Below are 72,089 nucleotides of genomic sequence, written 5' to 3'. Positions count from 1 at the left end.
ATTTATGAGAAGGACTCAGTGAGTTTCACAAAGGTTAAAATATTTAGGGATCTCATTAAAAAGCAAATTAGATTTCCTAAGTGGTCCTTATCAAGTTTTTATTCTTCTCATACTATGTTCACAAGTGATTATTCATCAGTAACTCTCTCCAAATACGCCCATATCTCCATATCTGAAGAACAGACTTTGAAGCCTTAAAAGATTTTGAAGTGAATATCTTAATTTATGATTTTACAAATGCAGCCATGAATAGTATTTAATTGTACATCTGACAATCATACTGTCATTCATTTACCAAACTGATTTTGGTATACTGGATAGTATTTTGTTGTTGTGAAGAATGAATGAACTTCAGCCTGTATTTAGGGGTTGGGTCGGAGCATATTAATAGTGAGAACTCTTGTGCTGAACTGTTTTACTACAGACCTACGGGGAAACTGCCAGTGTATCATTCCAATATCTCTGTCCAAGAGGGTTGGAATATTGTAAAAAATAGCATAGTAGGAATGCCCAATGTTCTTGGAGCCATATGGAATGCTAAGCACCCTTAAATCCCATGATACTTTTTAGTAAACATTAAACTCCTACAATATACAGGTTGTTTGCAAACATTAAAAGGACTTGAAATCCAAAACTTAAAAAAAGTTTCCAATTTACTTCTGTTATCAAATTTGTGTCATTCTCATGTTACTGTTTGTTAAAGAAATGTCTAGTTATGTAGTGTGCACATGTCTGCAGCGCTACACAACAGGAAATAGTGCTGCCATCTAGTGCTCTTTCTAATGTATTACATTGTTGCAAAACTGCGGCCATATAATGCAGCAGATGCATGCACACTCTTGAGCTTACCGCTTTGCTTTTCAAAAAAGGATAAGAAGAAAATGATAAAGATTTGATAATAGATGTAAAATGGAAAGTTGTTTAAAATTGCACGTTCTTTCCGAATCATGAAAGAAAAATGTGATGTTTTTAGTCCTTGTAATGTGGCATTAAATACAACTTGTTAGCTACATAATAATAATATTCCTATCTGAGGTGAATTTGGCGATGAATAATGCAGCTTTATTTTTTATAATGAGCATATTATTTAATGTTTTTTTCTTTTCACTGATTTGCCTGTTCCCCAGAACAAAAGAAACATTGCTAACCAATCACAAATGTATACACAGCTATAGCATTAAAGGGACAGTCTAAACTAAATTTATTATTGTTTAAATACTACCATTCCCCAGCTTTACGCAATCAACATTGTTAGATTCATATACTTTATAACAGTTAAACCTCTACATTTCTGCCTGTTTCAAAGGCTCTATTGACATCCTCTTATTCACATGCTTTTGTATTTCACAACAGGATACTGCTAGTTCATGTGGGCCATATAGATAAAAATCGGCTAGATTACGAGTTTTGCGTTATGAGCGGCTCGGTACTAACTTGCAAGTTATTTCCACCGCTCACCTCCCTATAGCGCTGCTATTACAGGTTTGCAAAAAAAAACAGCGTTAGCAGACAAAATTGCAGCGTTGAGCAAAATTAATCTCCATACCGCACTCCAATACCAGCGCTGCTGTGAGCTGGTTTTACGTCCCCTTAGACATCAATGGGGAGAGCCGGCTAAAAAAAGCCTAACACCTGCAATAAAGGAGCGTAAAGCTCCGTAACGCAGCCCCATTGATTCTTATGGGGAAAGAAAAGTTATGTTTACACCTAACACCCTAACATAAACTCAGAGTCTAAACAACCCCTAATCTGCTGCCCCTGACATTGCTGCCACCTACATTACACTTATTAACCCTAATCTGCCGCCCCCGACACCGCCAACACCTACATTACAGTTTTTAACCCCTTATATGCCGCCCCCAATGTCACCGCCACCTACATTACAGTTATTAACCCCTAATCTGCCGTCCCCAATTTCTGCCACCCCCAATGTCACCGACACATACCTACACTTATTAACCGCTAATCTGCCACCCCTAACATCGACGCCACCTACATTACACTTATTAACCCCTAATCTTCTGCCCCACTATACTAAAGTTATTAACCCCTAACCCTAACCCTAAATCTAACCCTAACCCTAACACCCACTAACTTTAACATAATTAAAATAAATCTAAATAAAAATAACAATTAATAGCTAAATAATTCCTATTTAAAACTAAAAACCTATAAAATAAACCCTAAGCTAGCTACAATATAACTAATAGTTACATTGTATCTATCTTAGGTTTTATTTTTATTTCACAGGTAAGTTTGTATTTGGATGGGCATTGCCCTTAAAAGGGCATTTAGCTCTTTTTCAGCCCAAACCCTAAGCTAAAAATAAAACCCACCTAATAAACCCTTTAAAAAAAACTAATACTAACTCCCGAAGATCCACTTACAGTTTTTGAAGACCGGACATCCATCCTCAACGAAGCCAGGAGAAGTCTTCATCCAAGCGTCAAGAAGTCCTCAACGAAGCCGAGAGAAGTCTTCAATGGTGGCAAGAAGTTGTCCTCCAGACGTGCAGAAGTCTTCATCCAGACGGCATCTTCTATCTTCATCCTTCTGACATGGAGCGGCTCTATCTTTAAGACATCTGGCACGGAGCATCCTCTTCTGTCGATGGCTCTTCAGGAATGAAGGTTCCTTTAAGGGATGTCATCCAAGATGGCGTCTCTTGAATTCTGATTGGCTGTTAGAATTATATCAGCCAATCGGAAAAAAAGGTGAAAAAATCCTATTGGCTGATGCAATCAAAATCGGAATTCAAGGGACACCATCTTGGATGACGTCCCTTAAAGGAACCTTAATTCTTGAAGAGCCGTCGACAGAAGAGGATGTCTTGAAGATGAAGCCACTCCGCGTCGGAAGGATGAAGATAGAAGATGCCGTCTGGATGAAGACTTCTCCCGGCTTTGTTGAGGATGGATGTTCGGTCTTCAAAAACTGTAAGTGGATCTTCGGGGATTAGTGTTAGGTTTTTTTTTTAAGGGTTTATTGGGTGGGTTTTATTTTTAGCTTAGGGTTTGGACTGAAAAAGATCTAAATGCCCTTTTAAGTGCAATGACCATCCAAATGCCCTTTTCAGGGCAATGGGGAGCTTAGGTTTTTTAGATAGGATTTTATTTGGGGGGTTTGGTTGTGTGGGTGGTGGGTTTTAATGTTGGGGAGTTATTTGTATTTTTTTACAGGTAAAAGAGCTTATTTCTTTGGGGCAATGCCCCGCAAAAGGCCCTTTTTAGGGCTATTGGCAGTTTAGTTTAGGCTAGGGTTTTTTATTTTGGGGGGGCTTTTTTATTTTGATAGGGCTATTAGATTAGGTTTAATTAGTTTAAATATATGATAATTTCTTTTTTATTTAGTGTATTTTAGTGTTTATTTTTTTGTAATTTAGTTAATTGTTTTTAATTAATGTAATGTATTTAATTTTAGTGTAAGGTTAGGTTTTAGTGTAACTCAGGTTAGGTTTTATTTTACAGGTAACTATGTATTTATTTTAACTAGGTAGTTAGTAAATATTTAATAACTATTTACTAACTAGTCTACCTAGTTAAAATAAATATAAACTTACCTGTGAAATAAAAATAAAACCTAAGATAGCTACAATGTTAGTTATATGGTAGCTAGCTTAGGTTTTATTTTATAGGTAAGTATTTAGTCTTAAATAGGAATTATTTAGGTATTAATTGTAATTTTTATTTAGATTTATTTTAATTATGTTAAAGTTAGTGGGTGTTAGGGTTAGGGTTAGACTTAGGGTTAGGTTTAGGGGTTAATAACTTTAGTATAGTGGCGGCAGTTTTGGGGGCAGCAGATTAGGGGTTAATAACAGTAATGTAGGTTGTGGCGATGTAAGGGACAGTAGATTAGGGGTTAATAATATTTAACTAGTGTTTACGATGTGGGAGTGTGGCGGTTTAGGGGTTAATATGTTTATTATAGTGGCTACAATGTCAGGAGTGGCAGATTAGGGGTTTATAATTTTATTTTAGTGTTTCTGATGCGGGAGGGCCTCGGTTTAGGGGTTAATAGGTCGTTTATGGGTGTTAGTGTACTTTTTAGCACTTTATTTATGAGTTTTATGTTACGGCTTTGTAACATAAAAGCCATAACTACTGACTTTCAGTTTACGGTACGGATCATGATGGTATTGGCTGTACTGCTCACTTTTTGGCCGGACTATGCGCTATGGAAGTCCCATTGAAAAAGGACTTTTTGAAAGCTGCGGTAGTTACATTGTGTTACGGCCAAAAAGGTGTGCGGTACAGATATACCTGCAAGACTCGTATACCAGCGGTAGTGAAAAAGAGCCATAACGCTGCTTTTTTACTCATAACGCAAAACTCGTAATCTAGCCGAATGTGTTCATGCCCGAGAAGTTATTTAAAGGGACCGTCTATCATAGAAATGTTATTGTTTTAAAAGATAGATAATCCCTTTATTACCCATTCCCCAGTTTTGCACAACCAACACAGTTATATTAATATACTTTTTACCTCTGTGATTACCTTGTATCTAGGAACCTTCTTCCAACCCCTGATCACATGACTGTGACTGTTTATTATCTATTGTCTTAAATGTAGCATTGTTTTGTGCTAAATCTTAAATAACCCCCTGTGCCTGAAAACAGTGTTATCTATATGGCCCACGTGTACTTTCTGTCTCTTTGTGTTGAAAAGAGATTTAAACAACATGTTATATGAGGCAGCCCTCAAAGGCTTAGAAATTAGCATATGAGCCTACCTATGTTTAGTTTAAACTAAGAATACCAAGAGAAAAAAGCAAATTTGACGATAAAAGTAAATTGGAAAGTTGATTAAAATTAAAAATCTTAATAATGGAAGTTTAATTTATACTAGACTGTCCCTTTAAGAGTCAGCACAACACAGTATTAAATGCAAGTCAATAGATAATAAATCAGTCATGTGATCAGGGGGCTGTCAGACGATGCTTAGATACAAGGTAATCACAGAGGTAAAAGGTATATTAATATAACTGTGTTGGTTCTGCAAAACTGGGGAATGGGTAATAAAGGGATTATCTATCTTTTAAAACAATAAAAACTATATTGTAGACTGTCCCTTTAACTCTGTCTGTACATGTGCAGTTAAAGAAAGAGGTGGTTTAGCACTAAATCAGCTTAACTAATATTTAAAAAAAAAAAAAAATACCCTAAACCTAAAATTACACAAAATAAAAAATGTAAAATTACAGAAAAAAATAAACAAAGCTGTCCAAGATAAAAAATAAATAAACCTAAACTAATACTCTATATACCCCCAAAAATAAAAACACCCCCTAATCTAATACTAAACTACCAATAGCCCTCAAAATGGCATTTGTAGGGCATTGCCCTAAGTTAAACAGCTCTTTTACCTAAACAAATTACCAATTTCCAACTAACAGTAAAACCCCTCACACACCAAACCCCCAAAATAAAATAAAAACTAACACAAAAAAAACTAAACTTCCCATTGCCCCTAAAGGGGCATTTTTATGGGAATTGCCCTTAAAGGACATTCAGCTGTTTTGCTGTCCTTAAAAGGGCAATCAGCTCTTTTCCAGCCCAAAAAAAGCTACACCAAATAATAAAAAGCCTAAAAATAAGCCCCAAATAGGTACTCACCTTTCCTGATGTCCGACGGAGAAAGTCTTCTTTCAGGTGGCTCCATCATGTTCCATCTTTATACTGATCGAAGGTGACACGGCATGGAGCGGAGGTGCAGAGCTTTCTTAGCCGATGCGTGGATCCTCAGTGGTGGTCCTCAGCAGTGGCGGTAATCCTCTGCGGCATGGAGGCTCCTCATTATCCGATATCCATCATACACTGAAGATTGAATGCAAGGTACAGGAATCAATTTGGGGTACCTTGCATTCCTATTGGCTGAAATGTTAAAATCAGCCAATAGAATTAGAGCTACTGAAATACTATTTGCTGTTCAAATCAGCCAATAAGATTTTAGTAGCTCTCTTCCTATTGACTGATTTAAAATTTTCAGCCAATTGGAATGCAAGGTACACCAATAAATATGGGGTACCTTGCATTCAATCTTCAGTGTGCGACGGACTATCTCATGAAGCGGAGCCTTCATGCCGCTGAGAAGTCCCACCGCAGATGACCGCCACTGAGGATCCACGCATCGGGGAAGCCAGCTCCGCACCTCCGCTCTGCGCGGCCTTTGCTCCGGATGAAGATGGAAGATGATGGTGCCGTCTGGAAGAAGACCTCCGCCGGACTTCAGGAATGGTGAGTACCTATTTGAGGCTTAGTGTTAGGATTTTTAATTTTTTTAAATTTATAATTAGAGATTTAATGGGCTGGAAAAGAGCTGATTGCCCTTTTAAGGGCAGTAAAAGAGCTGAATGCCCTTTTAATGGCAATGCCCATACAAATGCCCTGGCAATGGGTAGTTTAGTTTTTTTTAGTGGTAGGTTTTTTATTTTGGGGGGTTTGGTGGGTGGGGTTTTTTACTGTTAGGGGGCATTTAGTAATTTTTAAATGTAAAAGAGCTGTTTAAGTTAGGGCAATGTTTAGATTAGGGTGTGTTTTTATTTTGGGGGCCTTTTTTATTTCCATAGGGATTAGGTATAATTTTTTTTATTTTTGATAATTTTGTTTATTTTTTTCTGTAATGTTAGACTTTTTAATTTTTTGTAATTTTAGATAATTTTTTTGTAATTTAATATTAGGTTTTATTTAGTTAATATAAATTTTTATTGTAGTTTTGTTTGTATCATTGAAACATAGTAAATAACAAAAATTCAAGAAAAATGTACAGTGTAACAACAGTTATAACACATTACGTTTCATCCAGAGTGAAAAAAAAAGAACTTGGCTTTGTTGCGTACCAACCGCTGTCAATGCATACACAGTCCTGTTTAGAACCTAACATCTGGTAATAACCTGAAGCAAGTGATAAAAACATGTTAGGTTACTTTGCGATTTGCTAAAGAAGTCTGAATTATCTCAACTTCTTATTGTGTACAAAGTACAAGAAAGAGAGAGAGAAGAAGAAAAGTTAGGAGCAGAAGGGAGGGGGGGGGGAACGGGGAAGGACTTATACAGGACTACCACCATTACCTCACGGTGTCTGACTTGGTGTCTATTCGGATCTGAGATACCTTTGGATCCTTGAGGTGTGAACCTAGATGTGAAAAAGCCTTTCACAGACCCTCTATTCTGGTTTTTGGTGTGTCATATATAATCCAGTAGAACCAGACCTTCTGGAAGGTTTCTTGTGTATCTTGTATTACAGCTGCCGGCGCCGACATACTGTAATAGTGTCTAATCTTTAATATAACTTCACCCCAAGATGGAGCACTCTCCTTCCAGTGGCGTGCAATACACACCCTGGTTGCTGTACAGGTTATCTTAATAAATTGGTTTATATATTTATTGAACTCTTTAAGTCTAATATGTAGTAGTGCATGTTCCATCGAGAGTTTAATGGGGCTGTCCAGAATAGAGCTTAAAAAGCGTGAAAGTTTATTCCATGTTCTACGTGAGTGCGGACAATCCCACCACATGTGTTTGTAGGAGCCCTCCTCCTCACAGCCTCTATAACAGAGTTTGGTTCCGTGTCTAACTGTATGTGAGGTAATCAATGGGGTAAGATACCAGCGAAAGTCAGTTTTGATATTGTTTTCTCGCATGTCTGCGCTAAGCAACCCCCTACCTGCATTATATAGAATCGTATACCAGGTTTGTAAGTCAAAAACCTTGTTAAGGTCTGTTTCCCATTTAACTTGTAGAGGGGTTTTAATATTCCCTGAGGCGCACTGAATTGCTTGATATAGTCGTGATATTGTCTGTTTGGGTCTCGTTCGCGAACTACATATAGTTTCTAGGGTAGTAAGGGATTTACATGGGCTTAATGATGTAAGATGGTGTATCGTGGAAGAGATTTGCAAGTATAAGAACCAGTGAAGTTTAGTGGGGTGAAGTTTTTCTTGTAGTTGTGTGTAAGTAAGAATTTTACCCCTCTCCAGTATATCTGCTATCCTGTATAATCCCCTGTTTTCCCATTTTTTAATAGTTGGAATATGTTCTTTATTAATTATACAACCTAATGGTGTTTTGACAGAGTTATGTGGAAGTAGCTGGAGAGTTGAAGTAAGCTTGGACCATTGCTTGATCATGAAGTCTGAGATAGGGAAACTAGTGTGATTTTTGCCAGTACAGCGATTTGGGTCCCATAGGATCAATGATCGTGGTTCTAAATCTATAATATCTAACTCTACGTTTGTCCAAAGAATATCCTCATCTAATTCACTGAGGAGGGCTGTTTGTGCAAGCCTGGCTGCCTGATAATATTGTTTAAAATTGGGTGCCCCGATTCCTCCCAGCCTTCTATGTCTATTAAGTAACTTAGACGAAATTCTGGCTTTTTTATTACCTCCTATGTAGTTGTTGGTGTGTTTTTGAAGATCTTCTAGATCTTGTGTTGGAACACTTATAGGTAAGGTGCGAAACAGGTATAGAATCCGCGGGAGCACTGACATCTTAACTGCAGACAATCTACCATACCAGGAGAATCTCAGTTTGCTCCAGTGTCTAAGGTCCTGTTTAATAGATTTATATAATGGGGGGAAGTTTGCCTGATATAATTCTGATGAGCTTTTGGTTAGATTGATCCCTAAATAGCGAAGGTGATGTTTAACCCATTTGAATTCGAAGTTTAGTTCGATTAACTTTTTAGTATGATCAGGAAGGGCTATAGGCATAGCTTCACATTTTTCTAAATTTACCTTATAACCAGAAATTATGGAAAAGGAGTCAATAGTTTTATAGAGATTTGGGAGGGAAATCAAGGGTCTGGTCCGAGACAGGAGAATGTCGTCCGCAAATAAAGTGAGCTTGTATTCCCTTTGTTTGACGTTTATGCCCGAAATGTCTGGAGAATTTCTAATGTGTTGGGCCAGGGGTTCTATACAAAGCGCGAACAACAAGGGGGACAAAGGGCACCCCTGTCGGGTCCCATTAAGGACATCAAATTTATCGGACTGATGACCCATAGCCCTGACTCGTGCTGTAGGGTTGGAGTATATATTTTTAATTGCTACCAAATATGGGCCCCCAATACCCACTCTCTCCAGGACCGCCAGCATAAAATCCCAATCCACTCTGTCAAACGCCTTCTCTGCATCCAGAGAGAGCAGCAGAGAAGGCGTTTTTGTATATTGTGCAAAATCTAGTAGGGCTATCGTCCTCCTAATGTTGTCCGGGGCCTCTCTATTTTTAATGAAACCCACCTGGTCAGGGTGATTTAACTTGGGCAAAATGTGTTTGAGGCGGTTAGCTAGGATTTTCATGAAGATTTTTAGGTCTTGGTTAATAAGGGAAATTGGTCTGTAGTTATGGTAAGAAGTTTTATCTTTGCCTGGTTTGGGAATCACTATAATCTTGGCAGTCAAAAGATCAGGGGGGACATTGTGACCTTGTAAAATGTAGTTGCAGAATTTGACTAGGTGAGGTATAAGAGATGTTTTGAATAATTTATAATAATCACCTGGGAAGCCGTCTGGACCAGCAGCCTTCCCTGGTTTCAAGTCCCGTAAGACTGTAAGCACCTCCTGACTCGTGATATCGGCATTCAAGATGTCTTTATCTTGTTGGTCAATCGAAGGTAAGTTTGCCTCCTCCAAAAATTTGTCTAATAAGTGTTGAGTTTGTGGTGTTTTATTGACTTTTTGCCCGTCATATAAAGACCCGTAGTATGCTGCAAAGGTATTAACTATTTCTATTGGATTTGAGGTCAGTTCCCCATCCAGTTTGCGGAGTGAGGGAATGGTTATATCTTTGGTTTTATTTCTGATTTTGTTAGCTAAGAACCTGTCCGGCTTATTCGCGAAGATAAAATATTTAGATTGCAGTCTTAACCCTGCTCTAATCGATTGATCAGTAAGTGTTTTGTCTAGAGCCAGCCTCTTGTCTTGTAGAATTTTATAAGTGGCATTAGAACCAGTCAATTTATGTTGCCTCTCAAGGGTTGCTATTTCTGACTGGAGTGTAGTCATTAATGTTTTTGCTCTACGTTTGTATTGTGACTTAATCTGAATTAAGAGTCCCCTTATGACTGTTTTATGTGCTGCCCACACCTGAATGGGGTTGTCAACGGTATTAATATTAATATTCCAGTATTCTGTCATGTGCCTAGTTATGGTCTCTTTCTGTATCTGGTCTTTCATAGTTGTGGGGTCGTAAGTCCAGCTCTTCATAGAGCTGGGTGGCAGAAGTCCCTCCACCTTTATTGACACCATAGCGTGATCTGACCACACACATGGAGTAACAGCGGAGGACACGAGATTTGTTAAAAGCACTTGGCTCAAAAAAATGTAATCCAACCTAAAATATTTGCGATGCGCTGAGGAGTAAAAAGTGTGGTCTGAGGTGTCACCATATAGGGCTGTCCAGGAGTCTATTAGGTTATGTCCCTCCAGAGTATTTAAAATGGATTTAGCTTTACCTACATTTCTATGTTGTCTGTGTGACTGCTGGGGTTGTGAATGATAATCTTGTTTATACAGAGATACATTAAAGTCACCAGCCAGAACTATTCTAATTGCATTCCAGCTGGAAAGAAGGAAAGACAAACCCGTAAAAAATTGTTCCTGTTGCTCGTTTGGGGCATAGACATTACACAAAGCTATTTCTACCTCATTTAGTATGCCTTTTACAATTATGTATCTACCTTCCTTGTCTATAATAGTGTTAGTGGGATTAAAATTTAAAGAGGAGTGTATCAGGATAGACACCCCTCGTTTTTTCCTGTCTGTGGTAGAATGGAAATGTAAGGGAAACTGCCTTTCCCAGTATTTTGGAACATGGTTGGAAATAAAGTGAGTCTCCTGCAGGAATATTACATTAGCTCCTATATGTTTATACTGGGCTAGCGCCTTTCTCCTTTTGACGTCTGAGTTAAGGCCTCTCACATTATGGGAGACCAGTGTAATATTAGGAGTGGCCATGTGCGTGGTTGGTGTTTATATCCTGTCTCTCATTGGCCCATGAACCTCTAAACCCTAGGTGCAAGGCATAAATCTTACCCCGTTCTGTGATTCAATAAATCCTGATTGTGGATTCTGACCTACGCTCCTGCGGTGGAGAGTCCTGTAGTCCTTGTAGGGGAAGGGATGGCGGGAGAGGAAGGAAGGTAAGGAAAGAAAAGTTCTGAAATAGAGAGAAAATCAGGTTAAATTCAAAAAGCACAATGCAAAGGAACCATAAAAGTGAACCTGCGATAAAAAACAGATCTATAACAATATTATCCTGACAAAACATATTTTAGTTCTAGGGGGGGTCAGGGACTCAGGAGGAGCCAACTATTGCTCCATGTAACCTTACTTGGGGGGGGGGGGATTATAGGTTGCTTAATGGCCTTAGTGATTTAATATAAATATGGAACTTCTTTATAACCTCTGGCAACTGAATAACTACATTTAAAACTAACTTGCTAGACATGCATGAAGTAATATCTGCTTACAAGGTAGGTTAAACTTCTAATTACTGACGTAGACTGAAAACATAATAACGTGGCATTGGAAGTTGTATTTCTGTGGCACTGCATTATTACTGCCATCTGTCTGTCGTAACCTACAATAGGAAACAGAAAAAGAAAAAATACCCCCAGAACATCTCAGGTATATATCTCCAGCCACGTCTCTGTCTTCTTTGAGGTGTTCTTAACCCACGTGGTTTTTTTTTTTTTTTTTTTTTTTTTTTTTGTGGGTGCACATCTAACACTCTTAAAAACATTTCCTGAAGAGGGGTATAATCAACCCAAGAACAATAATGATTCAGGGTAAATCTACAGCATCTCCAAGGTTTCTAACAGATGAAGAATGACATTCCTAACTATCTTGTTGAACAAGGGTGAGGTAATATTTGCAGCAAAACTGAGCTAAACTCATGGTAAGAGGATACAGAAAACTCCCAAGACCCATCTGCACGGCCTTAGGAATCATATTTCCGTGACAAAGTCCTGCGCCTTTCCTCTGTCCTCCACAGGCTGCCAGAATGTGTAGGGACAAAAGGCTATTACCCATACCTGTCAGATAAAGTCCATCATCTGTTTTTCTGTCTCTTTTGAGGTGTTTTTGTCCATTGTGATTTTTGGGATTTCAGAGGCACTCTTTGTGGTTTGGGCATTTCTGCTGTCAGTGAGGATTCTGGAATGGATGGGGTTTCCAGGCCAAGGGCCTCACAAATGTCTGGGATCCCTATGGCGTCTCTGACTGTGAGGATTTTATTGTCTTTGGTGATGTGTAGGGCGAATGGAAAGCCCCACCGATATGGGATTTGATTCTTCCTGAGAAGAGTAGTCAAAGGTCGCAGAGAGCTTCGTCTTTGCAGTGTTCTGGTGCTCAAATCCTGGTAGAAATGGATAACATTGCCTCTGAATTTGAAAGTTGGCTGTTTGGCAGCTTCTTTGAGAATCCTGTCCTTCTCTGGATACCTTAAAAATGCCACAATGACGTCTCTAGGAGGGAGATCAGGTTTTGGTTTGGGCTTTAAGGCTCTATGGGCCCTTTCTATTTCTATCTCTGTGGAGGGGTCTGTCCCTGTGATTGCACAAAACAGCTGGTGAAGATAGGAGGGGAGGTCCTCATTCTTAATTGATTCTGGAATGCCTTTCAGCCGGATGTTACATCTCCTGTTTCTATTTTCCATATCCTCAATCTTGTCTAATAACTCTTCAACCACTTGTTGCTGCTGTGAAACTTGTTGGACCGCCATCTCAACATCCTCCACTAGATTATCTCCGTTGCTTTCAAGAGTTTCCACCCTGTTGCCCAGCTCGGAAATATCTTTTTTAATATCACTGAGGCTTTCATTCATAGCTGTGTGCATAGTGTCTATTTTGGCCCACAATTTATCGAAACTATTTGTGATGTCTTGCTTGGAAACAAGCAGGCGAAGATCTGCTCTAGTTAGAGGGGTATCATCCCCTATACGGTCAGATGCTGTTAAGGTGGGTTCTCTGTCTTCCGCCATGTCTTTGGTCTGTTCCTGAGAGTTGTCTCCCTGGGATGGCTTAAAGAAGGAGGTGACAGGCATATTCTTGTTGGTCTTCTCCAGCTTGCTTAGCCTCCTAGAAGCCATTCCAGCTTCCATGTACCAGCAGGAGTTAGGGAATTGCAATTTCTAATATCCTGCTAACTGAGATATTTTATTTCCAAGTCCCTTTTCTACTAGATTTCACAGTTGGAGGGTTATGAAAATTTTCAGGCCGCAGAATTGCTTTTATCCACAAGATGGCAGTCTTGCCTCAAGTATAGCTGAGAGTTTGGGAAAGGGAGAGAGAAAAAAAAAAAAAAAAAAAAAAAGGGAAACAGGGGCTCTGCAAGCAAAGAAAAAGTAGGCCCAAAACTCAGCCTCTCTTTAGTATCTTCGATCTCCCTCCCAGGGTCTTATACTACATGCCATTCCAAAAACATAGTTTTGCTTAGAGATGTAGATCACATTCCAGAATGCCAATAAATTGTATGTTTTAATGAGCCCCTTTTATTTTAAAGTGTGTTTATCCTATTCAGGGATATGGGGCTTCATTGCGTCTACCACATGGTTGGGTAAATGTCACAGAGTCTCTGTACAGTTCATATGGGTGATTTATTGTGAAAAGGGGCCCCCAGCTTGTCTCCCCATGCTGAATTATAAGGCCGCTAGTCTGGTTATTTATGAGCCTTGCTGGGGGATCTGCTCTGCCGCCTCTGTGTGTCTCTTGCCCCACCGGATTAATGTGCTGGGAGTCTGTTTCCCCAATAGAGGACAATAATGAGCGTGGTAAGTGTGCAGTGTACTCACGGTGTAGTGGTCATCTGCGGTGCTGGGGCTGTGTATCACAACAGAGGTCCGGTGCCGTCGGCTGTTTGCTGGATGCGCTGCTGCCCGATAACACCTTGTGAGTAGCTGCGCTGACACCGAGAGGAGAGCGGAGGTGAAAGATGGCGGATCTCTGGGTGTGATGAATTTTCCCAACGCCGCCTCCTCTCCGGGTCCACCGCCAGCTGGTATTGCCACTTCAGGCTCAGTGTTCTTGCAAGTCGTTAGGGACCTTAAATAACCCCCAAAGTATCCTTTTTAAGGTAGATTTGGCCTCCAGCCCTGACCCAGCTCACGGAGCTCTATCTAGAAGCCTCCATCTTGGAGCTCCGCTAGGCTCCGTCCCCCATATTAGGTTTTATTTAAGTGTAATTTATGGGGGTTAATTTATGGGGTGTTAGGTTAGGGGGCTTAGTAATTAGTCATTTGCATTGTGGGGGGATGGCTGTTTAGGGGTTAATAGGTTAATTAAGTTTATTGCAATGTGGAGGGTTGGCGGTTTAGGGGTTAATAGGTTAATTAGGTTTATTGCAATGTTGGGGTTTATTGTGGGGGTTTGTCGGTTTAGGATTTAATAGGTTAATTGGGTTTAATTGGGTTTATTGCGATGTGGGGGATTTGCGGTTAAGAGGTTAATATTTGTATTATGTTATTTGTGGATGCCACAATGACGTCTCTAGGAGGGAGATCAGGTTTTGGTTTGGGCTTTAAGGCTCTATGGGCCCTTTCTATTTCTATCTCTGTGGAGGGGTCTGTCCCTGTGATTGCACAAAACAGCTGGTGAAGATAGGAGGGGAGGTCCTCATTCTTAATTGATTCTGGAATGCCTTTCAGCCGGATGTTACATCTCCTGTTTCTATTTTCCATATCCTCAATCTTGTCTAATAACTCTTCAACCACTTGTTGCTGCTGTGAAACTTGTTGGACCGCCATCTCAACATCCTCCACTAGATTATCTCCGTTGCTTTCAAGAGTTTCCACCCTGTTGCCCAGCTCGGAAATATCTTTTTTAATATCACTGAGGCTTTCATTCATAGCTGTGTGCATAGTGTCTATTTTGGCCCACAATTTATCGAAACTATTTGTGATGTCTTGCTTGGAAACAAGCAGGCGAAGATCTGCTCTAGTTAGAGGGGTATCATCCCCTATACGGTCAGATGCTGTTAAGGTGGGTTCTCTGTCTTCCGCCATGTCTTTGGTCTGTTCCTGAGAGTTGTCTCCCTGGGATGGCTTAAAGAAGGAGGTGACAGGCATATTCTTGTTGGTCTTCTCCAGCTTGCTTAGCCTCCTAGAAGCCATTCCAGCTTCCATGTACCAGCAGGAGTTAGGGAATTGCAATTTCTAATATCCTGCTAACTGAGATATTTTATTTCCAAGTCCCTTTTCTACTAGATTTCACAGTTGGAGGGTTATGAAAATTTTCAGGCCGCAGAATTGCTTTTATCCACAAGATGGCAGTCTTGCCTCAAGTATAGCTGAGAGTTTGGGAAAGGGAGAGAGAAAAAAAAAAAAAAAAAAAAAAAGGGAAACAGGGGCTCTGCAAGCAAAGAAAAAGTAGGCCCAAAACTCAGCCTCTCTTTAGTATCTTCGATCTCCCTCCCAGGGTCTTATACTACATGCCATTCCAAAAACATAGTTTTGCTTAGAGATGTAGATCACATTCCAGAATGCCAATAAATTGTATGTTTTAATGAGCCCCTTTTATTTTAAAGTGTGTTTATCCTATTCAGGGATATGGGGCTTCATTGCGTCTACCACATGGTTGGGTAAATGTCACAGAGTCTCTGTACAGTTCATATGGGTGATTTATTGTGAAAAGGGGCCCCCAGCTTGTCTCCCCATGCTGAATTATAAGGCCGCTAGTCTGGTTATTTATGAGCCTTGCTGGGGGATCTGCTCTGCCGCCTCTGTGTGTCTCTTGCCCCACCGGATTAATGTGCTGGGAGTCTGTTTCCCCAATAGAGGACAATAATGAGCGTGGTAAGTGTGCAGTGTACTCACGGTGTAGTGGTCATCTGCGGTGCTGGGGCTGTGTATCACAACAGAGGTCCGGTGCCGTCGGCTGTTTGCTGGATGCGCTGCTGCCCGATAACACCTTGTGAGTAGCTGCGCTGACACCGAGAGGAGAGCGGAGGTGAAAGATGGCGGATCTCTGGGTGTGATGAATTTTCCCAACGCCGCCTCCTCTCCGGGTCCACCGCCAGCTGGTATTGCCACTTCAGGCTCAGTGTTCTTGCAAGTCGTTAGGGACCTTAAATAACCCCCAAAGTATCCTTTTTAAGGTAGATTTGGCCTCCAGCCCTGACCCAGCTCACGGAGCTCTATCTAGAAGCCTCCATCTTGGAGCTCCGCTAGGCTCCGTCCCCCATATTAGGTTTTATTTAAGTGTAATTTATGGGGGTTAATTTATGGGGTGTTAGGTTAGGGGGCTTAGTAATTAGTCATTTGCATTGTGGGGGGATGGCTGTTTAGGGGTTAATAGGTTAATTAAGTTTATTGCAATGTGGAGGGTTGGCGGTTTAGGGGTTAATAGGTTAATTAGGTTTATTGCAATGTTGGGGTTTATTGTGGGGGTTTGTCGGTTTAGGATTTAATAGGTTAATTGGGTTTAATTGGGTTTATTGCGATGTGGGGGATTTGCGGTTAAGAGGTTAATATTTGTATTATGTTATTTGTGGATTAGGGGTTAATTACTTTTGTGGGTGTTGGTGGTTTCGGTGTTGGTTAATACTTCGTGCAGACATTAGTTTTTTTTTTGTTATACTTTGTGCGGGCGGTTACATATTTTTGTTTATTTCTTGTGGTGGGTTACATGTTTTTTTGTTATTTTGTGCGGGCATCCAGGTGGATTCCGAAATTGGCAGGATAGTGAAAGAATCCACCAGCAGTGGATTCTTTCACCACCCTGCCATTTTCTGAATCCACCGGGATGCAGCTTCCCTGCATCAAGGTGGATTCTATTGGCTGTGCGCGCAGCCAACATTCTTTTGGCTGCCTTGTGCAGTCAATATTCCTTTGAGGATGAGTGCGCAACTGGCGACACCGACAGTCACATTACAAACACGATTATAGTATAACTATAAGCATTTATATTATATATATTTAAAAATGTTGCCCATCGCTGTATTACTTACACCCTTCACTTGACAGCATCAGAACGAGGCTCCCATAGGAGCCTTTGAAAGCACGCTCTCGTGAGCACAATGCTTCGTAGCAATTCAAATGTGAGCTCACATTCGCATTGTGATTAACTTGCAATACCAGCGCATATTATCGTGCGCTGGTATTACCAAGTGGAGCTCCACTTGCAATCTAGCCCTAAATGATCATTCCCTGGAGGTATTCATAATTAAAATATCAGATATGTCTCTTTTCTACTTAAAAGAACATTAAACACTAACTATATTGCATGCACCTCCCTCTAATTATGGGTGCCATCATTTTGGAACCTAGGTTTCATTTATCTGAAGGAATCAGGGGTGGACTGACAAGCCGGGCAATTCGGCCCTTGTCCGTGGGCCTGCCCTCTTAAAGGGCCCACCATTACTGCATCATGCAGCACTAACTAAGTTATTTTTTATTTATTTTTTAAATTTTATTATTATTTTAAATATATATTTCTAGTGTGCAGTGGATGACTTGGGCACAGGAAGCTTTCCTTCCCCCCCCTCTTTCTATTACATTTCAGTTGGTGGCATATTATATGTGTCATATTACCCACGCAAAGCCAGTTAACATCCACTGCACTTTTGCAGAGGAGTCAGGAGTATGAGAGTGGGTGGAGCTGGAGCAGCTACTAGATACCGCTGCTATTTTGAATCACGGTGTCACAGAGGTATGCAGTGGCAGGCTGTAGACAGAGGTGGAATCAGGTAAGAAATAAGCAATGTGATGGCTCCTATGTTTAGGGATCCCAGACCCCCACAAATTAAAATATATGTCCTGGTTACGTTTGATAGAGTACATGTTAGCACAGCACTAGCACATTTAACCAGGACATATCATTTCAATGTGTGGGGGTCTGTGATGAAGGATGAGCTGTGTTAAACTCTCAATGAATTTGTATGTGCACACCAAACCCCCTTCTGCTGCTGAAGGAATGATGGACTTAAGAGGCATGGGGGTTGCAGCACATCTAGCTGCCGATGTTTACACTAACCACTAGCCGCTGCACTCTAAAGTAAAAGTCATACATTTCCCCTTATCGGCTCTCCAGTCAGCACTTAAAATCAGAGTTTATGTGTCGGAGTCCCCATTGTTGCAGCAGCATATTTGTAGTTACTACTTTTCTTTTTTCTCTTTGTGCCATTGGGCAAGTTTTTTGTACATACACAGTGAAATTGCATTACCTTACTGGCAGTGAACTATTCATTTCATTTCTGTCTATTTTGGAGTTACACTTACTGGATGTGTCATGTAGTAGCGATTAAACCTCTTTTTTTTTAACCTATGAGTGTTTTGGGTCATTGTTCTGTGCAGAATATATATTTCATCTTAAATGTTGTTTGTTTGGCTTGTGCAACTTATGCATTCTTCCTTATATAGATATTGACAGTGTAAGTTATCTGATGATTTTTAAAACTTTGTGTCACTTATTTTATTATGGCAATTTGCTGGTATTTTTTGTTTTTGTTTTCAACAGTAAAAGTATGTATGTTTAATAATATACACAACAAAAACTAATGTTATGGGCATAACAGGGTAGAGAGCAGAATTCCAATGCAATTCAGTTAGGGGGGCATCATATATACCCTTGGACTATAGCCCCTAGTCTTTTTTTGCCACCTAGCAAAGCCTTTGGAAGTATGTTAAAGAAGAGAGGTGTGTGTATGTATGTGAAGTGTGTGTATGTGTATTCCCAATTTACTTCTAACATTAAGTTTGCTTTTCCCCATTGATATCTTTAAAATCATACCTAGGTAGTCTCAGGATCATCAATACTTGTCATTGGCTCACCCAATATGTTTAGCTAGCTTACAGTAGTGCATTGCTGCCACTGAGCCTACCATGGGTTACTATTCAACAAAAGGATACCAACAAAATTAAGCAAACAGAAGAAATTTGGCATTTTGTATAAATTACATGCACTATCTGTAATATCATAGTTTAATTTTCACTTTCTGTCCCTTTAAAAAACCATATAACTACCTTATTTAAAATTTTCTTTTCAACAAAGTATCACATGACTCAGGGTAAGTTAAAGGCTCTTATTATTTGTATCATCAAAAATGAAAACTGTTATTCTGTTCCTTTGTTTGACAAGGTCTGTGTACACTTCTAGCACCTCTACTCACAATACATTGTGTAGCTGATATTAGGGATTTATAAAGTGAATATCCCTGTGTTGCTCATTTGATATTTTCTGAAGCAGTGGTTTAAACTGTTACTACCTAAACCCTCTTTGACAACTTAACCTAAACCCTCTTTGACAACTTAGAGTTGGTTAGTGAAACGCACCCTGGACTTATTTTAATGGGGTGATTAACAAGTCATTATTTAGTGCAATTGGTTGCATGAGAACAGGGGCATCATAGCACAAGATTTTGCTTGTGCAATGCTAAATATAAGCAAAAAATGCACCATGCAATTTGGTAAGAAATATGGACAGGTACACAACAGGTTAACCTTGTCCATCTGCAAATTGAAGAAATCTAGCCATTAGGAGTCAAAGATGATAAATACTTTTTTCAAAGATAAAGGGTCCCATGTACTAAGCAGCGAATAGACAAGTTTCTCAACTAGAGAAGTTGTCCGCTCCCCTTCACTACGTACAGGCAGGGGACAAACAGGATCAGCTGCCCATATGTATCATTACACCCTCAAGTGAGCGTGTAAAGGGACCAATCGAGTGAGAGAAGGTACTGTCAATCAATAAGAGTGAGCAAGCTCTCTGTGATTTACCCTCACCGCCTCGGAGGTAGGGTAGAGTCTAAGAAGTAGCAATCTAATGACCGCTGATTCTTACATTGTGGGAAGCAGGCTCCCAAATGCAAACCTGCCCTGAAAGGGCTCCGGAGCAGGTTTTTCTGCTTAGTACATGGAGCCCAGAGACGTTAAAGGTGTCTGTGTATCTCATTCAGTTTGATCCAACAAAAACCTGTAGCCATGTCACAAAGACTATTTATATCCACACAAAGTAGTGAGGTATTTGAGGCACATATAATAAGCAGCTACTAATAGAATATAACATAATAGGCAACCTATTAACAAAGAGAGCCCCTTAAACATTCAGTGCAGTAAAACCTGCATTTTATTTAAAACCCATTTAAATAATTTACAGTCGGAACAACATATTAATGTGTTGGGAACTTTACTCCCAAATTGAGGGCAAGATTACGAGAGGTGGGTTAACAGTTACCCAGGAGCAATAAGGGGTTTATTGTGGGTGTTTACAAGCATCAGGTTTTTCTCTCGTATTACAAGTTGAAAGTAAACGTGATCGCTTGTGTGCAAATTTAATTTAATAAAAATTATTGCGTGACAGGTTAGCGTGACCTCAGAACTCTGGTTAATTGTTTTGTGAAACAAAAAAGTGTCACAAAACAGATAAAACATACATTACAAAGTACAGTTACACTCATAATAACACAATCTAATAAAAAAATTATCAAAAAAAATATTGCATAAAAAAGTTCGGCTTTTTACGCGCATCGGGTTAGGAACGAGTAAAAACAATTCAATATGAGCACAACCTGATGTGCGCAAAAAGCTCACTTCTATCGTTAAATAGTGCTCCACTTGTAATATAGAAACATAGAAACATAGAAACATAGATATTGACGGCAGTTAAGAGCCATAGGCCCAGCAAGTCTGCCCGACCTTACCTAACAGTATAAACTTATCTAGTTCGTAGGATAGCCCTATGCTTGTCCCATGCATTTTTAAAGTCCCCCACAGTGTTTGTTGCTACTACCTCTTGAGGAAGTTTATTCCATAAATCAATCACTCTTTCTGTAAAGAAGTGCTTCCTCAAATTACTTCTGAATCTACTACCCTTTAGCTTGAGCTCATGACCCCTTGTTCTTGAATTTTCCATTTTATGTAAAATACCCACAGCCTCAGTTTTACTAAACCCTTTAATGTACTTGAAAGTTGCTATCATATCACCTCTTTCCCTTCTCTCCTCTAAGCTATACATATTTAGGTCATTGAGCCTATCCTGGTAAGTTTTATTTTTTAGACCATGTACCATTTTGGTAGCCCTCCTTTGCACAGATTCAAGTTTGTTAATATCCTTCTGAAGATATGGTCTCCAGAATTGCACACAATACTCAAGATGAGGCCTAACTAATGATCTATAAAGTGGCATAAGAACCTTACTATTTCTGCTGCAAATACCTCTACCAATACATCCAAGCATTCTGCTAGCCTTACTCGCTGCATTACTACATTGTTTACTAAGTTTTAAATCATCTGAAATAATAATTCCCAAGTCCTGTTCCTCGTCTGTAACAGTCAGTAAAGTGTCATTGAGTCTGTAATTAACATTTGGATTTTTCTTCCCTAAATGCATTATTTTACACTTTGCTGTGTTAAACTTTAGACCCCAGTCATTTGTCCAATCCTCCAATTGTTGTATATCACTTCTCATTTTGTCTACCCCCCCTGGAACATCCACTCTGTTGCAAATTTTTGTATCATCTGCAAAGAGACATACTTTCCCCTGTAGCCCTTTGCTGATATCGCAGATAAATATGTTAAACAAAACAGGCCCCAGAACTGACCCCTGAGGAACACCACTAGTAACAGCCCCCTCTGCTGAATGAACTCCATTTACTAAGACACTTTGTTTTCTGTCCTTAAGCCAGCATTCCACTCAGTTCACAATTTTTGAATCTAGACCAAGGAGATATAGTTTGTGAATAAGTTTATTGTGTGGGACGGTGTCAAATGCTTTGCTGAAATCTAGATATGCTACATCAACTGCTCCTCCCTTGTCTAATACTTTTGTTACATAGTCAAAGAAGTCAATTAGATTAGTCTGACATGATCTCCCTGAAGTAAAACCATGCTGATTTTGGTCCTCTAAATTGTTTGTCTTTATGTAAGTCATAATTCTTTCTTTTAAGAGGCTTTCCATTAATTTCCCTACTACTGAAGTTAAACTAACTGGCCTGTAGTTGCCAGATTCTTCTCTACTGCCCTTTTTATGAAGGGGTATTACATTTGCTATTCTCCAATCATCTGGGACAGCTCCTGTTAATAGTGACTGATTAAACAGATCAGTTAATGGGACAGTTAGCACTGATCGAAGTTCTTTTAAAACCCTTGGATGAATATTATCAGGACCCACTGCCTTTGTAGCATTTATTTTTGATAATGCTAACAAAACCTCAGCCCTGACTCTTTTCACATAGCCCATTTTCAAAGCTGTTTTTTATTTTCGTAGATATCATATTAAGGGCTAGATTTTGAGTTAAGCACTATTTATCGCTTGCACGCTAACTCTGTTAGAAGTAAGGTTTTTGTGCGCATTGGGTAATGTGCATACTACATGTTGAAAGTGTAAAGTTTTCACTTCCACGCTAACCTGACACGTGCAAAAAGCCGAAGATAGAATACTGCTACTTCACTGCAAATGACACCAATACACACACAAACACACACACACATATATATATATATAAGCATCCAGAAAAGAGAGCACTCCCCGGGTCTTGAAAAGCCTTTTAATACAGTTGTATATATATGGCTCCAAATTTCTGGTCAAAATGCTACTCGCCACTTCTGATCCTACCTACTACCTACCCACACCACACCCCCTACTCCACCCCCTCTTTGCATATGTTTAGCCATTGTGAAACACATTATTGTGCAGTCATTGTAAATATTTTTTATTTTATACCATAACAAATCAAATAATGCTACATACAGTAATATATTAACATAAATATGTGCATAGCAGTTAGAAACATCAACTTGGTGGTTCTGGGTAAGACATCTGCTGGATAGAAATAGGAAGTTGTTGAAGTGAGAGAGTGGAGAAAGAGAGTGCTGACCTGGAGATTTTCTTCGAATAATTATCATCTCGTCCTTCACTCTCTTAACTATTTTTCTCCCTTCCCTCCTCTCTTCAATCTTTCTTTTTAACTTATCCCTTATATTTCAGGTAATATCTTCTCTTTACACTCTTTCTTTACCCTCTCTCATATCTTTTTACTCTTTCTTTTTTTTTCTCCACTCTCGTAAATCTATCTTCTCCACTTTTCCTTTTCCTTTCAATCTCTCTCTCTCTGCCCCGTTTTACCCTCTCAGAAGTAACAGTCTAAGCATTAATGGTGTTCCTGCAGCTCTAGAGGAATTACATATCCTTGCCCTTTCTAGGATATATAATATTTTAGCACATAGCCCAAAATGTGTGTTTGTGAATGCTGCAATAGGAGTGTAAATTTTGATTCAACGTTCACGCACTAACTTTCACTCACAACCATTAAATTTTCTCTGGCCAATGGCTAGTAAAGAGTGGAAATTTTGAGCCAATGTGTGTTTGTGTACATATGTATTTATATGTTTATATGTGTATATATGTCTGTAAATACATATATACACATATAAATACATAAATACATTTGTACACTCATATGAACATACATATTTAGACATGTGTATGTATGTATCTCTATATTAAATCCCTTTGCATTTCTTTTTGTTTCTTCTTTCTAACACCTGAGATCTTTTAACTTTTAATGCATTTAAAAAAAATATATATATATATATATATATTAGATGGTATTACTTTTACATATACATGTTTTTTGTGCAACTTTTTGTTCGAGTGTAACAAGCAACTAGAGCTCTGAAGTTTCACTAACTTGATGCACATTAAATTCAATTGCACTTGAGCAAATGTGCTTACTTTCAAATTGTAATACGCACTACTTCAGACACACGCACCCATGATAAACACCATATCGCTTTTCTGCAATTGTTAGCGCTACTCGTAATCTAGCCTTAATTTATTGTTTTAAAAAAATAATGTTCATATATTATGGTAGCAATTACGATTATGTTAAATAGTTGTTGTAAGGTGCAGTTAGACACTAACTAATATATATATATATATTAACTATTTAATAACCACCTAGCTAAAATAAATACAAAAGTACCTGCAAAATAAAACCTAACGTAAGTTACAATTACAGCTAACACTACACTTTAATTAAATTAATTCCATAAATTTAATAAAATTACCTAAAGTACAAAAACCCCCCACTAAATTACAGAAAATAATAAACAAATTACAAGATTTTTAAATTAATTACACCAAAATAAAAAAGCCCTACCCTACACTAAATTACAAATAGGATTTTTTTAATGATAGTTTTTTGTTTTTTTTTTAAAGTTATGGTTAGAATTTTTTTTTTCATTTCTCAGGATTGTTTCTATTTTTTTAAAAGGTAGTTAGTTTTTTGTAAAGGTAGGGTTAGTCTATTTGTGATTAACTTAAAGGGTGATAGGTGGTTTAGATGTTAGTCGGTTACTTTGCCTTGGGTGGCTGGCGGTTTAGGAGTAAATAGTGAAGTGATGACTTTGCTATATAGGAGGTGGCAGTTTAGGGGTTAATAGTGTAGTTGGGACTTAGGGGCTAATAGTGTAAAGAGCTAGTTTGCAATGTGAGGGTGGCAGTTTAGGGGTTCATAGTGTAGTTTAGTTTAACTGTTTCCTCTAGACAAAATCTTTATGCGACCTAAAAGTTTGAGCGGTAAATGCGATTGCCTTTGCGCAATCGCATTTACTTTTATCTTGTAATACAAGCACATATTACCGTTCAACGCTACTCATAGAAAATATGGGAAGTGTAAATTACTGCAAGTTCGTGCAAACAAATTTGCGGTTATATTAACAGCATGCCACTTGTAAAATTGATTTGAGCGTAAAGAACACCTCTATCTCGCAATCTTGTTAATGCTCCTCTAGCTATTGATAGTGGCCCACTTGTAATCTGGCCCTTAATGGGGTTTTTTTGCTTAATCCTTGACAGTTTTCCTACCTTAATTAGAATCCTATCAGCCAATCGGAATTCGAGGGACGCCATCTTGGATGACGTCCCTTAAAGGAACCGTCATTCGTTGGGAAGTCATCGGAAGAAGAAGATGGGTCCGCGGCGGAGGTCTTCAAGATGGAGCCGGTCGTCATCGGATGAAGATAGAAGATGCCGTTTGGATCAAGATGGTTGCCGGTCCGGATCGCCTCTTCTTCCCGGATAGGATGAAGACTTTGGAGCCTCTTCTGGACCTCTTCAGCCGCTGGATGATGGATGTCTAGCCCCCGCTTGGGCTTGGATGAAGATTTCGGAGCCTGGAACGATCGGTGTGATACCTGGCATGGTGAAGACAAGGTAGGAAGATCTTCAGGGGCTTAGTGTTAGGTTTATTTAAGGGGGGTTTGGGTTAGATTAGGGGTATGTGGGTGGTGGGTTGTAATGTTGGGGGGGGTATTGTATGTTTTTTTTTACAGGCAAAAGAGCTGAATTCTTTGGGGCATGCCCCACAAAAGGTCCTTTTCAGGGCTGGTAAGGTAAAAGAGCTTTTGTAATTTAGAATAGGGTAGGGCATTTTTTTATTTTGGGGGTCTTTGTTATTTTATTAGGGGGCTTAGAGTAGGTGTAATTAGTTTAAAATTGTTGTAATTTTTTTCTAATGTTTGCAAATATTTTTTTATTTTTTGTAACTTAGTTCTTTTTTATTTTTTGTACTTTAGTTAGTTTATTTCATTGTAGTTATTTGTAGGTATTGTATTTAATTAATTTATTGATAGTGTAGTGTTAGGTATAATTGTAGGTAATTGTAGGTATTTTATTTAATTAATTTAATGATAGTGTAGTGTTAGGTTTAATTGTAACTTAGGTTAGGATTTATTTTACAGGTAAATTTGTAATTATTTTAGCTAGGTAACTATTAAATAGTTCTTAACTATTTAATAGCTATTGTACCTGGTTAAAATAAATACAAAGTTACCTGTAAAATAAATATAAATCCTAAAATAGCTATAATATAATTATAATTTATATTGTAGCTATATTAGGGTTTATTTTACAGGTAAGTATTTAGCTTTAAATAGGAATAATTTATTTAATAAGAGTTAATTTATTTCGTTAGATTTAAATTATATTTAACTTAGGGGGGTGTTAGTGTTAGGGTTAGACTTAGCTTTAGGGGTTAATCCATTTATTACAGTAGCGGCGAGATTCGGTCGGCAGATTAGGGGTTAATAATTGAAGTTAGGTGTCAGCGATGTTAGGGAGGGCAGATTAGGGGTTAATACTATTTATTATAGGGTTATTGAGGCGGGAGTGAGGCGGATTAGGGGTTAATAACTTTATTATAGTAGCGGTGCGGTCCGCTCGGCAGATTAGGGGTTAATAAGTGTAGGCAGGTGGAGGCGACGTTGAGGGGGGCAGATTAGGGGTTAATAATTATAATATAGGGGTCGGCGGTGTTAGGGGCAGCAGATTAGGGGTACATAAGGATAACGTAGGTGGCGGTACTTTGCGGTCGGCAGATTAGGGGTTAATTATTGTAGGTAGCTGGTGGCGACGTTGTGGGGGGCAGGTTAGGGGTTAATAAATATAATATAGGGGTCGGCGGTGTTAGGGGCAGCAGATTAGGGGTACATAAGTATAACGTAGGTGGCGGTCGGCAGATTAGGGGTTAAAAAAAATTCCTGACTGACTCCAAATACCGGCGGTAGCCCAAAACCAGCGTTAGGAGCCTCTAACGCTGGTTTTCACGGCTACCGCCCAACTCTAAATCTAGGCCTTAATTACTTATATTATGAATTATTCTTCTCTCTACTGGTATCTTTTGATGCATAGCAAAGATGTACATATTTGGCAGCAGTTTTGCAATAATGTTATCCATTTGTTAAATGGCAGATCTATTTCCTGCCATGTATTGCTGCGGATACTTGACTAGGTATCTATTTAACAAAGAATACCATGGGAATGAAGCAAATTTAATAATAGAAGTAAACTGGAAACTATGCTCTGAATTTCAACATACATTTTTTGAGTTTCCTATCCCTTTAAGTGTGGCTGTGTTTTATAATGTGATGTATTCCCTGATCAATCACCCAATCATTGACAGGCACTCTATTTAAAAATGTATGGACCCCCATTCCATACACTTAATGTAGATGTACCGGCAAAGGGACAGTGAAACCATATCATGTTTGTTTATCAATTTATTTACAATATTCTTTCATGTTATATTTAAAAATGCAATATTATAGTTGCAATATTTAGACATTGGTTGCTAACATATCCATTCTTCTGTTAAAGTGGGCTTTCATTTCAGTGAAATGTATGCTACTTTGTTTTAAAACAAAATCATTCGCCAATGTGAATTTAATTGCTTTGGGGTTGAAAACCCCCTCGCAATCTCCTTGAATTACCATAGAGTCCCTTCCTACACTGTAATCAGACAGACTTTTAATTTTCTTTTTTTCCAAAGGGGCACATTAGTGGACTTTCATCATCGAACAGAATAAGCACGTATCTTATTAATTTAGTTACTCTTCAGCAATGTGTAAAAAAAAATAAAAATGAAATCAATGTATTTCATTTTATATGCGGATATAAACTTGTCTCTTGTTTGCAATAAGAGGAGATGAGTTCTGCTTTTCAATCTAACAAATTATTTGTGTCTTGTAGACCAATTTGTATAAAATGTGAAAGTAGACATATGTTAATGTTCTTTCTTCGTAAAGTATATGAATTGAAGGAAAAGAAAAAGTCATACTAAATATGATTCAGAATAATTTCCGGAAAAAGATTAAAAAAAGAAAATAAAAAAAGACTGAAAGAAAGAAAGAGAAAAAGATGTGACATTAAAATTATAGAGAACAAAAATTAAACCAATGGAATGTATAAATGGCCTGGTGCAAGTAATAATTTTATCAAACCAATATGCCAAGAAAATAAATAGAAACAATATTCGCAGAACATTCCAATGCCAACAAACGAGTATTTAAAGCAATATTTTAAATATAGTTGTTTTATAATAGTGGAACACACATGTATCTTAAATGAAAATGATTAAAATATTTAAAAAAATGTTCAGCTGCACAGTTGTGAAGTTATGTTTTAAGATAACAGTAAATAATATTTGTTAGGTGCTAATTGGATAAATAAATATCTTTTCTTTTTGTGGAATCTTTAAATGAGTGGGAATGCTGTAAATTTAAAGTAAATTAGATTATTTTGAGAAAAAAAAATAGTACTTATATCAAATTATCTGCACTAATCTTTTTGAAATGTAACATGCAGGTAATACAAAAACAAAACAAAAATAAAAAGTAGATGTGGCTGAGATAAGAAAACATTAAAATAATATTACGGCTAGATTACGAGTTTTGCGTTATGAGCTGTGCGGTGCTAACGTGCAGTTTTTTCTCACCGCTCACTTACCTGCAGCGCTGGTATTACAGGTTTTTACAAACCCGGCGTTAAAAGGCAAGAAGTGAGCGTAGAGCAAAATTGAGCTCCATACCGCACTCCAATACCAGCGCTGCTTAAGTCAGCGGTGAGCTGGTTGTATGTGCTCATGCACGATTTCCCCATAGCTATCAATGGGGAGAGCTGGCTGAGAAAAAGTCTAACACCTGCCAAAAAGCAGTGTAAAGCTTAGTAACACAGCCCCATTGATTCCTATAGGGAAACTAAAGTAATGTTTACACCTAACACCCTAACATGAACCCTGAATCTAAACACCCCTAATCTTACACTTATTAACCCCTAATCTGCTGCCCCCGATATCGCCGCCACCTACATTATACTTATTAACCCCTAATCTGCTGCTCCGCACATCACTGCCACCTACATCATATTTATTAACCCCTAATCTGCTGCCCCCATATTGCTGACACCTACATTATATTTATTAACCCCTAATCTGCTGCCCCCAATGTCGCTGCAACCTATCTACACTTATTAACCCCTAATCTGCCAACCCCAATGTCGTAGCCACTATTCTAAATTTATTAACCCCTAAACCTAAGTCTAACCCTAACACCCACTAACTTAAATATAATTAAAATAAATCTAAATAAAACCTACAATTATTACCTAAATAATTCCTATTTAAAACTTAATAGTTACCTATAAAATAAACACTAAGCTAGCTACAATATAACTAACTAATAGTTACATTGTAGCTAGCTTATGGTTTATTTTTATTTTACAGGCAAGTTTGTATTTATTTTAACTAGGTAGAATAGTTATTAAATAGTTATTAACTATTTAATAACTACGTAGTTAAAATAAATACAAATTGACCTGTAAAATAAAACCTAACCTAAGTTACATTAACACCTAACACTATACTACAATTAAATCAATTCCCTCCATTAAATACAATTAAATAAATTAAATTAAATTAGCTAAATCACAAAAAATAACAAAAACTAAATTACAGAAAATAAAAAAACAAATTACAAGATATTTAAACTAATTACACCTAATCTAATAGCCCTATCAAAATAAAAAAGCCCCCCAAAATAAAAAAAACCCTACCCTAAACTAAACTATCAATAGCCCTTAAAAGGGCATTTTGCGGGGCATTGCCCTAAATAAATCAGCTCTTTTACCTGTAAAAAAAAATACAAACAAACCCCAACAGTAAAACCCACCACCCACACAACCAACCCCCCAAATAAAAGCCTAACTAAAAAAACCTAAGCTCCCCATTGCCCTGAAAAGGGCATTTGGATGGGCATTGCCCTGAAAAGGGCATTTAGCTCTATTGCTGCCCAAAGCCCTAACCAAAAAATAAAACCCACCCAATACACCCTTAAAGAAGTCCCTGAGAAGTCTTCATCCAAGCTGCAAATAGGATTGAACTTCAAACCTATTGGCTGATTGGATCAGCCAATAGGATTGAGCTTGCATTCTATTGGCTGTTCCAATCAGCCAATGTAATGCGAGCTCAATCCTATTGGCTGATTGGATCAGCCAATAGGATTGAAATTCAATTCTATTGGCTGATCCAATCAGCCAATAGGATTTTTTCTACCTTAATTCCGATTGGCTGATAGAATTCTATCAGCCAATCGGAATCTAAGGGATGCCATCTTGGATGACGTCATTTAAAGGTACCTTCATTCATCATTAGTCCGTCGGAAGAAGAGGATGCTCCGTGTCAGATGTTTTGAAGATGGACCCGCTCCATGCTGGAAGGATGAAGATAGAAGATGCCGTCTGGATGAAGACTTCTGCCCATCTGGAGGACCACTTCTGCCCGTCTGGAGGACCACTTCTGCCGGCTTTGTTGAGAACATCTTGCCGCTTGGATGAAGACTTCTCCCGGTAAGTGAATCTTTGGGGGTTAGTGTTAGAATTTTTTTAAGGGTTTATTGGGTGGGTTTGATTTTTAGCTTAGGGTTTGGACAAAGAAAAAGAGTTACATGCCCTTTTAAGGGCAATGCACATCCAAATGCCTTTTCAGGGCAATGGAGAGCTTAGTTTTTTTTAGTTACGCTTTTATTTGGGGGGTTGGTTGTGTGGGTGGTGGGTTTTAATATTGGGGGAGTTGTTTGTATTTTTTTACAGGTAAAAGAGCTGATTTCTTTGGGGAATGCACTGCAAAAGGCCCTTTTAAGGGCTATTGATAGTTTAGTTTAGGCTAGGGTTTTGTTTTATTTTGGGGGGTCTTTTTTATTTTGATAGGGCTATTAGATTAGGTGTAATTAGTTTAAATATCTTGTAATTTGTTTTTTATGTTCTGTAATTTAGTGGGGGGTTTTTGTTTGTGATTTAACTAATTTAATTTATTTAATTGTATTTAATGTATGGAATTATTTAATTGTAGTGTAGTGTTAGGTGTTCGTGTAACTTAGGTTAGGTTTTATTTTACAGGTCAATTTGTATTTATTTTAGCTAGGTAGTTATTAAATAGTTAACAACTATTTAATAACTATTCTACCTAGTTAAAATAAATACAAACTTGCCTGTAAAATAAAAATAAACCCTAAGCTAGCTACAATGTAACTATTAGCTATATTGTAGCTAGCTTAGGGTTTATTTTAAAGGTAAGTATTTAGTTTTAAATAGGAATAATTTAGTTAATTATAGTATTTTTATTTAGTTTTATTTAAATTATATTTAAGTTAGGGGGTGTTAGGGTTAGACTTAGGTTTAAAGGGTTAATAAATTTAGAATAGTGGCAGCGATGTTGGGGACGGCAGATTATGGGTTAATAAATGTAGGTAGGTGGCGGCGATGTTGGGGGCATCAGATTAGGGGTTAATAAATATAATGTAGGTTGCAGCGATGTTAGGGGTGGCGGATTAGGGGTTAATAAGTTTAATTTAGGTGGCGGCGACGTTAGGGGCGGCAGATTAGAGGTTAATAAGTATAATGTAGGTGGCAGCGATGTTAAGGGCGGCAGATTAGAGGTTAATAATATTTAACTAGTGTTTACGAGGCAGGAGTGCAGCAGTTTAGAGGTTAATATGTTTATTCTAGTGGCGGCGATGTCCGGAGAGGCAGATTAGGGGTTAAAATTTTTATTATAGTGTTTGCGATGCGGGAGGGACTCAGTTTAGGGGTTAACAGGTAGTTTATGGGTGTTAGTGTACTTTTTAGCACTTTAGTTATGAGTTTTATGCTACGGCATTGTAGTGTAAAACTCATAACTACTGACTTTAGAATGCGTTAGGAATCTTGGAGGTAGAGGGTGCTCACTTTTTGGCCTCCCAGGACAAACTCGTAATACCAGCCCTATGGAAGTCCCATAGAAAAAAGAGTTTACAAACTTTACGTAAGTCGGTTTGCGGTAAGGCCAAAAAAGTGTGCGGTGCCCCTAAACCTGCAAGACTGTAATAGCAGCGGTAGTGAAAAAGCAGCGTTAGGACCTGTTAACGCTGCTTTTTCAGCTTACCGCAAAACTCATAATCTATCCGTTAGTTTGTTATATTTTAGGCATTCTCAATAAAGCAGTCTGTTGTAATTGTATTGCTAGATATTGATCTACATGGTGCTGCAGCCTGAAAGTCATAGTACCTGCAGCTGTGTCCTTATAGACTTTTATAAATATACACACACAACACACACAGATACAATTATGCTATCCATGAGTAAAATATGTATACTCATACATACACACACACATACTGTATATATATATAATTTATTGTGAAACTTAAATCCTGTTAATTTATCAGTAATAAATGTGTATGGACTACATAGCCGGATCTATATTTTAACTCGTCCTCACACATTTTTATTTAACTTTGACAGTAAAAGCTCTATTACTGCAGTACTAGTGCTTCAAATAATAATAATAATCTGTCCATAAGTAAGCATTTGCTCATAAAAAAATAGTTGGTTTGGGGATAGTGGAAATATTTTCCTGGAATCAGTAACCACTGCACTTTTGTTACTGCAACCTACTAAGGTTTTCTGAAATTGAACAAGGCTCTAGGGTTCAACTTTGGGCCTATACACTTCTTGTTTCGGTTTTCTTTAATTTAAACTACCAATTTCAATTCTGCTCAAGCTAAATCTTTGACCCCACATTGTCAAGTGTCCTTCAAACCCCATCACCAATAAAGACACATACACCATTATCTTTCAGAATGAAAAGGCTGCAGCATCTTTATTAACCAAACCAAATTTACAACTCATAACATTAACTTGTATAAGTTAATTACAGTGCTTGAACTTCCTCAATCCACAAGCCCCACCAACTCAGGGGAACCATCACAATTAAACACTCCCCCTGTTAAGCTAACAGGAGGTACCAGCCACTTAATAATAGGCATAAGCCTCTAAAAACCTGAGCAAGCACACCACCACAGCTGTGACAAAACCGCACCACTCATTTTGAAACATCCAGGGAGGCAGGGCAGGAACTTCTCCTCACCATGCTGCTCCTGATACCAAAGGTATTTCAAATTCCTGTCAGGGGCATATAAATCCCTACGTAAAGCCCACCCCTTGTCTTTTATCTAACCCTCTGCCCTTCCAAGTGGGGACAAATAACCTCTTCTTCCAAATGTCATCTGGGCTTTCTCTTGACCCCACATTGTCAAGTTCTTCATCTAATCTCCATCACCAATAAAGACACATATACCATTATCTTGGGAATAAAAAGTCAGCAGCTTCTTTATTAACCAAACCAAATTTAAAACTCATAACATTAACTTGAATAACTCAATCACAGTGCTTGCCCTTCCTTGATCCACAAGCCCCACCCAACTAAGGGGGAGGCTCACAATTAAATTATCCCCCCTGTTAAGCTAACAGGAGGTATCAACAACTACATAACAGGTGTAAGCCTCTAAACACCAGAGCAAGCACCCCTCCACAGCTCTCACCTTCTTTATGGTAAAGTTAAACAGATGCAAACCCACTTCATTCAGGTGAACCCCGTCTTCAAGATAAAAGCACCTCCTAGATATTCCCTCAAACTCTATATGCCTGAGCCCAAAATCCCCCAACTGTTTCACATAACAATCCTGTTGATCTTCCCTCTGGAAGCCTCTGACCTCCCCTTGTCCCAAGCTTATCTCCACACCAACCTGCCCTCTATCTCAGACCAAACAATTAACAAACCTGAAAATACTGTAGCTGCCTTAATCAGAGTTGGCCGCCAGTCTGTTAATCTCCAACACAACCCCCAAGTTATCTGAGTGGAAGCAGATTCTCTTGTCTTTCTTGATGTCAGACCACACGCTAGCCACGAACAGATGAAAAAACTCCAAAAAATCTTTTTTTTTCTCAGGCCAGAATCTAACCAACACTTAGGCCACGCCTCAGCGCACTACTTTCCTTGCAGATATGCACCAAAACCATGATCCCCTGAAGTGTCAGTAAACAGTAAACGGACACAAGGTTTCGTCAGACCACCCCACTTTCTGAATCATCAACCTCCCTTCTAACTCCTCTAAGAAGGTTTTCCAGACCTTCAAGTCATCCCTAGATCTCGACAAATGAATGCAATGCCGCAAATTCAAAACTCCCACCGTGGCCAATGACAGCCGCCAGCAGAAAACCCGGCCCAAAGGAATAATCCTGAATGCAAAGTTAAGCTTAACTAACAGCGACTGCATTTTCTGTAATGCGAGTTTCTTGCTAGCTAAAGCCTCACCAATCACCTGCAAATCCCTGAGTTTTTCCTCTGGGAGTCTGCCTTCCATGCTTATGGTATCCAATTGGATAACCAAGAAACTCAAAGAGGTCATCAGACCCTCTGACTTGTCAGTCATCACAGGGATCCCAAAGTCCTGTGCCACTTCCCCAAAGACCTGCACTAGATGTTCGTACACCTCTGAGTAATGTACTACAGATGACTCTCCTGACTTTTGCTTCACTATCCACTCCACAAATGAGCAACATTTTTCAAAGTATGAGCACAAGATCGAACAGCCCATTGGGAGGCATAGCTCAACAAAAAGGAACCCACAAAAAAACAGCCCAACAGGTGATGACATTTCTAATGAACCGGCAACAGACTGAAAGTGGCTTCCACATTTACTTTGGCCATCAAGGCCCCATATCCAGCTGCCTGCACCAGTGCTACCACTTTTTCAAAGGATGCATATTTCACAGAAACTTATTCCAGATCAATGCCATCATTTATCAAAGACCCTTTCGGATGTGAAAGATGGTAAATCATCTGAATTTGCCCTGTAGCTTTTTTAGGAAGAAGCCCTTAAGGTGATACCCTTAGATCCGGCAGTGGCAGGACCTCAAATGGCCCCACCATCCTACCAAGAGCAACTTCTTTGAACAATTTTTCTCTCACTACAAATGGTAATTCCCTGGCCAACTTCATATTACCCCCGAACATCCCAGCCTCCTGATCCCTATATGACAAAACCCGAACTGAAACCTATCATCAACAGTTCTATGTCTGCTCCATGCCCAGACTTACTGGTGTACATCACTAACCATAGCACCATCCTTTCAACCTTCACCACCCAACTCCAAACCCAGTACCATGAAAGGAATGAACTCCCGTAATTGCGTCATAAGATCAAGGCAAATGTCCGTGTCCCTGTCATCCCATCATATTTCCGGCCTAACCGCCATTCTCTGCCTAAACCTCTCACCATACCACCACCATGCCATTCCCCCATATGTCAAATATATGCCTAAGATTTTGTCAAAGTAGCAAAACAAGGCCAACCCTTGTTCTGGTAATTTTTCACTTACCACACTCGCCAGGATGCAAAAAGTGCACGACCAGTTCCCATACATTTTGGGTAGTTTTCTCTATCGCTTCTTCCTCTCCTTCTTCCCCTTCTCCTTATCATATTCTTTGATCTCGAAAACCAGGTTCAAAGGAAAAAGCGACAATAATTCCAGAAACTCCCGCTTCCAATTTTTCTCTCTTATCTCCTTCTCAAAGCCCCCTCTGGCACCCATAAATTTTCCCCACTGCTGGGACCCGACACTGTCGGGCCACCCTGGCCCCAGCTGCTATCGCTACCTCTGAACCTCTAACTACTGCTAGAACCCCCAGCAGGGCCCAAGATGTCGCAAAAGACCCCCATGACCCACCCGGCATCTCTAATGCAGAAAGCAGTCCCCTTAAACTGGCGAAAACCACTTTAACACCACCATGCACACCTGTCATATCTCCTGTAGCAATCTCACTTGCAGGCTGCTGCGTTATCACTGGTCCCTCCACTGGTCCCACCACTGCACTTGATGCAGTGGTCCTGCCTCCATCATCCTGACTGGTAACCTCAGGTGCCCTTGTCAAGTCCCTGCTGGTGTGTAAGATCCTCCTGGCACTCCTTCTCCTGGCAGGTGAGAAACCCCTGCCATGTCTGTTTCTGCCCTGAGACCTTTCAATCCAGGCCCAAGATGGAGAAGTACAGTCCCCTGCTTTTGACTGCCTTCCCAGCAGTGACCGAGACCTCCTGCATCTGCGGAGAAATCAGGCCTCCCCAATGGGTTGTTTCAGTTCTAAATCTAGTAGCCTGTGAGGAAGATGTGAGAACCAGCTTTGGACACAGCCTCTCCGGTGGCCTGGATCTATGCACAGGCTATCCTCTCCTCCTTTCAGCTGCCCCCCTAGGAGGGGGAACTACCGCTACTGCTTCGCTAGCTGCCTCACCAGCCATACCCAACCACTCCCGGATCCATGCCGCTCCATTCCTCCTGGCCATCTCCATCACCTCGGTAAGTAAGGCCTTCATCTCTAGCAAGGTAAAGGATAAGTCCTCCTCACCGTGCTGCACTTTATACCAACAGGTATTTCAACTTCCTGTCAGGGGAGTATAACCCCTACCTAAAGTCCACCCCCGGTCCTTTATCTAATTCTCTGACCCTCTTCCAAGTGGGGTCAAATAACCCCTTCTTCTAATTGTCTTCCAGGCTTTCTCTTTACTTTCAACTTATAATACACACACTTTTTCCAATGCAAGCCACAGTATACCTCTTATTGGTCCACGATGTATGTATATATATATATATATATATATATATATATATATATATATAAATATATATATTCTAAGTGAAGAATATAGGAATTCCTAGTATTTTTATAAAACACATTAAAACATGTTAAAAATTAATACAAATGATATTGCATGTTTAAAAGTATTTGACTGGAAAGGGCTCAAAAGTGTATATATATATATATATATATATATATATATTTATATATATATACAGATGGCCCTTGTTTTACAACGGTTCAATTTACACCGTTTCCGAATAACAACCTTTTTTTCCAGTCATTTGACTGCTGTTGAAAAGCATTGAGAAGCAGTGCATTTATTAAAATACCCAGTAGGTGGAGCTGTCCGCTTGTGTTGCAGCAAAGCCAAGCAAGCTGAAATTAATCAGTTTAACCAGACCTGAGCTATCGAGCAGATTTCAAAGGAACAAGATCTTCCTGTCTATAACTCAGTCCAGATCGGAATGCATAGAAAGAACTGTTTGCAGAAAAATGCAAGTGAAGTCTGTGTTGTGTGATTATTTTATTAGGTTAATAATGCTGTTTAGCAAATGTTTTTGTTCATTTAACTTAGGTTATTTATATATTTTGTGTTGTGTGATTATTTTATTAGGTTTATAATGCTGTCTAGCATTTAAAGTCTTCATTTCAAAGCTTTAAAAATAATGTATTAGGTGTTACTTATGACAATTTTGAGAGGGGCCTGGAACCTATCTCCCTCACTTCCCATTGACTTACATTATAAACTGGGTTTCAATTTACAACGGTTTCGATTTACAACCATGCCTTCTGGAACCTAACCCCGGTGTAAACTGAGGGCTACCTGTATACTGTATCAACTTATTGATTGTCAGTTGCAGAATAATATGTAGATTTCTTTTAAAAATGTAATTTAATCTTCTTGTCTTGTAATAGAAAAAATTTCAGGTAAGAGAATGTTCAGTGATTTTAAATTGTTTGTTTGCTGCATCATAGAATATTAGAAAACAACAACTCAAATGTGTATATGTAAATGGAGAACAAGCTTCTAGATGTGTCCATAATTGAGTTTCTTTACAACTTGTCTTTTTACAGAATTCTCAGGTTTGAGGATTTCATCATAAGCAGTAATTAGAAGGATGACAGAGCAAAAACACCACCAAAAAAGAATGCAAAGTATATGTTTACCTAAGAAGAAAACAAGAAACTCCTCGGCACTCCAAATAGGTAAAAATAGTCCTTTATTTGGTTAGCGTAGTTAAAAACATAGACCACATACAGCAGCTCGATAAAATCATGCATAGAACAGGAAAGCAGGGAGAACATCACCCTTCTGTGACATCATATGCGTTTCATGCCTCTGGGGCACTTGTTCACTGATAGAGAACAGGTGGTGAAGGTGCTCGTTATAAACAGAATTACATCCAATGAGTAAACATCAATTAACATGCTGCATATCAACCCCTGAGAACCTGAGCTAAATGTGTCACTTCCCAAAATTTATGATGCAACTCTATCCAAAAACATACAATGAGTGAATAATTTGTTGTATTTGTTTTGTACCAAATTGTAAATAAATAACACATAAATTATAAATACTAACAATATTAAATTGGAAAGGAAAAAAAATAGAGCAGAATACAAATAGAATTGTAAATGGTGTTGTCCCCTATCTGCATCTAAATATATATTTCCTGATTGGCTGATCCAATAAGCCAATCAGATTGAGCTCGCATTCTATTTGCTGATCGGAACAGCCAATAGAATGCGAGCTCAATCTGATTGGCTGATTGGATCAGCCAATCGGATTGAACTTGAATCTAATTGGCTGATTCAATCAGCCAATCAGATTTTTCCTACCTTAATTCCGATTGGCTGATAGAATCCTATCAGCCAATCGGAATTCGAGGGACGCCATCTTGGATGACGTCCCTTAAAGGAACCTTCATTCATCGGGAGACGCCGGAAGAAGAGGATGGATCCGCGTCAGCTGCTTCAAGATGGTCCCGCTCCACGCCGGATGGATGAAGATAGAAGACGCCGCCTGGATGAACATGTCTTCCGGTCCGGATGTCCTCTTCTTGCCGGATAGGATGAAGACTTTGGACCCTCTTCTGGACGGATCGGTGATACCCGGTGTGGTGAAGATAAGGTAGGGAGATCTTCAGGGGCTTAGTGTTAGTTTTTTTAAGGGGGTTTGGGTTAGATTAGGGGTATGTGGGTGGTGGGTTGTAATGTTTGGGGGGGTATTGTATGTTTTTTTAAAATGCAAAAGAGCTGATTACTTTGGGGCATGCCCCGCGAAAGGCCCTTTTAAGGTAACTGGTAACTTTTTATTTTAGAATAGGGTAGGGCATTTTTTTATTTTGGGGGGCTTTGTTATTTTTTTAGGGGGCTTAGAGTAGGTGTAATTAGTTTAACATTCTTGTAATCTTTTTTTATTTTTTTGTAATTTAGTGTTTTTTGTTTTTTTGTAATTTAGTTTAGTTGATTTAATTGTAGATAATTGTAGGTAGTTTATTTAATTAATTTATTGATAGTGTAGTGTTAGGTTTAATTGTAACTTAGGTTAGGAGTTATTTTACAGGTAATTTTGTAATTATTTTAACTAGGTAGCTATTAAATAGTTATTAACTATTTAATAGCTATTGTACCTGGTTAAAATAAATACAAAGTTGCCTGTAAAATAAATATAAATCCTAAAATAGCTACAATATAATTATTCGTTATATTGTAGCTATATTAGGGTTTATTTTACAGGTAACTATTTAGCATTAAATATGATTAATTTATTTAATAAGATTTATTTTATTTTGTTAGATTTAAATTAGGGGGTGTTAGGGTTAGACTTAGCTTTACGGGTTAATACATTTATTATAGTAGCGGTGAGGTCCGGTCGGCAGATTAGGGGTTAAAACTTGAAGTTAGGTGTCAGTGATGTTAGGGAGGGCAGATTAGGGGTTAATACTATTTATTATAGGGTTTTTGAGGCGGGAGTGAGGTGGTTTAGGGGTTAATACATTTATTATAGTGGCGGCGAGGTCCGGTTGGCAAATTAGGTAGGTAGGTAGCGGCGACATGGGGGGGGGGCAGATTAGGGGTTAATAATTATTATGTAGGTGTCGGTGATGTTAGGGGCAGCAGATTAGGGGTACATAGGGATAATGTAGGTTGCGGCGGTGTGTGGTCGGCAGATTAGGGGTTAAAAAAAATTAATTATACTGGCGGTGATATGGGGGACCTCGGTTTAGGGGTGCATAGGTAGTTTATGGGTGTTAGTGTACTTTTAGAGCACAGTAGTTTTATGAACCGGCGTTAGCCCATAAAGCTCTTAACTCCTGACTTTTTTCTGCGGCTGGAGTCTTGTCGTTAGAGTTCTAACGCTCACTTCAGCCAAGACTCTAAATACCAGCGTTTGAAAGATCCCATTGAAAAGATAGGATACACAATTGGCGTAAGGGGATCTGCGGTATGGAAAAGTCGCAGCTGGAAAGTGAGCGTTAGACCCTTTCCTGACTGACTCTAAATACCAGCGGGCGGCCAAAACCAGCGTTAGGACCCCTTAACGCTGGTTTGGACGGCTAACGCAGAACTCTAAATCTAGGCGTTTGTATTTTAAGTAATCCCCTTAAAAATGCATACTTTTCTTTAGCAACAGATGCTTCCAACCACAATGACAAAAAATGTGTCCAGTCTTAATAAGATACTTTGACCTTGACCACTTCAATGGAATCCAAAGCAATTGTTGGATTTTATTGAACAGGCTAATGACACTGCAAAAGGTATCCATAATTTGTTAAAAAATGCACTTAATTCACACAATTTGAGTGTAAAGAATATATCTGCATAGTGTGCTGGTAATGCTAATGTGAATTATGGGAAGCATTGTTCTGTTATGAAACTGCTCAATGATAGCAATGATAGAATTCTTCAAGCCAATTGTTCTAATCATGTTATTCATAATGACATGAAACATGCTTGTGAGGTCTTATATATAGATGTTGAAGTGTTGGTACTGAAATCATATAACCAGTTTTCAGTTTCTGCTTTAATGTTTTTTTATTTTGTTGATGTGATAGTCTGCCAACAAGATGGCTATCTCTTACACCAGCTGTATAGATGATTGTCCAAAAGCATTGAAAAAAATATTTTAGTGTAGAAAATCCAGAAATGGAAATTACAGTTGAGGCATATCTTAGCTTTTTTTTATACACATTGGGGCTATTTTCCTTCAGTCTGTAACATTTTTGGAGAAGCTGTACAGCTGCTAATTACTAATAGAAAAATAAAGATAGGCATTTTGGTAGTTGTACACACCAAATCATAAGTAAGGATCTAAGTTTAAATTTAAAAGCTAACACTCACCTAGATTACGAGTTTTGCGCTAAACAGGGTGCAAAAGAATGCAACATAAGTTGCGTTATTTCCCTCTCCCTATCGCTGCCATTACGAGTTACTGAAAAGCCTCCTTGTGCGTGGGATATGGTGGCGTTAAGCTCCGTACCGCACAAAATCTAAGGGCTGCTTTGACGTGCTTGTGCATGCTTTCCCCCATAGACATCAATAGGGAGAGAGTGTTAGAAAAAAACCACTTGCGACCGTGGAATGAAAAATCTGTGTAACGGAACCCCCATTGATGTCTATGGGGAAAAAAAGTTGAGTTTGAACCTAACACCGTAACATAAACCCCAAGTCTAAACACCCCTAATCTGACGCCCCCAACATCGCCGACACCTAAATAAAGTTTTTAACCCCTAATCTGCCGCCCGACATCACTGACACTAATAAAAGCTATTAACCCCTAATCCGCCGCTCCCTGACATCACTGCCACCAAAAAAAAATATTAACCCCTAAACCACTGGCTCCCCACATCACAAAACACTAAATTAAACTATTAACCCCTACATCTAACACCCCCCTAAATTTAAATAAAAAATTGTGTTTAGGGGTTAATAACTTTATTTAGTTTTGGCGATGTCGGAGAGCGGCGGAATAGGTGTTAATAACAATATTATAGTGGTGGTGATGTTGGGGTGCGTGGAATAGGGGTTAATATATTTAAATAGTGTTGGTGGACGGCAGATTAAGGGTTAATAACTTAGTGTCGATGATGTCGGGGAGTGGCGGAATAGGGGGCGTATACTGCATTTTCTGTATACTGCATTTTCATATGAAATGTGCACAACAAAATTCTTATTTTAAACATTATACAAAACAAATATTTGAACCATTCACACAAAAATAAGCAGGGAAAAATTGTATTGTTAAGGTGCATCAAAAATCGTAACAAAATTCTTCACCAAAAATCGTATGTTAACAAAAAAGTAAAATTAGTATGTAATTTACACAGCAATAAATCAAATTAAATATGCACAGCGTAAATCGTAATTGTAGTACACTGGATGGGCAAAAATCACACAGAAATTTGAATTTATAAATACAAAATGCACAGCGTAATTGTTGTTTTTTCGTAAAATGGGCTGAACATGGGCGTTCCATGGGCGTATATGACAATGTCTCACTAATCCCAGCGTAATTCTATAAAGATTTTCGCACTGCAGATATCATTTTTTTCTCGCCAACTAAAAGGTGGCGAGCTTTTCTCAAAACAATACGAACACTTATAACCTCAATAGAAAAAAAAGTGCATACTAAAATATAGGCGAATGTTAGATGCAAAGCAGCATAATGTTAGTTATATTGGCTGCAGGATTTTAATTTTAAAGTGCTCCCCCTGCTCCCTGATAACTTCGCACTAAGGAGCGAAGTTTCCCTAACCAGCGAGCTCAAATACTTTTGATAGGAGCCATCTCGCAACTCGCAGGGACTGCCCCTTTTTTACGATCATTACACCGGGGCAGCCCTGCGAGTGTCAGTGAGAAAAAGAAGGTTTGAGCTGGCGAATAATATATCTTCGAGCCCTATGTAAAAGTTATCATGTTTAAATTTTTTGTCTAATGTCATTTTAACTTGTTAAATGATTTTGCAAAACTTTAAATATTGAAAAAAGTGTGTTTCATTAACTCATTTAGTTTGTGTTATTTTACACTTTTCTGCATTAAATTATTACAAACTTTTCTGCATGATATTGTCGATAAAATAATTGTATGCATGAAATATTGTTGATTAAAAAATCTCCCTTATTTTTTAATAAAAAAGTTGGCAACCCTAATTTAAACATATATCTATATAAACATATACATATTCAGACATGTATATGTATGTATCTCAATTTTAAATACCTTTGGCTACCTTTTATTTCTAACACATGAGACCTCATATATTTGAGCCCTTATACCTTGTTTGTATATATTTGTATATATTTGTATATATGTATATATAATATTTTTTTTAAATAATTTCTTTTAGCTAGTGTTATTATGAGTGTAGCTGTACTTTTACATTTATTTTCTAACACATTTGTGACACTCAAGCAATTGTGTTTCCTTTCAACTTGTAATATGAGCAGTAAGCCTGACCCACGCAAAAACCAGCGATAAACACATTTTCACTCTTGCGTAATAACGCGCCACTCGTAATCTGGCCCTTAAAGGGATAGTAAACATCAAAAATGTTATTGTTTAAAAAGATAGATAATCCCTTTATTTACTATTCCCCAGTTTTGCATAACAAACACTGTTATAGAAATATACTTACCTCTGTAATTACCTTGTATCTAAGCTTCTGCTGACATGCATTTTAGGCAATTAGTGCTGACTCTTAAATAACTTCACGTGGGTGAGCACAGTTTTTTCTATATGAAACACATGAATGCATTTAGATGAGAGACGGTCTTCAAGGGCTTAGAAATTAGCATATGTGACTACCTAGGTTTAACTTTCAACTAAGAATAACAAGAGAACAAAGCAAATTTGATGATAAAAGTAAATTAGAAAGTTGTTTAAAATTGCATGCCCTATATGAATCATGAAAGTTTAATTTGGAATTTACTATCCCTTTAAGTTTTTAATGCAAAAAACCCCCCAAAAAAACATTTTATTATGTTTAAATTATCTTTTTTTTTTTTTTTTTAAACATATAATTCCCAATTAAATATACAGATTTAACAGAGATGGTTGCTAATGCATCCATGTAATATAATTAATATTTATTAAAAAATCATCATATTAGTTAAGTAAATGTTTTGTGTATGTATGTGTGTTTTTTTTGTTTAGTTTAGTTTGGTTTTAAAGGGCAGTCTAGGCCAAAATAAACTTTCATGATTCAGATAGGGCATGTAATTTTAAACAATTTTCCAATTTACTTTTATCACCAATTTTGCTTTGTTCTTTTGGTATTCTTAGTTGAAAGCTTAACCTAGGAGGTTCATATGCTAATTTCTTAGACCTTGAAGGCCACCTCTTTTCAGAATGCATTTTAACAGTTTTTCACCACTAAAGGGTGTTAGTTCATGTATTTCATATAGATAACACTGTGCTCGTGCACGTGAAGTTATCTGTGAGCAGTCACTGATTGGCTAAACTGCAAGTCTGTCAAAAGAACTGAAATAAAGGGGCAGTTTGCAGAGGCTTAGATATAAGATAATCACAGAGGTTAAAAGTATATTAATATAACTATGTTGGTTATGCAAAACTGGGGAATGGGTAATAAAGGGATTATCTATCTTTTAAAACAATAAAAATTCTGTTGTAGACTGTCCCTTTAACTCCTAGCAGGTCAGATCTGAAGAAACTTGCTGTTTAAAGCAGGTGAGCAAATCACGATTCAGTAGCTGATTAAACTCTGCAGGGATATCTTAAAAATCTGCCCTGTCAAGGGTTCTTAAGATCCAGATTTGTAAAACATGAGTTTAAAGCATGGGTTAAATTTTACATGCAAACTCAAGATGAACAACGACGTGAGAAAAATAGTATTTTGCCTTCTCTAGATGGAGCGCTGTAGATAAAAGTTTTAAGAGCTCCCATTGTCTGCATAAATATCCTTAAGGTTTCTCTTTTATATATGCATAATGTGTAGCCAGGTCACAATGTATTTAATTATTGAATAAGAGTGTATTAGCATATATTTTTAACCTATAATTTTCTTAGCAAATATTGCTATGTTTTGCATTCCAGGGACATACAGAACGTATCCTGTAACTTCTTGAATATATTTATCTCCTGTTTTGTGGCCAATTAGGGACAGCACCACTATGGGATCAATTTATCAAACAAAAACTAGTCAAGTAATCACATTTTGAGATTCAAATCTTGAGATTCCTCTGTAAAATGCTACCAGGTGCATCATGCTCGCTTCGTCACTTTGGTGCACCAAAAAAAGGGTTACATTACATTGCCCCTGCCAGATCATCTGTTGTGCACCTTGTAAAATCGATACGCCTTTTGCTGTGATCATTTTATGGTTACTTTCTGTTTTTAATTCTCCATAATAAACCTTTATACTTGCGTACCTGGAGGTTCGTTGGATTTTTGTCTACTTACACCTTGTAAAATCGCCTAATAACTGATTTATCATTTGTTTTCACACAAGGCACATACACAATTCTCATTCTTATGCATATGCAAAAGTTATCCTTAAATACTGTGGAAAACGGCAGTAGAAATAATTTCTTTCTGAGCTTCAGGTGTTTACATCATCATTATTAGTGAGTATTTTCTAATTTTATCTTGAATTTCTATTTCATGCAGAGTGAAAATGCATGATGTGGAGGAAGAATTTCCATTGCAGCAGTGCATAAGGGTGCTATCATGACTGCTGCTACTATGAAACCTATGTTACACTGGAGGTATCTGAAGGAGGGTTGCTGCATATGTGCAAACTGGTCAGCTCTGGAATGTAGTAAAAGATAGATTTTAAAAAGGCTGCAACCATGACTAGGAGGCAGGGAATAAACTAAATAATACACTTATAAAATGTATTTATTGTTTAATGTCCCACAAAAGGTATCACCTCTACTTTGTTTTTATTTTTATTTTTTTGCAAAAGGACTTTTGCTTTCAACAAAATGTAATACACATTAATCTTAAAGGGACACTGTACCCAAAAAAATTATTTTGTGATTCAGATTGAGCATGAAATTTTAAGCAACTTTCTAATTTACTCCTAGTATCAAATTTTCTTCATTCTCTTGGTATCTTTATTTAAAATGCAAGAATGTAAGTTTAGATGCCAGCCCATTTTTGGTGAACAACCTGGGTTGGCCTTGCTGATTGGTGGATAAATTCATCCACCAATAAAAAATTGCTGTCCAGAGTACTGAACCCAAAAAAGCATAGAAGCCTTCTTTTTCAAATAAAGATAGCAAGAGAACAAAGAAAAACTGATAATAGGAGTAAATTAGAAAGTTGCTTAAAATTGCATGCTCTTTCTGAATTACAAAACACAATTTTTGGGTTCAGTGTCCCTTTAAATACACACACACAAAACAAAACAAAAAGGCGGCTCTTTTGCTTGAGCACAATTTAATTTAAAGGGACAGTCTAGGCCAAAATAAACTTTCATGATTCAGATAGAGCATGTCATTTTAAACAATTTTCCAATTTACTTTTATCACCAATTTTGCTTTGTTCTCTTGGTATTCTTAGTTGAAAGCTTAACCTAGGAGGTTCATATGCTAATTTCTTAGACCTTGAAGCCCACCTCTTTCAGATTGCATTTTAACAGTTTTTCACCACTAGAGGGTGTTAGTTCACGTATTTCATATAGATAACTGTGCTTGTGCACAAGAAGTTATCTGGGAGCAGACACTGATTGGCTAGACTGCAAGTCTGTCAAAAGAACTGAAATAAAGGGGCAGTTTGCAGACAAGATAATCACAGAGGTTAAAAGGATATTATTATAAATGTGTTGGTTATGCAAAACTGGGAAATGGGTAATAAAGGGATTATCTATCTTTAAAACAATAAAAATTCTGGTGTAGACTGTCCCTTTAACACATGTCAGGATATTGCGGCTTCAGAACTCTCGTTAAAGGTTTTGCAAAACAAAAAAAGTTTTAACAAAACACATCAAAAATACATTTAAAAGTACAGTTACACTCATAATAACATGATTCAAAAATATTGCTCAGAAAAGTTATAAGGGCTCAAACATATGAGGTCTCGGGGAAAAAAACGGCTGCAAAGGGCTCAGGGTAGCAATAACCAGCCACGTGTAATGGCTGGTTAATTATCGTGCGTTCGCAAACGGCAACATTTTTGCATTTATTAAAGTGTAAGTAAACACCTTAAAATTAAAAGAAATTTCTGTTGTTTTGCTATAGAATAATATATTAGCCAATACTAAATAATGTCTTGTTAGCTGCAATTCTTTTTTTTATAGCCAAACTCCATTCACTCTCCCCTTATTTGAAGCAGCTATTCTGGACTTGAGTTTGCAGCTAAGGTTAGGCACGGTCATTATGTTAATAAAATTTGTTGTGTTGTTTCCTTAACTGTTAAAGCCAATTAGGCAAAATGTGTAGCTGGGTTAGCCTTGAGAAGCCTATATAATTATATTTGGGTATAGGTATACATATTTATTATTACTTAGAACATATTCTGCTATATGCAGAACATTGGAATGGGAAATATTTACAGTAAATACATAATTAAAAAAGTTTTCATCTACTTGACTGCAAAGAGCTATGACGCACTTTTATATATATATATATATATATATATATATATATATATATATGTGTGTGTGTGTGTATATATAGGTGTACTTATGTATTTATGTGTTTAAATGTGTATTAGCACTCAGAAAATAAACCAGAGATCCGATCTCTGGATAATTTTCTAAAAGTGTCCCAAATGCCCTCAAAATAGAGAACATTGTAGTTTTTGTATTAAAAAGTAGCATTTTTTTAATAAAAAACAACTGCACAAGGCAGTTTTTTAGATGTAAAGATGGTGGGAGGGGGGTGTTAGAAAATATAAATGGCACTGAAAACTGCCTTTACATTGCGGTCTATGGGAACTGTGTGTTCCCAGTAAATATATATGTATATGCTTATATACATATATATTTATGTGTTAATATATGTATATACTCATATTATCACATAAATATTTATGTATGTAATCATATACATACATACAATATTTTTTAAAAATGCTGCAATCGCTGCGCTACTTACTCCTTCGCTGTGTGCGATTCTGATGCTGTCTCTGTCCGCATCAGAATAAGGATCTCACAGGAGCCTATGGAAGCTTGCTCTCGTGCGCATTGCGGTTTACTTGTAATACCAGCCACATTAGCGTGTGCTGGTATTACTCAGTGGAGCACTAATATCGCTTGCATGCAAGCAATACAAAGCGCTCCACTTGTACTCTAGCCCTTAGTTACTATGATTTCTTTTTCTAAAGAAATACCTTGGTGTGAAAAGAAAAGTATATAAAAATATTATTTTTGTAGGTAAGATTAAGCCGCTTGTTCATATAACATATGACCTCACATGAAAGATTTCTAGAAAGCAGAAGCAACACTAAGGCTTTCCAATTTTGTTCAGATTTTTTTTGTGTGCAGATACACAATTTTAATCCAAACACCTTGGAGGATGAAGGAAATGTGATGTATTTCCCAAGGTTAATGCTTCTATAGCAAAAACGAAACACAGATATTACTTCCTTGCCAAAGAGTGTTGTATCAAAGTTGTTATATATTAAGGCTCAAATGATTTTCAATATTTTATTCATCGGTTCACATCTGAAGATGCTATCTTGATTTGATTCTATATTTTGAGGATAAACTCAAGCTAGAAAATACCAGGTCAAATCAGAAGAACACAGCAGCTGATCAAATTTACAATTTTGCAGACCTCATTCCAATCTTCAAATTGTCTGTGCAAAAACATGAGTTTGAAAGCAAGTGTCATATTTGACTTTTTTGCTTACAGACATTCCAGGCTATTAGAAAAGTGGTTGTTTTAATTATTAATGCAACTCAAAAAACATTGATATAGGATTAGATTACAAGTGGAGAGCAAAAATATTTGCTGTATTGTGTGCTTACACTTTTACAGTTAAATCAATGGTGATTTTTTTTTTTAAAAGTATATTTTAGCACACAATCAAAAGTCTAGGGCAGTGCTTTCCAAACTGTGTGTCGGGACACATTAGTGTGTCGGCGGCAGTGTGTAGGTGTGTCCCTGCTTCAGCACAATTTTTTTTTTAATTTAAAATTCTTTTTAATTTTTTTTTTTTGGTTTCCGACTTTCCACCTGCCTACTACGCATATTACGTGGTTGACACATGATTGATACGTAGTGGGTCACAGATCATCTTAACCTATTGGTGCAGCTCAGTGGGAACTGAAACTATTCCCATTGGTGGCACATTGGCTCCTGACTGCACGTTTGGACTCCTCAATCGGCTCGTGACTGCACCTGTAGTCAATAAGTGGAACAGCAGTGTGTTTGCAGCGCAAGCAGTAGTCAGTCGGACTTGCAGAGCTCTGAGGGAAGCAGCTTAAACGCTGAGCTGAAGTCAGAAGTTAGTTGGGGGGGTTTTCTGCAGCTAGCTCCCAGTAGTGCATTGCTACTTTTGCTCTTGATATATGGATGGGAAGTGGAAGCTTACAAATGCTTGATGATTAAATGCGAGTGTCTTTATCTAATATTCCACCAAATATTCAGAAACTGTGTTCATCCCATCAACCTTATACACCCCATTAAAATAGTAAGTAGCTATAGGTGTTATTAAACTTTTTTTAATTCTTTCACATACATACTGTTACTTGTAAATACATTTTGTTATTATATAATTTATGTATGTGTCTGTATCTCTTAAAACAAGTTAGTTAACCTCCTGTTTGCTAGTACAACTGAATTACTGTGTCGCAAAATGATGTAGGTCTAAAAAGTGTGTCACCAACATGAAAAGTTTGGAAAGCTCTGGTCTAGGGTGTGCTATGATTTGAATCTCGTATAGCAGGGGTGCACTTAATCCCTCACATAATAGACTTATATGGGGGCACACTAAAAAGCTCATGTCATCTATTGCTCAAGTGCTAAGACTAAGGTGTGGTAAGTCAAAGGCCAAATAGTGGAGTTCTTCACTAACTTTGAAACTATTATTTTCTGTTGATATATAACACATACATACACATACAAACACACACACACACACATATATACACTCACAGGGGAAATTTGTCACACAGTTTAAAGAGACAGTCCTACAGGAGTGCATAGATATGTGCAAAGATTTCAAAATTAAGAAACACAGTTTAAGTCTGAAGGAAAAAGAGGCACTGACACTTTTAAAGAGTAATGAAAGTATTATCATAAGAGATGCAGATAAGGGAGGTGGGATCGTCATTCAGGATAAAGTTGATTATTTAAAAGAAGAATATAAATTGACTCTGACACTTATACAATCCTGAGTGGCGATCCAACAGCTCCCTTTCTAAAAGAATATGCAGCCCTTATCAACCAGGGATTACTAGATAAAGTAATTAATATTAAAGAATGGAGATTTTTGACAAATGAGGAACCCAGCAAGGCTGTGTTCTATCATTTGCCAAAGATCCATAAAAACCTAAAATGCCCCCCGGGAAGGCCCATAATATCCGGTATAGACTCTTTGACAGCAAGACTGTCGGAATATGTAGATACATTCCTAAAACCCTTTGTGATCAATCTAAAATCACACTTGAGGGATACTCCACAACTATTGTAAATCATACAAAATGTGCCCTGGAAATCTACATATAGATGGGCCACATTAGATATGGCTGCATTATATACTTCGATTCCCCATCGCAGTGGTATTGAAGCAGTCAGATATTTTCTAGGAGGTAATTCAAAACTACAGGATGTGCAGAAATCATTTATCCTAGATGCTATAAGGTTTGTTTCGGAGAATAATTATTTTCTTTTTCAGAACAAATTTTACTTACAGACAAGTGGTACCGCCATGGGGACGAAGTTTGCACCGAATTTTGCAAATCTATATATAGAGTGGATACAAAAATGAACACCTCATTTTTTGGCGGAGGTACGTAGATGATATTCTGATCATCTGGGATGGAATAATTGAACTCTAACTCTCTAAATTTAAGATTCACTGAGAGTGTTGATCAGAAAGAAATTCAGTTTTTAGATGTAATATTATTTCATATGAATGGGGACATTTATACCAGAAATTTCCGGAAAGAAACTGACACAAATGGATATTTAGATGCCAGGAGTGGGCATCACCCAAGATGGATTGAAAATATCCCATTCGGTCAGTTTTAGCAGATAAGGAGAAATTGTACCCTCCCACAAGATTTTGAGGAAGAATCAAACATCTTAAAAGATTGGTTTAAAGCAAACATTTTTCAGATAATGTAGTGGATAAAGCTTATAACAGAGCAAAGATTTTGGATAGAAATTCTCTATTTGGCAATAAAATAGGAACAGAAAATAACACAAATAACCATCAACAAGTATTAAAACAGAAACAAGGCACAAATAAAAAGGGTTTAAGTTTTGTAACCACATTCAATAGTGGGTACTTAAATATAAAAAAGATTATGATAATAACACTGGGGGATTCTAATGAAAGACCCCCTTCTGAAAGATAAAATTGGAAAGAAACAAGAAGTAGTGATGTTGCGAGCCTAAAATTTTGGGTTCACAAACGTCGAACGTGAACTTCCACAACTGTTCGTGAACGGGCGAACCGGGCGAACCGCCATAGACTTCAATAGGCAGGCGAATTTTAAAACCCACAGGGACTCTTTCTGGCCACAATAGTGATGTAAAAGTTTTTTCAAGGGGACTAACACCTGGACTGTGGCATGCCGGAGGGGGATCCATGGCAAAACTCCCATGGAAAATTACATAGTTGATACAGAGTCTGGTTTTAATCCATAAAGGGCATAAATCACCTAACATTCCTAAATTGTTTGGAATAACATGCTTTAAAACATCAGGTATGATGTTGTATCGATCAGGTAGTGTAAGGGTTACGCCCACTTCACAGTGACAGACCAAACTCCCTGTTTAACGCACCGCAAACAACTGCAAACAGTCCATTTGCACAACCCCAACCTCCCCATTTGCACAAGGTTGGATACCAAGCTAGCCATGTCCCGTTCCTTGTCCTCACTGATGTCATTGAAGGTCTCTTCCTCCACCCAGCCACGTACAACACCAAGGGTCCCCGAAAGGTGAAAACAAGCCCCCTGGGACGCCTGCTGTGTTTGGTCTTCCACCTCCTCAAAGCCACCTTCCTCCTCTGACTCCTCTTCTTCAGACTCCTTTCTCTGCGTTGCCTCTCTCTGCGTTATTATAAGGTGTGTTAAGTAGTACTATTCCTATCAGTTTAATCCCTGTTACGTCCCCTATCAGGGGACGTGTATATGGAATTGATTTTAGGAACCGGGAGATGGAAAAAGATGCTTGGTCGGTCCTCCTACTTCAAATTTGGGGCACTGCGCATGCAATCTAATGTGCCACCAGATAGGAGTGGTGTGTTAAGTAGTACTATGCTTATCAGTTTAATTCCTGTTACGTCCCCTATCACTGTTGTTTTTTTTAAATGTACACTACTGTTACACCAGATATGAGTTGCACTGGGGTGACACTGTGCCCTTGCAGGCACTGAAACGCACACGTGTGAAGGAAACTGACTGCTATTATTTAACACAGTCAAAAAAGTGTTTTTTTTTTTTTAAATGTACACTACTGTTACACCAGATATGAGTTGCACTGGGGTGACACTGTGCCCTGGCAGGCACTGAAACGCACACGTGTGAAGGAAACTGACTGCTATTATTTAACACAGTCAAAAAAGTGTTGTTTTTTTAAATGTACACTACTGTTACACCAGATATGAGTTGCACTGGGGTGACACTGTGCCCTGGCAAGCACTGAAACGCACACGTGTGAAGGAAACTGACTGCTATTATTTAACACAGTCAAAAAAGTATTTTTTTTTTTAAATGTACACTACTGTTACACCAGATATGAGTTGCACTGGGGTGACACTGTGCCCTGGCAGGCACTGAAACGCACACGTTTGAAGGAAACTGACTGTTATTATTTAACACAGTCAAAAAAGTGTTTTTTTTTTTTAAATGTACACTACTGTTACACCAGATATGAGTTGCACTGGGGTGACACTGTGCCCTGGCAGGCACTGAAACGCACACGTGTGAAGGAAACTGACTGCTATTATTTAACACAGTCAAAAAAGTATTTTTTTTTTTAAATGTACACTACTGTTACACCAGATATGAGTTGCACTGGGGTGACACTGTGCCCTGGCAGGCACTGAAATGCACACGTGTGAAGGAAACTGACTGCTATTATTTAACACAGTCAAAAAAGTGTTTTTTTTTTTAAATGTACACTACTGTTACACCAGATATGAGTTGCACTGGGGTGACACTGTGCCCTGGCAGGCACTGAAACGCACACGTGTGAAGGAAACTTACTGCTATTATTTAACACAGTCAAAAAAGTATTGCTTTTTTTAAATGTACACTACTGTTACACCAGATATGAGTTGCACTGGGGTGACACTGTGCCCTGGCAGGCAGGCACTGAAATGCACACGTGTGAAGGAAACTGACTGCTATTATTTAACACAGTCAAAAAAGTGTTTTTTTTTTTTTTTTAAATGTACACTACTGTTACACCAGATATGAGTGGTGGCACTGGGCAAGTGGGCACAGTATACGCTGTGAGCCTGACACACACGCTGGCAGGCAGGCAACTGCAATTAGATTACAGGAAGAAAAAAAAGCAGACTGATGTTCTAGCCCTAAAAAGGGCTTATTGGGGTGCTGTCCTTACAGCAGAGATCAAATGAGTCCTTCAGGACTGTAGTGGACACTGAATACACTAGCCTAGCTATCGATTTCCCTATTAAATCAGCAGCAGCTACACTGTCCCTCCTCTCACTAAGAATGCAGCTTCCGAATGAATCTAAAATGGATGCTGTCCAGGAGGTAGGAGGGTCTGGGAGGGAGGGTCTGCTGCTGATTGGCTGGAATGTGTCTGCTGACTGTGAGGTACAGGGTCAAAGATTTACTCAATGATGATGAATAGGGGGCGGATCAAACATCGCATATGTTCGCCCACCACGGCGAACCCGAACAAGCTATGTTCGCCGGGAACTATTCGCCGGCGAACTATTCGCAACATCACTAACAAGAAGTAATTTTTAGAAGAAATAGATATTTATAAAATGTGGTAGCCCCAAGTATAGTTAGTCAAGATAAGAAAGAAAAGAGTATGGGACTCATACACTCTACAACCCTGACCGGGTTTTTTAAATGCTACAGGAAAAATTGTGTGTGTTGTGATCACACACACAAATCTAAGGATTACAATAAAACCATTGGTAGGGACATGAAAGGAAGAAAGCTTAACATTAAAGAGAGATTAAACTGCAAATCAGATTTTGTGGTTTACATGCTGGAATGCAAGTGCGCAACCCCCCTAAAGTACATTGGGAGAACAAAACGTTTGCTAAAAACAAGATGTCTCAAATACATAAAAAACATTGAGGCGGGTACCCTTAAAAATCCACTTTTGAAACATTTTAAGAATGTTCATAACAGTGACCCATCGCAATTTTACATTAACGCCATAGAACAAGTACAAGTGGGACCTAGAGGTGATAGCCGCTTGCTAGAGCTGAGAAAAAGGGAGACCTTTTGGATCCACACTTTAGCAAGCTTGGAACCATCTGGTCTAAATAGGGACATTGATCTTGCAGCCTTTTTATAGATAACCAATCCCAGGTACATAAACACATAGATAAAGTTGGGTATCTGTTTAGGTTTAATTCTTAATTTCAAATACAATATATCATTCACTAACATTGCTATTAGGGTTTGCAGATACACATCCAGGAGTGCATCTATGAAGCTATTATTTTGAAGGATCTTTTAAATTGTTTTAAAAATAATTTTCTAACATGCAGCTTCTCATTTTAAATTAGAACGATGTTGCAGCTATGGTAACCATTTAGATATGCACACAAACATATACAGAGTACTCATACTAGTAAGCATGTGGTAGCAAATATATGAGTACATAGGTATATGGCTTAGTTACACTAACTATATTGGTTATATATTATATGTCCAATTCCACAATTAGCTGCACTTTGGTGGTACAGAAAGTGCAGGGCAAATAGCCCGGAGCATAGCTAAGGGTTAAGGCCTGGAGGAGTGAGTGCTGCTGTGTGTGTTAGTTACAATGTTGCATTGTGTTGGGAGGGGTTTACTAACCTTATAAGAAGGATGTGCAGGGATTCTACTTCCTCTTTGTTCCTGTGGACTCCCAGAAGATCTTTCAGCTTAGCAGGACCAGTGAATATGCAGGTCAGTCTCTTGTGGCGGGTGGTCAGGATCACGGCTGCAGACTGGAAGGAGGTTTGAGTAACGGCCATTGCGGTCAGGGTGACGTCACAGGCTCGGTATGCTTGGGCGTGCTCGGGCTGATTATTGTTGGGCCGAAAAACCCCTAATTATGAAAGCTGCGTGAGTATCTCCGCCTTGTGGTCTGCAGCAGTGTCCCTTGGCCATTTTCTAGAAGGGGTTATCCATAGTTAGATGTAGGCCCCAATTGCCGCCACCCGTGGTTAAGTTACCTGCCAGTTCCACGGCTGGTACCAATAAATGCGACCCACGGGTGTTTTATCCACAGAACTGTGTTGTGTTGTTATTTATTATTTATTAAGTTATATTAAGTGTTACGTTAAGTTACAAGCAGACACTCAGGAGATGTAGGGCATTTAATCCCTTAAGCACTGAAGGGGTTAATATATTTTATACATTTCATGACATGTTTTGAACTATAGAATTTAACATTTCTCTTAAGGTGTGATTATTTTTATATATAATGATTATTTATTGTTTTTAAAAATACAGACCGTTTAAGTTAATAGTAATAATGACTCGTATATTTATATATCTTGCCCTTAAAACGGCTCTCAATTTGTATCAGTGACAACTCTGAGGAGTTAATATGCCCACAAACAAGATGGTGGAAGGGAGGGCTTTATCTGTGAGCCAAGATGCTTAAATTAAGAGTAGTAGGGGGCGTTACCTGCCTCTGAAGAAGCGACCAATAGCGTTGCAAAACACATCTGGCCATGCCCCCTGACTCAGATTCAGTGTTTTTCAGTGTTTTACAGTGCTACTGCACAAAGCACACACACTTAGGTGTGACAGTGTGTTAGCACAATTTTATTATTATATTTGGTAGCTGCTTGCATGCAGGTTTTACTCACTGTCATATATTTTTATCCCCCAACATCCTGGAATAAAGTACACTTATAATTTTACATTCAACAAGTGGTTCAGTGTTTTAAACCCTTAGTGCTCTGTGCAACTCATACATAAGGACTTTACTGAGTGGACAAGCCAGCTGCTGAGCTCTTCGATAACGGTTAAGCTTCTGTTGGGAGAGATAAAGCAGCTTAATCAAGAGGATCTGACAGGCTGTGAGAAGCCCCCTTGCTGTCATCATACCGCATGTGTTGAGGTCGGTACAAGTGAGTACTCATTTGGCTTATGCTAGTGTTTTAAGTCTGTGGAATCATGACATACTGCCCCAGGATCCCTGTGTCTGTGCGCCCTTCCCTCTTCTGTTGGTCTTAGATTCTGCGCGGTATTCTCTCGTTAGGGATTTGATTTGCTTTGGGGATTAGGCTGGGAGACATCCTGGATTTGTTCCTTCTACACATCAATTAAAGACTGATCTTGTGCCATACAGGATGACTGTATATTTACAGAGACTGGTGTTCTCTCACACTCCTTTAGGGATTTCTTAGTCTATAGCGCTAATACTTCCTCTGTGTGTTCCATATATATATATATATATATATATATATATATATATATATATATATATATATATACATACACACACATGTATAGAAATACCAGGATATGAAGCATATTGTATCCAAATAAGCTCCAGACCAACAAAATATAAAATCCAGTGTTTATGCAATCCATTTAAAAATGCAATTGATATACAGCATCCATAAAATCAGGTCACAGTGTATGTGAACAGATACACCTGCAAACGCGTTTCGTGAATGTGCACTTGATCATTGCATAGGTGTCTACCTGTGCACACCTCTATTTATTCAAATTTCTCTTAAAGCTAAATAAGCTATAATATACGAGTCTAAAACAGAGGAGAAAAAAGCCAAAAACCATATTATGTGTATATTTAATCTATAGCAAATTTATCTCGCAACTACTTTATCAAAGAATAACAATTTACTAATGGAAGTACTATGTGTTTTTTTATCGATTTTCTCACTGATTAAATTACATGCGTCTACAATCAACTGGCTTTCCAAGAGAGGGAAATGATACAAATGCTAACTCGTTAGTAGATCTTGTAGATATTTCTGTAATCTCTTCATAAAAAGTACAATATATTAGTAGCTATGTAATCACCTGAAAATATCAAATGTAAATAGAGTGAGGGACAATGTGGGTGTACTTTGTCATATTCATATATAAGGTCAAGAGCAAATCTCTATACGTTCAATATGGAATAGAGGAGAAGGAAAGACTCATGTAAACAAATCTAAGTCTCTTCTCATATTTAGTCCCTGAGGACTACTGGTTTTAATGTGAGCATCCAGTAAATCTCTCACTTGTTAAGTTTATTCTCCCTGTCACCTCCTCTCTTCCATACCGGCACATGATCTATGCCCTGTATTGTTAATTTTGTCACATCAGCATTATGTAGTTCCTTGAAGTGCCTTGCTACAGGAGTGTCTGATTCAACTTCCTCTATAGATCTTAAATGTTGGAGAAACCTATCTTTTAAGGGGCATTTATTTTTCCCTGTATACTGTTTTAAACAAATTTGAAAAGCAAGTAAGTAAACTAAATGTGTAGTCGAGCAATTTATGAAGCTAGATTTAAATTTGCTCCCTTCCATTACATGAAAATATGTTTTACAGATAGGACATCTACATTTGAAAACAAAAAAACATTCTTCCATTAAAGCCAACTGCTTTCGGATTTTAATGGCAGGTCTGAGGGAGACAAGAAATTTGCCAATGTTTTGCCTCTTCTAGTGACGAAATCGCAACCCTTTTCCACTATTTCTTTAATGATAGGATCCATGTGCAATATAGAAAGTGATTCCTTATAATGCTACATATTTTGGGATAATAAGTGGTAATAAATTTGGGTTTAGACTGTTCATTTTTAACTCTTGCTGTACTTTGTATCTTAGTAAATCTCTTCTAGGGATATGTTCTACCTCCTTATTTTAACTTTCTCGATGCTTCTTGATATCCTCTATCCTTCAATCTGTTCGTAATGATTTGTGCTTGTTCTTGATAGTCCTCTTCCTTAGTACAATTTCTTCTAGCCCTAATGTATTCCCCTTTGGGGATTCCTCTGACCACATGTTTTGGGGGGCAAGAATCAAATTGTAAAAGCGTATTACCCACTGTGGGTTTCCTGTAAAGTGTAGTACTTATTTGACCACTTCCAGCATCACTTATTATTTGTATATCCAAAATGTTAATGGATTCCAAATTGTTTTCTCCTATGAATGAGATCCCCCATTCATTATGATTTAGGTAGTTACAAAAATCATAAGCCATCCCTTCATCTCCATCATCTATTGTATGATTCTGCTTTTAAATGGATTTCCATCTGCATAGAAGTGGGACAGCTCCCACATCCCATAAAGAGATTGGTGTATGAGGGGGCAAATTTTGCCCCCATCGCTGTCCCACGCCTCTACAGATAGAAATCCCTCTGAAACATAAAAAGTTATGCGCCAGTAAATATTCTATTGCTGTAAGTAAAAATTGCTTAGTAGTAGGTTTGATATTGCCATATAAATCAAACATATACTCCATAGCAATCATGCCCTTATCATGTAAAATTGATGTATACAATGACGTTACATCAACTACCAGAAATCTATAAGTAGATTTCCATTCTTATCTGTTAGCTTATTGAGTACATCAGTTGTATCCTGAATGTAACTTGGCAAATTCCTAACCAAGGGCTACATATAGGTATCCAACTCTGACAATGATTCATTGAGGGAATCTATCCCCGCAATTATGGGACGACCAGGGGGACAGATAGGGCCTTTGTGAATCTTGAAGAAATAGTGAAAAATCGGTGTGACAGGAAACTGGGGTATAAGTCGATCATATGTATATGTACTAATGATATTATTATATTTAGCCATTTGTACTAATTGTACCAATTCCTTTCTATACATTTGTGTTGGATTCTCCCTTAATTTGGTGTATACCTCAGTATCCTTTAATTGTCTTTCCGCTTCCACTACATAATCAGTGGTGTTCAAGACCACAACATTACCTCCTTTGTCAGAAGGCCTTATCGTTATATTTTCATCCTTGTCTAGTTTTCTCAATGGTAATTTTTCTTTCTGGGTTAGAAAGTGTATATTTCTTTCTCTTTTTACTCTTTTCATTTAGAGTTCTCAGTTTATCCTCCACTGCTCTCTGAAAAATGTCTAGGGCTTTTGTTCTTGTATGAACTGGGTAAAAGTGATTTTTCTTTTTAGTTTTTAAGTTTTTATCCCTGACTACAGCGTTCTCACCATCTTTGTTAATATCTAACACATTATCTCTAGACATTTGTTGCAAATCTACAACGGTACACCAATCTGAGAAAGATAATTGTTCACATCCATCTAATTGTGTACGTGTCTGAGTGGTTAGTCCTTTTTGTGTCTCCATATCAACTGAACCAAAAAAATGATTGCGCAAGGTGACCTTGCGCACAAATTGTTTAGCATCCAAAACTGTCTCAAATAAGTCAAATTGATTTGAAGGCACAAAATTTAAACCCTTGGATAACAACATTTCTTGTGATTTTTCAAGTGTGACACTAGATAGATTAATTACATTATTATTTATATCTATTTCTGGTTTCTCTGTCCCTGTGACCCCGTCACATACACTTTCTGAGAGTTCATTTTGTGATTCTTTTTGGAGTAGTATTGTTGTTTGTTGCCATCTTCTCTTCTTGCCTTTGCCCGTTGCTCCCCTATGGGTTTCTTTTCTTATTGATGCTTTTGGGACACCCTTGTTTTTTGACTGCTGAGATGATGTTTCTGCTACTGCTGTTTCTTGAGGTATTTGTAGAACTGATGGTATGTTGATCTCTCCAGAATTCTCAGCATCTGATGAATCTACTTCATATTCGGTATCCGAAAAGGTGACAGTTTTTCCTGTTTTTTCCCTGGTTTCTCCTAATGCTCTTAGCCCGTGAGTTAGACTAGTCTTCATGTGTCCATTTATAGACCTGTTTGGCATCATAATCTCTTCTATCACTGGTAATTTGTACGTGATTTAAATTGATTCATATTAATTTCAAATTGCTTGTCATAATTCTTAAATTCTTCTTCCTGCTGGAAGGTTTTTAGCTTCTCTTGTACATCCAGCATTTCTTTCAGCAGATCTGATCTTTGTTGTCTCCTATATTAAATCAGTAGATTTATTAGTGCAAAGGAACATGTATCTAGTACACTGTTCCACTTAGCTATACAATCCATACCATTCACATTAAATGAAGGGAACTTTCTAATACGTAGTCCCCTTGGAATATGCTTGTCATGTTGATAAATCAAGAATGATTTGATAGTGATCACAAAATATGTAGCATTATTAAGGAATTACTTCCTATATTGCACATGGATCCTATCATTAAAGAAATAACCGAAAAGGGTTGTGATTTTGTCACTAGATGAGGAAAAACATTGGCAAATTTCTTGTCTCCCTCAGACTTGCTATTAAAGTCCGAATGCAGTTGGCTTAAAAGGAAGAATGTTTTTTTTTCAAATGTAGATGTCCTATCTGTAAAACATGTTTTCATGTAATGGAAGGGAGCAAATTTAAATCTAGCAGCACGGGTCATGAACATGACATTCATTTCTTCATAAATTGCTCGACTACACAGTTAATTTACTTAATTGCTTGTCAAATTTGTTTAAAACAGTATACAGGGAAAACTAAATGCCCCTTAAAAGATAGGTTTCTCCAACATTTAAGATCTATATGTAACACCCTTTCCTGACCTTCCCTGAGGTGGGTGATAGTGTAATGCTGTCTACCTGTTTCGTGTATGAGAACTAAGCCTCCGCAGAGTGGGAGTAGGAGGGGGGTTGAAATCAGGTATATAAGGGATGCCTGTATGACGCAGTGCCTCCATCTATAGGGGACACCCTAGAATAATAGGCTGTGGGGTCCTATAAGATTTTAGTACAAAAAGAAAACAAGTAATAACCACACAAGAAATCTTCAAATAAAATGTTGCTTTGATTATTATAAAGTGTTTAACCAATAACATACAGTGTAACAAATACAAATAATAATATTAATCACAATATCTTCTTATGACATCAGTATACCTTTTTTAAACTCAGAAGTCCTTCATGAGCTCATGAAATAATAACATAACTGTTGTTGTAAAATACTTTGAGGTGGTGCTGTACAATGCAATTTCATATACTAAATAGAATTTAGTTGAGGTAATTATCCCTTGCTGCTTGTGAACGAAGCTAGAGAGCGATGCTTGTGATCGATGCAGTGCTCAAGAAAACCTCTCCTCAGAAATACTGAATAACATAAGTCTCTACCTTATTACTGAATGTCAGCAATCCACTTGCCTTATACTGCAAAGTCAGTCACTCTTTTACTACAAACAGCTGCAGAAATCTCACAGTTATGCCCTTATGTAATGTAGCTTTATAAATCCAGTCAGTGTATTTGTGCAAACTGTTCAGGCAGAATAACTTATAGGATATTCTCTGGGTTAAAATATACATCACACTCAGTTACTTCCTTATGTAATGCAGCTGTGCAATCCATTTAGTGTATTTATGCAAACTGTTTAGGCAGAATAACTTCTAGAATATTCTCTGGGTTATCTCTTTAATATACAACAACTCTGCAGCACATCACACTCAGTTACTTCCTTATGTAATGCAGCTGTGCAATCATTTAGTGTATTTATGCAACTGTTTAAGCAGAATAACTTCTAGAATATTCTCTGGGTTATCTCTTTAATATACAACAACTCTGCAGCACATCAGATATGACTAGTATATCTTTTCTCTTGCATTTAGTTAACATGAAGTTATGGAGATCTTAAAACAGCAGATAATGGCTGACACTCACAGTACAAATAAAAGGTTTCAACTTCTGTCTTCAGCAGCCACATGTAGCAATGTCTGAACTGTCTCTGGAATCCATGCATTAGTCTGAATAACTTCTTTCAGCTTGGAAACAGCAACTTTCTTCCCTAATCTCAAAGTCTGTGCAAGCTCCACACTTCTCTTAACACCTAAGAAATCTCCTCAGCACTAACAACTCCTCCCCCTTCCCAGATGGCATTTCTCTTCCTCAATACAACTATTACAGCAGCCATCTTGGGTAAGGGCAAGGTCCTTACATATAGAAGAAGTTGAATCAGACACTCCTGTAGCAAGGCACTTCAAGGAACTACATAATGCTGATGTGACAAAATTAACAATACAGTGCATAGATCATGTGCCGGTATGGAAGAGAGGAGGTGACAGGGAGAATAAACTTAACAAGTGAGAGATTTACTGGATGCTCACATTAAAAACCAGTAGTCCTCAGGGACTAAATATGAGAAGAGACTTAGATTTGTTTACATGAGTCTTTCCTTCTCCTCTATTCCATATTGAACGTTTAGAGATTTGCTCTTGACCTTATATATGAATATGACAAAGTACACCCACATTGTCCCTCACTCTATTTACATTTGATATTTTCAGGTGATTACATAGCTACTAATATATTGTACTTTTTATGAAGAGATTAGTCCATATTTACAGATACAGAAATATCTACAAGATCTACTAACAAGTTAGCATTTGTATCCTTTCCCTCTCTTGGAAAGCCAGTTGATTGTAGACGCATGTCTCGTATATTATAGCTTATATAGCTTTAGGAGAAATTTGAATAAATAGAGGTGTGCACAGGAAGACACCTATGCAGTGATCAAGTACGCATGCACGAAACGCGTTTGCAGGTATATCTTTTCACACACACTTTGTTTACATGAGTCTTTCCTTCTCCTCTATTCCATATTGCACTAATATATTGCACTTTTTATGAAGAGATTAGTTCATATTTACATATACAGAAATATCTACAAGATCTACTAACGAGTTAGCATTTGTATCCTTTCCCTCTTTTGGAAAGCCAGTTGATTGTAGACGCATGTAATTTAATCAGTGAGAAAATTGATACAAAACACATAGTACTTCCATTGGTAAATTGTTATTCTTCGATAAGGAAGTTGCGAGATAAATTTACTATAGATTAAATATGCACATAATATGTTTTTTTACCTTTTTTTCCTCTGTTTTAGGATCATTGTATATTATAGCTTTTATAGCTTTAGGAGAAATTTGAATAAATAGAGGTGTGCACAGGAAGACACCTATGCAGTGATCAAGTACGCATGCACGAAACGCGTTTGCAGGTATATCTTTTCACACACACACTTTGACCTGATTTTATGGATGCCGTATATCGATTGTGTTTTTAAATGGATTGAATAAACACTGAATTTTATATTTCGTTAGGCTGGAGCTTATTTGGATACAGTGCGCTTCATATCCTGGTATTTCTATAACTTTTTGGGTATGTGGAGCACACACCGTGAACCAGCACTAATTATTCCTTACCTGCTCCTTTCTCACTCTCCATTGTGCCGAGTTCAGAGGTTACAGCGGCTAGTGCTGTGGAATCTACAATCAAGGTGAGAACTTTTGTGCGCTTTTCCTATAGTGATTGTTTGATATATTCATATATATATATATATATATATATATATATATAAATATATATATATACAGTATATATATATATATATATATATATATACACACACACATACATACCTACCTACATACATACACACACATACATATACACTTTTGAGCCCTTCCCAGTCTAACACCTTGTGATATACCATATCCCTTTAAATAAAAAAAATCAATACTCAATCTTTATTTTGTATTTAATATATATATATATATATATAAATATGAGTGACATACTTTATTTTAATATAGTATGCATGCATTTTGCTATGCATATATTCAAGAATTAGCACTTACTTCAGGTCGCCAAATGTGCTACATTTTCCAGAGCAATTAACTCACCACTTGTAATATGAGGGATAATAGCTCACCCTACCCTATGTATTCAAACAATAGGGCACAGTCAATAAAAAAATAATTGTCAACTTTAAGATTTTCTAGTCTTTTTTAAAATTGCCCCACTTGAATCAATGGCCCAACCACAAAGGTGCCTTTAAAGGCTACTGCTGATTAAAGATGGGAATTTGCTTTCGGACAAATGCACATTCATCATGAAAATCTAATTTTCTTGTTTTTTTTTTTACAAAATGAAAATCCGAAAGAATGCACCAACAAAAATAAAAAAAATGAATAAGTACTGATGAAAATCATCAGTATTAATTTGTTTCCTTTATTTATTTATTTTAATCGCTTAATACTTATCTTAAAGTGTTTCAACTGTAGCTTTGAAACATTTACATTTGTTTTAAAGAAAAATAATCTAATTTAATAAAAAAAACCCTGATAGTCCTAAAAATGTGTACCAAGGTCTGCTCTTCTTTAGGATTCCACAATCAAGTCACTGCAATACAAAAACACAAGAATGCACTCCAATGGCACAGTATTTCCGATTATCAGTGATGCTCAGACAAACAATTCACACACAGAAGAGAGGTACTTACAATTGGATATGTAAGAGCCCCCCAGCTAGTTCCCTTTGATTATTCACTGCGTGAATCTTAGGCTTCACTATAGAGTTTTAAACTGACGCATTAAGCACTCAGGAAACTCAAATTGATTAAAAATCTGCAAAAATATCAAAGCAGTATTTATTAAACTATTTAAAAGCAATAAAAACACTGCAACACATTTCACAGAGCTTCTGGTGCTGTTTACTCAGGCAGTATAAAATACATGTACTATAATGTACTATAATATACTATAACATGTATTTATACCAAATAAACACCTTCTAAATGGTTGATTAAAAAATTATTACAACTAGTAAACCTTTTTTGCCATTTACTTATAATACCAGATTATTTTAGAGCAGGGTTGCGATAAGGATAACACAAATGTTAAAAAAGCAGCAAGAACAGTATTTTATGGTGGATTGGAATACTACTGTCAAATGTTACCTATGCATTTTTTATTGGCCCCATACAGAATAACCATTATAGATTAGTGTGCCACTGCTACTCTAGTAATGTAATTTGTTGTTGTTGCTTAAGAGAGCATAAAGATAGATGCTTTTGTTTCATTTTTAACCACTTAATGACCAGTCCTGCTGTCCTGGACCTCTTTCTGGGGAAGTACAGAAATATATGTGCAGAGAGAGAATATTTAAAAAAAAATCATAATGAGAGCGGCAGGGAGTGAGAAGGAGGGAGAACAAGGGAGAGGGAGGGAGAGGGCGAATTAGAGGTAAAGAAAAATATTGATTGGAGGGGGGAGGGGGCTAAATGGAATGGGGGGCAGCTACACTACATAATTTTTTTTTTTTAAGTAAATAAAAAGAAAATGGATAGAAAACTGAGTACTGGCAGACAGCTGCCAGTACGTAATATGCATACATTAGGGGGGAGGGTTAGAGAGTTTTTTTGTGAGGGAAAAGGGATGTAGGAAGGTAAGGTGGTAAACCTGCAATGTATAAAATAATTAAAAAATAATAAAAAAACTAAAAATGAAGGACTAAGGGGTCAATTTATCAAGCTCCGTACGGAGCTTGATGCCCCGTGTTCTAAAGACCGCTGCTCCATAACCTGTCCGCCTGCTCTGAGACGGTGGACAGAAATCAACCCGATCTAATCCGATCAGTTTGATTGACACCCACTGCTAGCTGCCGATTGGCAGCGAATCTGTAGGGGGTGGCATTGCAAGATCTGCTTTCACAAGAACTGCTGGTGTAATGATAAATACCGTCAGCGTTTGCTGTTGGCATTTATCGATGTGTGGTGGACATGATACGCTACATCGTATCATGTCCGTCCACACAATAATAAATTGACCCCTAAAAATTCACTTCACATTGGCAGACTGTCTGCATGTACCTAAGATTGTGGTGGCCAGTGTGGTGGGGGGATGGGGTGAGGGAGGGAAAAGAGCTGTTTATCAATGATCAGGTAGGAATCAGGGAGTGGGTGAAATGGATCAGGTTGGGGGGTAATCTCTATACTACAGCTAAACTTAACCTTACAAGCTACCTGATTAACCTCTTAACCGGCCAGGAATTTCAGAAGTGTGATGCACAACTACAATTATCAGCCTTCTAATTACCAAAAGAAATGACAAAGCCATGCATGTCTGCTTTTTTGAACAAAGGGGATCCCAGAGAAGTTTTTACATCCATTTGTGTTAAGACTGCACAAGCGGTATGTAAATAATTTCAATGAGATCCCCAAAGTTTGTGATAAGTTTGTGAGATGTGATTCCACAATGTAATTTTTAAATATAGCACACCTGTACTGGATGAGAAGCCCTGACAAAGTGCCATGGATCAGGTATGAAACAAATAGGCTGTGAACTTAAGTTTTTGCTTTGACATCAAGTAACTGCATTCTGTGAACTGTTTTCGCTTTTAGACTTTGTGTTTAATAAAAGTTGTTTTATCTTTTCCAGAAGTCTGCTTGAATTTGTTCCTATAATAAGGGTTTGTATTATTAGTGTTGAACTATATATCAAGAAAAAACTCAGGCTGATGAAACAGTTTTGACACTGAGAAACGCGTTGCTGTATAATAAATGTGTTTCAATAAACACTTGTTATATGCAACTTGATATCTCTCTGGCAACTTGTCCCAAGAAAACCTGCCATATCGGATTAGCATTGTATGACCTGTGGGTTACACATACGCCAACCTATCCTGACAGAGGAGGGATCAAGGACAGAATATTTTCCTGACATGAGAGGAGAGTTTACCAGGCAACTCTGAGGCTCCGGTCTGCTCAGCCAGCACTAGGTATTAGTGCTTTATTACATGTGAGTGAATACTATCCTACACATATTGGTATATACCCTCACAGAATTATGCTATGTGGCGCCTGTCTACTCAATTACAGGATAATTTAATGTATGTGTGCTTTTAAGAAATAGACTTTTTCATATACCTTCATGGAAGGCAATACGAGAAAAGGTGGACATTACATTCAACTCACAATATATCACCATCTCCCTGATGGAAAGGCATATGCAGTCTGAAGTTTGTCTATATAGATGCTTATATCTTTTTAACCTCTTGTGAGAAGCCCAGTGTGTGGGGCAAATAAATCACGCTGTTTTACACTGCACTTTAATTTGTTTTTGTGCTTCTCCACTCTGTTTGTTTTATATATATATATATATATATATATATATATATATATAACTCATTGTGTAGTTCATTAACAAATCTAGACAGGCCAGAAAGCTTGTGCGTAGTGGAGGATTTTAAACTAACTTTTACCTCCCCCTAATTTTAAAAGTTGTTGTATTTTGCCCGGAATCAACTTCACCCAGCGGTGATTCAAACCTTCTCCCAGCTGATGAGTGGCAAACACCACAAAACAGGCTGTCCTGGGATGGTTCTGAATCACTGCACTAACCCTAACTAAGCTTTTAAGCTGTGTGAACAGCGATGCTTTGGCGTAAAGGGAGTCTGTGTAAAAGAAGACTTGAAGTAAAAAGTGTGTCGTGAACCTCATTTGCATATTTTACACAGAATCCTTTGCTGCATTTAAAACAAAGTGATTCAGAGGTTTTCTGTGGGAAAGACAATATATATAGATGTACAGAAGAAAATCACTCCAGATAACTAGTCACAAGTGCCTGGGGTGCAACAGAGATAATTGTAGAAGCAAAAAAGAGTGCACCAGGACTCACCAGGACTTTTCAAAGATTTATTCATAATATGTGAACGTTTTCGGGGGTTTAGCCCCTTCCTCAGACATACAAAATACAAATGTGCAAAAACCCACACCAGACACCCTTAAGTTAGAAAGGCCATCCAATCACACCCTCTCCAGGGCAAGGTGCCACCCACATAGTGACATCACCCACCCTAGCAACGAGTGTGAATGTCCCAAATATAAACAAGTAAAGTATATACAATATGAAATACAGCAGGACTGCAGGATCAGCAAATGAAAAAAGGAAGATCAAGTTGCATGGTTAAACGCATATATACATATCACATCATATATTAAGTATCATAGGCATGTCATGAGAAAACAAATAACTCAGACAAAGGGTGGCGATAGGAATAACCTGCTATTGAGGAGAGAGGCCCGATGGACCTGGTAAAGGTAAACCCGGCCCCGAAGAGGAATGGCTACAGGTTGCAGGTCTATGGCACAATCGTAAGACTGGTGAGGAGGCAACGTACCGGCATGCACCTTGTCAAAAATGTCTAGGAACTCTCGGTACTCCTCTGGAAATTGAGATACCGAAGAAGTGTACAAGACTTTGACTGGTTTCCGAAGAGTTGGAAATACATTGCGGGGACCATGACAAAATTTCAGACCTGCGCCAGTTGAGACTGGGATTGTGCTTTTGGAGCCTGAATAACCAGAAAATGCGGATAGTTTATCACCTGGAACTGGAGGGTTACAAAATGGAGAACCCCAACAGCCAAGGATAACAGAGCATAACGAGTGTGGGCTGAAGGGGCCTGCCATCAATGGCCTCAATAGCAAGCGGAACGGACCAAGGCAATACAGGAATGGAGTACTTTGATACAAAAGCACTGTCAATGAAATAGCCCGCAGCACCGGAGTCAACAAGAGCCTGGGTGACTATGGAGGAGTCCACCCAGGAAAGGACAACCATGACCAAAGGTTTCTCCTTTAGCGGTTCTGGGGATGAGGATAAAACACCTAAGGTCTGTCCCCAACAGGACCCTAGGTGCGAGAGTTTCCCGGCCATGTAGGACAAGATTTTAAAAGGTGGTCCTGTAACCCACAATAGAGGCAGAGCCCCTCCCTCCTCCTAAAGGGCTTTTCCGCCATGGAGAGATGTGTGAATCCCAACTGCATCGGCTCAGCAGTACCTGGTGACTCTGGACCAGGAGGCATGGGAGGAGAGGGAGGCATGGGTGGGAACGAACATGTAGGAGACAACGGAACAAGAAGCTTCTGCAAGTGCTCTTTGAAAGAGGGCCTCTCACTTAGTCTGATGTGAATTAGGATTAAAAAAGACACCAATGCCTCGAGATCCTCTGGTAAATCTCTGGCAGCAACTGCGTCTTTAATCGCATCAGAGAGCCCATGAAAGAAGACGGCAACAAGGGCTTCATTGTTCCAACCTACCTCTGCGGCAAGTGTACGGAACTCAATGGCATACTGAGCAACAGATCTAGTACCTTGCTAAATGGAGTCGTTTAGCAGCAGAGGAGGAGCAAGCCGGAGCATCAAATACACTTCGAAAGGAGGCCAAAAATTCAGGGTAATTTGAAACTACAGGTTTATTAGTCTCCCACAAGGGACTAGCCCAGGCAAGAGCTGTGTCAGAGAGTAACGAGATAAGAAATCCCACCTTAGCTCTGTCAGAGGGAAACGCCTGAGGTAACATCTCAAAGTAAATGCCCACCTGGTTCAAAAACCCTCTGCACTGAATAGGATCACCTCCATATTGCTGAGGTAGAGGTGCAGAACCGGACATGCTCTTGGTAGGACTAGGTGCAGCAGCAGAAATAGGAGCAGCCATAACTTGTGGGACACTCTGGTCCAAATGTGCAGTGCGAGTCAACAGGGTTTGCAGGGCTAGTGCAAATTCATCCAAGCGGTGATCCTGTTCATCCATCCTGGAAATTACTGTAGGTAAAGGTTGATTATTAGCACCATCAGGATTCATGGCCCTTGCATAATATCAGGGTGCCAAGAATCAGACTGAGACGAGAAGTCTAAAAATAATCACACCTTTATTAATAACAAAAAATAATAAAAAGTCCACAAGTCAAATAACAAGCCAGGAATCAAAGCCAGAGCTGGTAGTCAGAGGAGCCGAGTCAGGAGCCAAAGTGAGTAGTCAGATGAGCCGGAATAAGGAACAAGGAGAACAGCAGAGTCAGGAACAAGCCAAGAATCAGGAACCAGAAGAGACTTCAGACAGCCAGGTAATACACAGGAATTCACAAACAGGTCTGAGACAACGCAAGGGCAAAGCATACTGAACAGAGGCCCTTTAAATAATAAGTGATGACATCACAATTCTGAGACTGCAACCTGTCTCACACGGATGATGTGCACCAGTCCAGCCATAAGAGGGCATGCAGGAAATGAGCAGCATCAGACACTCTGCACCAGATTCAGTAAAAGGTGAGTAAAATAACAAGCCAGGAATCAAAAATTTAAATGTCTTGGAATGGCCAAGTTAAAGCCCAGACCTCAATCCAATTGAGAATCTGTGATTTTACTTGCTGTACACCAGCGGGACCAATCCAACTTGAGGGAGCTGGAGCAGTTTTGCCTTGAAGAATAGGCAAAAATCCCAGTGGCTAGATGTGCCATGCTTATAGAGACATACCCCAAGAGCCTTGCAGCCGTAATTGCTGTATGAGGTGGCTCTACAAAGTTTTGACTTTGTGGGGTAAATAGTTATGCACTCTCACATTTTCTGGTTTTTGTCTTATTTCTTGTTTGTTTTACAATAAAAAATATTTAGCATCTTCAAAAAAGTAGGCATGCTGCAGGCCCAGACTGACCATAGTGCATTCAGGACAAATGCCCGGTGGGCTTCCGGCTACCTTAGCCCCATCCCCTATTAGGTCCTCACACAGAATAAGTGCAGTCTGTTGCTCTTACTTTCCCCCATTTTTTTTATTTTTTATTTAGTGTTGTAACATTGTGTAGTTTTAATACGCACCGTATTAAAACTACATCATGTCACAAAAATTAATAAAACTGGGCTGCCGGTTAGCCCCACCCACCATTACCATCCACTAGTGTGACATCATCATGGGCAGCCTGTCTCCTTTGCTAGACTTGGGCCACAACCACCTATCATCATACACAGCATCACTTCCAGGGCCGTGTGTAACCCCTGCGCACTGCGTAGCTGTGGCTTCAAAACCAGTCAAATGTTTTGGCGCACAGCTGCACGTGTCATGGTGAGGTGGTGCTATTGCTGGGTCTCTGGGTGAGTGTGGCTGTGGAGTCTGTCATCTCGGTCTGCGGGTCTATGATTCCATGTCAGTGAGTGAGGTTGCCGGTCAGGAGGGTAATCGAATCAGTGACGGTAAGTGACTCACATGATGATAGATCTTGTTTTCTGATCTATCGGGGAAGGGCAGCAGCAGCAGCCAGGGTACAGAGTAACTCATGAAAGAGCAGGGAGGGTGGAGGCTCAGGCTGGTGCTCTGACCGGCGTCTCACTAATAATACTCTCGGGTCAGAATAATCACACCTTTATTAATAACAAAAAATAATAAAAAGTCCACAAGTCAAATAACAAGCCAGGAATCAAAGCCAGAGCTGGTAGTCAGAGGAGCCGAGTCAGGAGCCAAAGCGAGTAGTCAGATGAGTTGGAAAGGAACAAGGAGAACAGCAGAGTCAGGAACAAGCCAAGAATCAAGAACCAGAAGAGACTTCAGACAGCCAGGTAATACACAGGAACTCACAAACAGGTCTGAGACAACGCAAGGACAAAGCATACTGAACAGAGGCCCTTAAAATAATAAGTGATGACATCACAATTCTGAGACTGCAACCTGTCTCACACGGATGATGTACACCAGTCCAGCCATAAGAGGGCATGCAGGAAATGAGCAGCATAAGACACTCTGCGCCAGATTCAGTAAAAGGTGAGTAAAATAACAAGCCAGGAATCAAAGCCAGAGCTGGTAGTCAGAGGAGCCGAGTCAGGAGCCAAAGCGAGTAGTCAGATGAGCCGGAATAAGGAACAAGGAGAACAGCAGAGTCAGGAACAAGCCAAGAATCAGGAACCAGAAGAGACTTCAGACAGCCAGGTAATACACAGGAACTCACAAACAGGTCTGAGACAACGCAAGGGCAAAGCATACTGAAAAGAGGCCCTTTAAATAATAAGTGATGACATCACAATTCTGAGACTGCAACCTGTCTCACACGGATGATGTACACCAGTCCAGCCATAAGAGGGCATGCAGGAAATGAGCAGCATCAGACACTCTGCATCAGATTCAGTAAAAGGTGAGTAAAATGGCTGCCAGCAGCACATGGCAAACAAAGCAGGGAAAAAACCCTTACAGTGGAGAAGTAAAGATCACGGTTGGGTTATAAATAAATATCAGAAACTTTCAACATCCCACAGTGCACCATTAAATCCATTATTACAAAATGGAAAGAATATGGCACCACAACAAACCTGCCAAAAGAGAGCCGCCCACCAAAACTTAAAACCATGCAAGGAGGGCATTTATTAGAGAGGCAACAAAGATATCAAAGATAACCCCGAAGGAGCTGCAAAGCTTCACAACAGAGATTGGAGTATCTGTCCATAGGGCCACTTTAAGCTGTACACTCCACAGAGCTGGGCTTTATGGAAGTAAGGCCAGAAAAAAGACATTGCTTAAAGAAAAAAAAAAAGCAAACACATTTGCTGTTGGCCAAAAGGCATGTGGGAGACTCCCCAAATATATGAAAAAAAAGTTACTCTGGTCAGATGAGACTAAAATTGAGCTTTTTGGCCATCAAGGAAAATGCTTTGTCTGGCAGAAACCCAACACCTCTCATCACCCCAAGAACACCCCCAGTGAAGCATGGTGGTGGCAGCATCATGCTGTAGGAATGTTTTTAATCAGCAGGGACTGGGAGTCTGGTCAGAATTGAAGGAATGATGGATAGTGCTAAATACAGGGAAATTCTTGAGAGAAACTTGTTTCAGTCTTTCAGAGATTTGAGACTGGGA

Source organism: Bombina bombina, chromosome 1 (genome assembly GCF_027579735.1).
Source record: "Bombina bombina isolate aBomBom1 chromosome 1, aBomBom1.pri, whole genome shotgun sequence".
NCBI classification, from domain to species: domain Eukaryota; kingdom Metazoa; phylum Chordata; class Amphibia; order Anura; family Bombinatoridae; genus Bombina; species Bombina bombina.
The sequence above is the reverse complement of the archived record's forward strand: the minus strand, read 5'-3'. Positions refer to the sequence as shown.